The sequence below is a fragment of the Mesoplodon mirus genome (assembly GCF_964341445.2).
Source record: "Mesoplodon mirus genome assembly, chromosome: 7".
Taxonomy (NCBI): Eukaryota; Metazoa; Chordata; class Mammalia; order Artiodactyla; family Ziphiidae; genus Mesoplodon; species Mesoplodon mirus.
The window spans coordinates 973,430-1,034,377 of NC_138983.1; the positions used below are offsets into that span (position 1 = coordinate 973,430).

The window sequence follows — 60,948 nt, forward strand, 5'->3', positions numbered from 1 at the left end:
TGTATGAGTGCTTGGGTGCCTGCTGTCAGTTGCTTTGGCATCCTCCAGGGTCTTCTTGAGGAGAAAGTAGGGATGGGCCCAGACCCTCAGATGCACCTTGATGCGTTCCCCTTGAACAGACCCCTCCTGGTCAGACCCTCACCTGAACCCTCTGGGGGAGGAGCCTTTACAGGCTTGACCGGCCAGCCCAGGTGCTTGGAGGAGAGATTCTGGGTGGGCTGGTCCACGGGCCTGCCCACCATTGCCATTACGATACCCATCTTTCCCCTAGGCCGACTGGGACACTGCTGCCAGCCTCTGACTCCGACCTCATGGCCCAGGAGCCTGCTGAGGGCTGAGACCAGCGAGCGGCCAGAAGGCCTTCATCCAGTCCGCCTCCCCACGGCCTCCTACTGCCCCTCCCTGCCCACCCAACCCCCCACCTAGCAAGGCAGCCTCGAGCTCTCCCTCTCAGCATCTCTGTGTCTCTGCTTCTCTCTGTGTCTCTCTCAATCTCTCTGTCTCCCACTCTGGGTGCTGACCAGTGACTGCGTCATTAGATAGGGCTTAATTAAAACCTCATAAATCTCAAAGTTAAATAAGGCAGCTGGGCCAGCCCTGTGTGCAAACAAGAAGCATCCGTGTGGCCTCTGCCCCACTGCTGAGGAGGGCGGGACAGACCCCATCGTTCTGACACTTTCCCTCCAAACCTGCCAACACCTCCTGGCTCAGAGGCCTTGTGAAGCAGAAGGGGGCAGCGGCTGTGCGGTGCTTCACAAAGAGGAGGGGCCAACCCTGGGCTGGGGAGCCCCGAGAAGAAGTGAGTCTTGGGGAGTCACTGGGGTCACATGCTGGGAGGCAGAGTGGCCGGGCTCTCAGGGGCAGCTTCTGCATCTCTGTCCTGGATTCTGAGTCAGTTTTTTTTTTTTTTTTTTTTTTCTTTGCGGTACGCGGGCCTCTCACTGTTGTGGCCTCTCCCGTTGTGGAGCACAGGCTTCGGACGCACAGGCTCAGTGGCCATGGCTCACGGGCCCAGCCGCTCCGCAGCATGTGGGATCCTCCTGGACCGGGGCACGAACCCGTGTCCCCTGCATCGGCAGGCGGACTCTCAACCACTGCGCCACCAGGGAAGCCCTCTGAGTCAGTTTTGAAACTGGGCCCTGGCCATCCTGCTCCTGCCAGGCTGTGCAGCGCCTGCTCGGGACACCGGCTGGTGGTTGTAGCAGAGTCATCGTGTGGCAGCTGCGTGGGTTGCAGACGAGCAGGACGAGGATCAGATGCCTGGAAATCACCCCCCACACCCAGCATCCACGTGGGATTCCAAGTCCAGGGTCTCGCATGCAGGGCGGCTGGTGGCCGAGCGCTTAGCCACCTTGCTCCCCCAGAAGGGCCATGAGGCCTGTCCCACTGGCCTGCCCCTGGCATGGCCGGGTGTGGAGACTTGGGGGACAGTGGCCTCGTGGCCCACGCTGACCCTCAGGGAGCACGTCCTTGAGGTTTCTGAGCTTCCCTTTATGATGATGCCTTTTTCAGAAAGGCACAGACACTTATTCAGAGCCAGGGAGCTACCACATTTCTGTCCACCATGAGCTGCCCGCTGCCCACTGGGGTGTTCGGCCATGGGCATGGCCATTGTCCGTCCATGTGCACCCTCCTTCCTTGATACTTGGGCGGGAACGTGTTCAGGGCCTCTGGGGACAATGCGCCTTGCCCTGACCTTCATCTGTCCCTGCACGTCTCCTTCCCTCCCAGAGATGGGCCAGGCAGGGCCAACGCCACCACATTCCAGGGGCCGCTCAGCCTCACGGTTTGCTGGGAAGGGCCGGGCGCCAGGAGGAAGGGTCACAGTGCCACGTCACCCCGTCGGCTGACCTGTGGAGCCCTCCTGCAAGGCCGCAAGGCAGGGAGGGTGCAGACTGGAGGGGCCATTCCTCTGAGAGGACCTCCCGGCCTCAGCAGGTCTGCTCGCACCCCCCTCCCCTGGGACCCTGAGGAGGTGACCTGACCTCAGAGGGCACGCAGCTTTTGGACCTGCCATGACCCGCAGCGCTCCCAGTGGGGCGCAGGCACAGCTGGCTGGGCATACAAACCCTTCCCTCAGCCCTCTTGCAAACCGCACACCCAGATCTTGTAACCTCCGGCGTCCCTGCCTCCGGCTGTCCTGCCAATGCTACGTCCTTGAGGGTGATGGGGGGTGGAGAGGTCCTGCCCTCTGAGGCCCTACCTGCGGGCCTTGTCATAGGAGGCCCTGGGAGGGCAGGCATGTTGCCTGCGGGGTGGACTGATGGCCACCCTCCTGCCCCACAGGTGCCTCGAAGGCAAAGAGAGAGCAAAGCCGCGGGGGGCCGATCCCCAATTCACAGGCACCCACTCCGGGTGGGCCAGCCAGACGGCTGTTGGAAGTGCTTGGGGGCTGCAGGACCACTGCCCTGAGCCCAGCGTCCCACCGGCACTGGGCGGCTGTAATCTGAGACTGTGCTGACCGCTCTGGTCACCACCTGTTTGCCGTGAGGTCTGGGAGGGCAGGCCGTGCCCGTCTCATGGCCCCTGAGCCCCACCCGCAGGCATGTGCTGTGGGACAAGAAGAAGGTGTCCCCATGGGGCAGCGGGCCAGGCACAGGGTCTCCGAGGCCCTCAGAAGTGGGGGCCTCAGGCAGCTGGAGGAGGCCGCGTCCCCACCTTGCAGGTGGCTGCCACCCTGTCCTCTGGTGCCTGGGCCGGCATCGCTAACTGATAGGGCTCCCTCCTGCCCACACAGGCCTGGAAGTGGCCTTGGAACCCTGATGAACACCCTGCGCCGGGCAGCCCTGCGCCCAGGGCTGGTGCGTAAGGAGAACCCCTACCGTCTGGGAAGCCTGGCCTCCTCGCTTGACGTGGGAGCTGCTGCCCAGAGAGCCTGGTTTGCCAGGAAGGATCTTTAAGAGTGGGGCACCTAGAGGCCCCCAACCCAGTTGTTCCTCCCCCTCGCCATCAGCACCCCCTTACGGTGGGGAGCAGTGGCTGCAGAGACGTCTGGTTGACCCGCAGGCCGCCTGGTGCTTGGCTGCGTTCTGAGCCGTGTTTCCTTCTTTCCTCTCCTGCCTAGGGCCTTTGATTTACCTGGGAGGAGGGGACCCAAATGGATCTCTTCTTTTCCTGTGAATTGACTGGCCTTTCACTGCCACTGAGCCAAGTGCATGGCTCCCTGGCCCGCGAACCCCATGGGAGGCTGCCTGACTCAGGCTCCCCAGATGGGAACTGCCGCCCCTGGGCTGAGAGATCCTGGATTAGTCCCAGAGGGCAGGCAGCTGCCTTTGTCAGGGCTGTTCTCAAATTCTCCTTCAGGGAAACAACACCCCACTAATCCCCGGGGCAGGTCCTCTCCTCCCAGAGCGCTCGCCTGGGCCCCTCCCTGTGCGGCCCTGGGTTGGTCAGCAGGTTTCTGGCAGACAGCGGTATCCTGCACACAGTGGGACTTAATAAATGTTTGCTGCAGGAGAAAAGGCAAGAATGGTTCCACCCCCGGTCAGCTGGACGTGTGTCCACTGCAGCCCCCAGGAAGGCTTCAGTCCTCCTGGTCTAGAGCCACACGGTCAAGTCCTTCGGTGTGGACGGGGCAAGGTCTGTGCCAGGAGCAGGGCGCCGGGACACAGTTCCTTCCTTCCCTCCCTCCCTCCTTCCCTTGCGGGATATTAGTTCCCCGACCAGGGACTGAATCTGGCTACCGCAGTGAAAGTGCAGAGTCCTAACCACTGGACCGCCAGGGAATTCCCCGCTTTCTATAGGTTATGCTGCTCGGGGTGGGGCGGGGGGTTTGATTTATTTTTAAAATTATTTTTTTGAATTGTGGCAAAATACACACAACATAAAACCTACCACCTTAACCGCCTGTAAGTGAGACTTCAGCAGTGCTAAATCCATTCACATTGTTGTGCGACCATCACCCCCATCCACCTCCAGAACTTCTCACCCTCCCAAACGGACACTCTGTCCCCGTGAAACACTCACTCCCCTCCCCTCCCCCAGCCCTGGGACCCCACTGTCTACTTCCTGTCTCTATGGATGTGACTCCTCCAGGGACCTCATGTGGGTGGAATCAGACAGGATTTGTCCTTCTGTGTCTGGCTTATTTCACTGAGTGTGGTGTCCCCAGGGGCCAGCCTGTTGTGGCCTGTGTCAGGATCTCCTTCCTTTTTAAGGCTGAGTAACGTTCTACCGTGTGGACGGACCACACTTTGGGAACGCCCTCAACCACGGACGGATACTGAGTTGCCTCCACCTCTTGTTGACGGTAGCACTGCCGCGAACACAGGTGTGCAAGGGGCCGACGTTCTGTAACGAGCAGGCCGGAGTGATCTAAGGTCACGCGAGAAACACGGAGGGTCCCAGCAGCAGGCTTGCAGCCCCCAGTGTGGGCCCAGCTGGAGCTTCTGGGGCTCAGCCTGCAAGGGTTGCGTGGGTGTCGGAGACCCCGGCCCCCGATGTGCTCAGCCCTGCTGGAAGTGCCTTGCCAGATGTTGCTAGGCACCCCAGGAAAGTGGGAGCACAGCCACTGGCAGAGGGTCAGGTCCCTCAGGTGGGGCCACGGCCTGAGACATCTTGCCAGTTTGGGAAGAGTCCCTGGGGACCCCTGCCTTGTGAAGGCGCTGCCAGCGGGCTCGGGGCGGGCAGCCAGGCGGGGCAGCGTCTGCCACCTACGGTCTTGGGACCGGCTTTAGGGTCCCTGAAAACCCCAGGTTCTGCTCTCAGATCAGCAGTGGACCTTGGCCTGACCTTGGGGCTGAAGGCGGCTGAGGCCGAGAGCTGACCAGTGTGTGAGGGGCTGTGTACAGCCCTGTGTGTCCTCAGAGCTGCCCCAGGCCCTGCTGCTCTCCGTGCCAGGCTGGGCTGGGCTGGCCTGGGGAGACGGCACTGCTTTCTCTCCTACGAGGCCCAGCATCCTCCAGCCCCCCGCGACCCACCCCCACTCCTAGAGCTCTGATTTCCGCTCTAACCCTCCAGGGCAACCTTCCTCAGTTCCCATGAGCCCAGTCAGCGGGGAGGGGCGGGGGGGTCGAGTTCTCCCGCTGGGCGCTTCCCCCACTGCTTGTCCTCGGGTTGGAATTTCTAAACTCTCTGAGCAGTGATGCCGAGGGGAGCGGGCGGAGGGGCCGGCGAGGCCTGCAGGGGCTTCTCAGTGCAGACGGGGTAACCTGGCCCCATCCCCTCTGGTCCCGGCGTCGGGCCACCCCCACCGGGCTGGGCTGGTGTAATCCTCACAGCTTCCTGGAGGGCAACCGGGACATACGTGTCCCAGGGGTGGGGGACACCCTTGCCCCAGGGACAGAGGACTTCCCGTCCCTGGAGACCCAAAGTAGTGGTGTCCAAGCAGAGGTGTGAGCCCCCTGCTCTCTGACCCAGTGGGGGTCTAGAACTTGGGCTCAAGCCTCTCAAGGACTCACCTGAGGCAGTGTCCCTGCTGCCCACCCCGTTCTGACCCCGCATCTCCCCTTCCCACTGCTGTGTTACGACCTGTGAACGGTCTGTCCCCCAAATCGCAGTGTGCTCTGGAGGGAGGGGCCCCATAAACACTGTGCAATAAATGGGTGAGAGAAGGTGAACGAGTGAAGGTGAGCACAGGTGAGCGCGGGGGAGTGAGTGGTGTCTGACGAGCAGATGAACAGCCGCGAGTACACGGCCTTGGCTTCCCTGCAGAGCCTCCTGGTTCCAGTGGGCCTGTCAGCCACGGAACCTACAGCAGGAGTGTCTCCCGGCCAGGTCTGCCCGCCCTGGGTGATGGGGGCCTCCCGGCACTGACCTGTGGTAGCACAGGTTGGCTGAGGTGATGGGGACAGCAAGGGGGGGGTACACAGTGGCCAGCTCCCTTGCTGTGTGGCCTTCCATGACCTGTCCCCCGTTAGGGTGCCTACAGCTGCTTTGCATGGGACCACCCCCTCCCGGCCTGTGCACCTGGAGGACGGTGTGCATCCCTGAGGGTTCTGGGCCTGGGAGAGCCCGTGGAGGCCCTCAGGGTCAGAGGTCAGGGAGCTGGAGCCCCCGAGGATGTCGCTCCAGGCCTCTCTCCCAGTCCTGGGGGCTCCAGTGCTGCTGGGCTCGTGGCCACATCCCTCCCGTCTCTGCTCCCGTCTTCCTGGCCACATCCCCTGCGTGGTCTGTTTCTCAGATCTCACTGGGACCCTTGCCATTGGAGTTGGAGCCCAGGATGAAGGCCCCTCAAGGTCCTTAACTTAATTACACCTGTGAAGATCCTTTTCCCAAATACACATACTCACAGCTTCTGGGGGCTGGGGTGTGGGGCATGTATTTTGGGGGCCACCATTCACCTGGCTTCACCTCAGGACTCACAGCCCAGACAGCACGGTCCCCGGGGCAGGCAGGGCAGGTAGTCCATCCAATCCAACCACCAGGCAGGATGGGAGGGAATCCCACCCTGGGGGGCTCGGCCCCTCGGGCAGTGAAGCTTCACACTCTGAGGACCTGCAGGCTCTGCTCCGAGCAGCTCAGAGTATCGCCCACCGGTGCCCTGGCCCATGGACGCCCCTGAGCCTGGGCCAGGCGGGGTGCACCTGACTCCCAGGTGGGGGATCCTGGCAGCTCCCCGAGGCTGGCACGTGGTGAGCACAGAGATCCACCCCAAGCCGGGCCCTGAGCTGAGTCTGACTCAGGAGGATCCACCCTCTAGGAGAACATCCCACACAGCCTGGTGTGAATAGAGGCCCCCGCTGCCCCAAGGCCTGACCCCACCAAGTCACCATCACAGCTCCCCTGGGCCGCTGGGCACTTTCCGCAAAGTCCCCAGGCCCCGCCCCATTGGGACAAAGACCCTGGGCCGTTGTGCTGTGACAGGTCACTAAGGTCCTTCAAGCACTGGAGACGGAGCCACGTCCCCCGCTCAGCCCCGGCCCCCCTTCATTTCTGCATCTGCAGAGTAAATCCCCGACGGGCGTACCCACAGCCTCTGGGAGCCAGCAGGTCCTGCTCTGGAGAGGGAAGAAGCATGGTTCCCGGAGACCCTCAGATGCCCGTTCTCCAGCCCCCTCTCTGTCCCCCAGACCAGACCCAGGGGCTGAGCATCCCTGGGACTTCCTGGCCATCCGGGGAGGACACTGTCCATGCCTCGTGGCTCTGCCTATCTAAGCTCTCCCAGACAGGTGTCTCAGGCCCCACAGTGCAACAAAGGCTCTGTGCACGGCCCACCTTCCCACCCGGCCCACGTGCTGACCCGGAGCCACCCCTGCCCCCCCTGTCAGTTGTGCTAGGGGGAGGGGCGACTGTGGGGACCAGTGCTCATGCCTGGCACCTGCCCTCTGAGCACATGTCCCCTCCCAGAGGCCCTGTGACTGTGCTTCTGAAATTGCCGACCTGACCCACACCACCTGGTCCAAATTCTTCATAGAGTTTGTCACCAGCCGACACTGTCCTGTGCACTCACTGGTTTGTGGGCTGTCCCCTGCTCCCAGCATCAGAGCCACGAGAGCGAGGTCTGCTTTGCTCTGTGCTGTGTCCCCAGTGCGGGAACGCGCCGGGCCCAGAGCACGCCCTTGGCTGAAATCCTGAATGAAGGAAACAGAGGCTCATCCACACGCCCTCCCGGCTTGAGCCTCGAAGTAGCCCCCAGGGGTGGCTGTCGGTGTCCTCACAATGTAGGACAGAGTCTGCGCCCCCGGGCAGCCCTGAGCGGGGCTGACCGCTGGCACTCCCAGCCCTGCATCCTGCCATCTGGGGAAACCTCGGCTGTGCTCGGAGCACCTCTGTGGGCTGTGTGTGCCCGGGGTGGGGGTGTTTCGGCCTTGGGCTGGGAGGGTCTCCGGGGGGGGGCAGTTCCCGGGGATGGACGGCTGAGTCCTTGCATCCAGCACTCCTAGTGGCCAGGGGCAGGGGGAGAGGGTGTGGTCCTTGAGGGGCCCAGGTGGCACCCCGCAGGCCACCACGCAGTCCTACTGCGGCCACGGGGGTCCAGCTTCTCGGGACCTCTATCCACTTGCACGTAGCCCTCAAGTGCGGCCCTGCTGCCCCCTCGACAGCTGCCCCCAGGACCCTTCCAGCTGCCCTTTCAAACCACTTCCGGCCCACCATTCTGCTGGTGCCCACGGGAGGGGCTGGCCCTCCGTCTCCCAGCCCGCCCCCCCCCCCACGTGGCGGGCAGCCTTCACTTCTCTGCCTCGGGGTGGCCAGTGCCCATGCCAGCTGGACCTGGCCCCGGGGTGGGGGCACCTCAGGTGCCCCTGCCCCGATGCTCTGTGTGCACCCGGGGCCTGAGGCCAAGTCACCCATGAGCACGCCCTGCCCAGAGCTGCCCAATGGGGAGGGGCACAAGCCCCGGCTGTGCGAACACCGTCCAGCCATACAGGAGGGGGTTAGGACTTCCCTCCCACAAATAGGCACTCCCTGGCCCGGATTCTGGCCACTACCATGGACAGCGGTCACTTCCTGGCCCAGCTGTCCTGCAGGTGGACATGGCTGCAGGTGTGGGGCGCAGGGGAGGGGGGAGGGGAACATGCTGGACCCTTGGCTCTGGGCTTTGCTGCACAGGATAGCCAGGCTGGGGCAGCGGAGAGGGCCCCTCCTCCTTCCCCTATCAGGCCCAGGGGGCTCCTCTCAGGTGTGGCCTGGCGACCCACAGATAAGCAGGTTAGCACTGTGTGCGTCAGTGCGTGAAATCAGTGAAGTCAGCCTTATCAAGCGGGGATGTTGTCTCAGGTGGAGCTGGACAGGCCCAGGTGAGGAGGGCGTTCCCTACCCCACCCCATGGCTGGGAGATGGCGGGGGGCCAGGAGCCTGGGGCAGGGTCCGCTCCACTGGGCTCCTGGCCGTCACGGACCCGGGTGGGCCAGGGTGTGGAGGCCACAGGGAGCCCGCTGCTGGGTGTTCCAGCCTCTGGTGTCCATCGGGCCTGCCCTCCCCGGATTGTCCTCACAGAACAGCCACTCGTGCGTCTCCTGAGCTCCTGTGTCAGGGGCACCAACAAAGAGACCGGGAGGGGGATGCCGGGGTTTGGGGGGGGGGCCCGGCCTGCTCAGGGCACCCAGTGGGGTGGGGCCTCGGGCATCAGCTGGGCAGTGTCTGCAGTGGTGTTGGGGGCACCTGGGGGGACCGAGAGCACCCACATGACATCTGGATGGATTCTCAAGAGGCGACCACCACCAGCAAATGAGGAAACAGTCTCGGGAATTCGGCTGTTTGGCCTGAGGTCACTGACTGGTGGTTTGAACCTCACCTCATCCCTACCGAGCTGGGAGAATATAATAAACCCAGTGAGGAAACTGGGGGAAAGAAACGCAGACCTGGGGACTCGGATAGAGCCAGGCCGGTGGCCGAACAGTTGGTGCTGCTCAGGTGGGCCCTGCTCACAAGCGGCAGGGTGTTGGCACCCAGTCTTCCTGTCATTCCTGGCTGGATGTGAGGAGAAGGGCCATGGAGAGGGAGTGGGGAGCCAGGGTGGCTTGGGGGGCCTTGGGGAGGGGCCGAGTCCTGGGGGGCTTGCAGAAGAGGAGGGAAGAGGAGGCTGGTGTGGGCGCAGACCTGTAGCCGTTGGGGCCCTCCTCGTCTGCCCACCTGGCCAGGCTGAGCCCCGTCCCCCACTTCTTCACGCCCTGAAAGTTCTGTTCTGGATCTGCCCCCTGCCCGCTCCCAGCCCCATGTCCACCTAATGAAGTCTCACCCTGCAACCAAGCCTTGACAGACGCACCCTCCACGAAGCCCTTCCATGTACCCTGTCTGTCCTCACCCCACCCGCCCCTCGGCCACAGGTGGGCAACAGGCTCTGAGGACAAGCTCCCAGGCCAGGTCCTCCAGCCGAGCCCCACATTTGCATGTGCATCCCGGGAGACTGCCCCAGCCCTGTATCACTCTGAGAGGGGGCGCCGAGGAGCCTGCAGTCTAGACCGCCCACCCACAGGGGAGGGCAGAGACACAGAGGCTGTGGGAGCCTGGAACCCACTGAGGGGCCAGAGGAGGGAGATCCGAGGCCGTGGTCCCACCCTGCTGCCTTCCTCCTGCCCCTGCTTGGCCCTTCCTCCTCTCACGGTCACCTCCTCCAGGAAGCCAGCAGGATGTGGCCCCCCTCCTGTCTCTTCCCACCCCCCACTAGCCTCAGAGCTCCTCCAGTGGGGCCACGATGGGGGAGCCATCTGCGGGGCCTGATAAGGGCTTGTGAGGTGATGCAGTCGCTGTGCTCCAGTGGTGCCCAGCCTCTGCCACAGGCAATTCAGACCCTCTGGTATGGGAACCGGTGCGCACCACACCAGCTTCTGATCTCCCCTCCTCGCGTGCCCTCACTTCCTCACGGCATCCCAGCCCACCCGGTCCTCACCGTGCCGGTATCTGCTTGGCGTTGCACAAGGAGCACCTTTCATGCTTTCCTCGCCCAGCTGTGCACGAACCGTTGGAAATTCTCTGCAGCCCTCTTGGCCAGGTCTGCCTTTTCCACAGAGCATCGTTTCCCTTGCATCTCAACCGTGCTGGCTACGTATCTCTAGACTTTCTGGAGACCCCACGTCATTATCACCCACATTCTTACTCCATCAGGTCCCACCTCAGCCCCCTCAGGATTTAACCCTTCGAGGGCCATTTCCTCCCTGGCACCCCAGCCTTCTCATTCATGCACAGATCTCCACTTACTCAGGATTACTTTATCCCTCTGGGCGATGAAGGTATGGAAAAAGGAACATCTTTAGCAAGACTGTTGGACCAGGCTTTGCCCTCTGCCACAGCACATGGCAATGCTCCACCAGCCTGGGTCCTGCAGCGAGGACACTGAGCCCACAGCAGACGTGCCACGTGGGTCCCAAGTAAAGCTTGGCTAGTTTAAGCCTCAGACTTTTAAGTAACTGACTGATACACTAACCAACTGGTGAGCCCAAGGACCAGCAGAACCTGCGGTCCCCTCAGCAGGAAAGAACCAGAGGCCTGGAGAAGCCACTTCATAGCAAGCAAACAACACACAAATAAAACCAACTGAAGCGGGGCCCTTGGAAAGAGTCATTAGTTAGTATGAAAGAAACATTTCTGCTGAGAGACAGGAGAGACACATAGTTTTGTAAGAAAAAAAATTACGACAGGGAAATAAAGTATATTTTAGAAAGTATCTATTAATTCAAGAAACCATTGACTCTGAAACAAGAAGGGAAAGATGGACGATTAAAGATGGCTAAAAAGGGGACTTCCCTGGTGGCGGAGTGGTTAAGAATCCGTCTGCCAATGCACGGGACACGGGTTCGAACGCTGGTCTGGGAAGATCCCACATGCCGTGGAGGAACTAAGCCCGTGCGCCACAACTACAGAGTCTGCACTCTAGAGCCCGCAAGCTACAACTACTGAGTCCGTGTGCCACAACTACTGAAGCCTAGAGCCCACGCTCTGCAACAAGAGAAGCCACTACAATGAGAAGCCCACGCACTGCAATGAAGAGTAGCCCCCGCTCACCGCAACTAGAGAAAGCCAGTGCTCAGCAACGAAGACCCAAAGCAGCCAAAAGTAAATAAATAAATAAATTTATTAAAAAAAAAAAAGACGGCTAAAAAGAATCCTCCTAAAGATCAAGTGATCCACCAATGATTTAACTCCCTGCTGACCCGGAACAGAACCCTCTCCTGAGGATGAGAACCGAACCTAGATTCTCAACCATGTTTCCTGCACAAGGTTCTGTGTGCAATAAAAGCCACTGGGCCTGATAATGTGACCTCCACCAAAGGAAGAAGGCAGCTAAAGAATTGCACTCACAGAGACCCATGTGATGGAATTAGCACAGAAACATTTTAAAGTAACCATTAGAGGGACTTCTCTGGTGGTCCAGTGGTTAAAACTTTGCCTTCGAATGCAGGGGGTGTGGGTTTGATCCCTGGTCAGGGAACTAAGATCCCACACGCTGCAGGGCAAATAAGCCCACACACTACAACTAGAGAGAAACCTGAGCGCCACAAGGAAGAGATTGCATGCCATAACAAAAAGATCCTGTGTGCTGCAACTAAGACCCAATGCAGCCAAAAAAAAAAAAAAAAAAAAAGGAAAATAAATAAATAAAACTAAAACTAAAAACAAAAAGCTCTGCATTAAGAAAACACAATAATTTAAAAATCTATTTAAAAAAACTATGTCTACAAAAAGGCTTGCACAAAAATGTTAATGGCAGCATTATTGATAATTATAAAAGACTGGAAATGACTAAAATATTCATCAAGAGGTGGGTGAAATAAACAAATTGTAATTTATCTGTGCAACATGATATCATGCAAGACTGAAAAGAGGGCTTCCCTGGTGGCGCAGTGGTTAAGAATCTGCCTGCCAATGCAGGGGACATGGGTTCAAGCCCTGGTCCGGGAAGATCCCACGTGTCGCGGAGCAACCAAGCCCGTGCACCACAACTACTGAGCCTGCGCTCTAGAGCCCACGAGCCATAAGTAGTGAGCCCACGTGCCACAACTACTGAAGCCTGTGTGCCCAGAGCCCGTGCTCCACAACAAGAGAAGCTACCGCAGTGAGAAGCCCACATACCGCAACAAAGAGTTGCCCCCCGCTCAATGCAACTAAAGAAAGCCCACTTGCAGCAATGGAGACCCAATGCAGCCAAAAATAAATAAATCAATAAGTTAAAAAAAAAGACTGAAAAGAAACGATCTATGGGTACACACCACAGCACAGGTGAGTCTCAGAAATATCTAGACACAAGGAGTTATCCTTATGATTCCATCTGTATGACATTCCAGAACAGACATGAATAAGGTACAGGGACAAAACTCAGACCAGTGGTTGCCTGGGTCAGGAATAAGGGTGGGGTTGACTGGAAAGGGGCACGAAGTAATTTTTTGAGGTTATGGAAATGTGTCTTGATCATGATGCTGGTTCCGTGAGTGTAAACATTTGCTAAAACTCACTGACTATTGACTTGAAGTGAATTAATCTTATAGTGTGTGAATTATATCTCAATAAAGTTTACTCTAAAAGAAAAGAAAAAACTGATTAACTGAAAAGAAATCAGGAAAGAGGGACAAAGAACAGGTGGGTAAAACACAAAACAAATTGCAAGATGATAGACTTAAACCCACCTGTGCCAATCACATAACTGGATTGAAGATATGATAAAAGGAAACATTTTTGAGCTGAAGCAAGACGTCAGTTTTTTTTTTTTTTTTTTTTTTTTTGTGGTATGCGGGCCTCTCACTGTTGTGGCCTCTCCCATTGTGGAGCACAGGCTCTGGATGCACAGGCTCAGCGGCCATGGCTCACAGGCCCAGCCGCTCCGTGGCATGTGGGATCTTCCCAGACCGGGCACGAACCTATGTCCCCTGCATCGGCAGGCGGACTCTCAACCACTGTGCCACCAGGGAAGCCCACAAGACGTCAGTTTTGTTCATTTACTTAGCTATTTGAGAACCTCTCCTTTTCATTGAACAAAGGTCACAAAAACAGACAAAATCCTTGTTCTCATGGGAATTAAAGTTTAGCAGGACCATCATTTTCTGGTTCTATAGCCTCATTAATCGGTGTATAATTGCAAAAGGAACATAGTTCTGTGGGAATATTCATCCTGGGGAGGTGAGCCTGCCTAGAGCAGAGAATAGCCAGAGACAGCGCCCCTAAACAGGTGATGGAGGTCAGCGGGGAATGGATGGGGGTCCAGAAACAGGTGTCAGACACAGGCGTTCAGAAGCATGTGCAGCCTGAGTGGGAGGGAACGGGCCTTCTGAACACTGTTAAGTCTAAGGATTAGAAAGAATATTTCCCACATACTTTTCCTGGAAACTAAAAGGACTTGAAGACATACTTTGAGATTGTACAATCAAGATACAATCTCAGTAGCATGCTCAAGAATGGGAAAGTCTTGACCTAAGAAGCCTGGTGAGAGCCCTTGAACTGTCTGGTTTAGGGGCTGCTCCAGGTGGCTGTGTGCTGTGGCAATAGCCCTGAGTGCAAAGATCAGAAGTAGCTCTTGCAGGACAGACACAGGGGTGAAGTTGTTATTACAACCCAGAGTGAACATTCCAGAACAAGCCCTGGAAGAATGGAAGGGTGGTGGTTTCTCTGCCATCCACAGTGGTGACTCAATATTGCTGATAGAAAAAGATAGCCACTATGGTAACATTACTCAGTGAATATCCACAGGGCAAAAATGGCAAAGTAAACATGAGCCAAACGGCATGAGAAGGGCAGGCCAAAGAAAGAGGCAGGGATGCATCCAACAGGGTGGCTGGAGAGCCCACTCTTATCTATGAGAATAAAGGCACATCCAACTTCCCCTGAACACAAAGCTGGAGGTGGGGTGAAAAAGGAAGAAAAATACTTACAGGCTGACTACATATTTATAAGAGACATATCTAAAAATCATGCCACAGAAGAGTTAGAGGGGAAAGGCCACACCTTCCCCCAGGGTGTCAGGGTAGGTTGTGCAGGGGACCACTAATGCAAAACACCTGCTCCCCCAGCCGGGGAGGCCTCATGGGGAGCCAGGACTCCCACCCCACCCAGCAGTAATGAGAAGGCCTCTTGGGTGTCAACAGAGGGTTGGACCCCCGTCTGGTGCTCCCCTTCCCTTGGTAAATCTGCGCTAGAGAAAGCCAACTAAACAGGCTTAAATAAGGTCCAGAATCTCATGACAATACCAAAAATGTCCAAGTTTCAATAAAAATATTGCTCATCATGACAAGAAGCAGGAAGACCTCGAACTGAATGAAAAAGGACAATCAACAGAGGCCAACACTGGTGACACAGATGTTAGATTATCCAGCACAGACTTTAAAGCAGTCGCCAAAAAATGGTTCAGTTACGAACACTTTGAAGTGAATAAAAAATATAAAGTGCCAGCGAAGGAAGAGAAAATCTAAAGCAGAACCCATGCAAACTGTGGAACTGAAAATTACAATAAATGAAATAAAAACCAAACCAACAAAGAAGAACCTCTCAATGGATGTGCTCACCAGCAAAATGGAGGGAAAGAATCACTGTACTGGACTGTAGAACAATGGAAGTTATCCAATCCGATAAACAGAAAATAAATGGGGAAAAAAAAGAACAGAGACTCAGAAACCTGTGGGATTATAACAACATATTTAACATCTGTGCCACTGGGGACCTGGAAAAAGTACTCAAAGAAATAATGTTTTAAAACGTCCCAAATTTGGCAAAAGACCCACAGATTGAAAAAGCTGAGTGAATCCTAAACAGGTTAAACCCAAAGAAAGCCATACCAAGACATATCATAGTTAAACTTCTGAAACCTAAAGGCAAGAAAATTTAAAAAATGAAAGCAATGAGAGAAACAGCACTTTACCTTTAGGGGTAAACCAATTTGAATGACAGCCGATTTCTCATTAGAAATCATGAAGGCCAAAAAAGCATGACATCTTCCACGTGTTGAAAGAAAAGGACTGCCAGCCCAGAATGCTTAACCCAGTGGAAATATCCTCCAGAAAGGAAGGGGAAGACAAACCATTCTCAGATGAAGGAAAAGTTAGAGAATCTGTCACCATAAGATATACCCTAAAAGCTGCAAAATATGTGAACTGAAAACTGATATAACTGAAAGGGGAAATATATAAATTTACAATTACAGCTGGAGATGTCAACCCCTGTTTCTCAACAACTGATAGAACAACTAGACAGAAAATCAACAAGGATGTAGAAGAACTTAATACGATAAACCAGCAGGATCTAATCAACATTTACAGAACACTCCACACAACAGTAGCAGAATACACACACTTCTCAAGTGCCCACAGAAAATATACCAAGACGTACCATATCCTGGGACACAAAACAAATCTCAACAGATTTAACATAACTGAAACCACACAGAGTTTGTTCTCTGACAACAATAGAATGAAATTAGAAACCAGTAACCGAAAGTTAACAAGAAGATCTCCAAATACTCAGAAACACATTTCTAAATAACCCATGGACCAGTGAGGAAGTCTTGAGGGAAACACAAAGATACACTGAACTGAATAGAAATGAAAACTCAACATATCAAACATTGAGGGACAAAGCTAAATCAGTGCTGGGGAAATTTTATATCAGTAAAGGCATATACTAGGAAAGAGGAAAAGTCTCATATCAGTACACTAAGCTCCCACCTCAAGAACCTAGGAAAAGAAGAGAAAAAGGGACTAAAAGCAGAAGGAAGGAAAAAGCAAAGACAACAGCAGAAACCAGCGAAATTGAAAACAGGAAAATGGGAAAGAAATGAATGAATTTTAACTCATTCAAATGAAAGAAATGAAATGAAAGAAAGAAAAATATCAATAAAATTGACAGAACACTAGAAAGGCTGAAAAGAAAAGAGAAGACCCAAGTTACCAATATCAGGAATGAAACATGGGATATCACTACAGAACCCACAGTTGTCAAAAGGGTAATGAGCAAATGCTAGGAACAACTCTACACACAGAAACTTGACAACTTAGATGAAATAAACCAATTCCTCAAAAAGCACAGACTACCACAACTCACTCAATATAGATAATTTGTGTAGCCTTATAACTATCAAGGAAATTAGATTCATAATTTTAAACTCCAAAAAGAGAATCCAGGCTCAGATGGTTTCAGTGAAGAATTCTATCAAACTTTTAAAGAAGAATTAACACCAAGTCTGCACAATTTCTTCCAGAAAGGAGAAGAGGAAGGGACACTTCCCAATTCATTTTATGAAGCTAGTATTACCCAGATACCATAATTATAGAGATAGTATAAAAAAATTAAAAGCCAAAACCAACAACTACAGATTAACATCTTTCGTAAATATAGATACAAAAATGTTTTACAAAGTAACGGCACACAGAGTTCATCAGTACATAAAGAGAATTATACATTTTCACCAAGTGGGGTCCATTCCAGGGATGCAGGCTGCTTCAATATTCAAAAATGAATGAAATCAACTATATTAACAGGCCAAAGAGGAAAAATCACATGAGCATATCAATTAATGCAGAAAAAGCACTTCACATGACAAAGTTCAACATCCATTCATGATAAAAGCTCTCAGAGAAACAGGAATAGAGGGAACTTCCTCAGCTGGATGAAGACTATCTACAAAAAATCCTACTGCTAACATTGAACTTCTTGGGGAGAGATGAGTGCTGGAAACCAGGCAAGGATGCCCACTCTCACCACTCTTATCCAACAGGCCTGGAAGTTCTAGTCAGTGCAGTAAGGTAAGAAAAGGAAATAAAGAGCTTCCAGTTTGGAAGAAATGAAGCTGTCCCTATTTGCAAATGACACAATTGTCTACACAGAAAATTCCAAATAATCTATTAAACAAATCTAAGAATAAGCCAATTCTGCAAGCTTCAAGGATACAAGATAAACATACACCCATGAGCGGTATTTCTATATCTTACCAATGGCCACGTGGTCACTGACCATTGTATTAAGAATATAATACTATTTGCGATTGCTCAAATAAATTGAAAAACTTAGGTGTAGATCTAACAAGGCATATGTAGGACTTGTGTGCCAAAAACTGCAAAACACTGATGAAAGGAATCAGAGAAGATCTGAACAGATGGAAGTGTCACCGACCTCAGGTTTGACTGCTCATCAGCTCAAGAATCCAATACTGAGAGACAAGTGTTGGCTAAAAAGAAGGTAGCTTTATTGAGGAAGCCAGCAATCCTGGGGAGAAAGTGGACTCATGTCCCAAAGAACCAACTCCTCAGCTGCTGCTCAGAGGGCAAGAGCTTTTAAAGGGGAGTTTCAGGGTTGTATAGGCGGAGGGAGGGGCTAAGTGCAGAAACAGCGGAGTCAGCTCTGGCAGTTATTTGAAACTGGTCTGCAGTGGTCTGATCAGTGTCATCTTGATTGTTTTAAGTACAGTTAATCTTCAACTCCAGGGTCGGTTTGTTCCCATTTCCTTGAGGCCAGTTCTTGGAATTGAGCAAGATGGAGCAGCTTATGTCATGGCTACAGTCTGGTCACCATGCAGTCAGCTTTTTCCATTCAGTGCCAGTTTCTGTATCTGCAAAACAGCTCAAAGGATATGGCTCAGGATATTATCTATAGCCCTGGAGGAGGAACTAAAGGTCCTTGACTTTGTTTAATGGCTAAACTATTATTAATTCATCTTGTGTGACTGTTTTCCTTTGTTTTTTCATTTTCTCACTTCTCTGATTAAATTTATTCTTTGGAACTAAGGGAAGGCCTAGGAAACTAGTTTTCTATAAACAAGAGGCAGACGGAGGACAGAGCAGGGTCCGTCCCAGGAAGGCCCCACAGGGTCCCACTCACTTAAAGGCATACCATGCTCATGCGCTGGAGGACCTGACAGTAAAAATGTCAATTCTCCTCAAATTAACATACAAGTGCAATACAATTCCTATCAAAATCCCAGCAAGAATTTTTGTAGATATAGACAAGATTATTCTAAAATTCATATGGAAACATGAAGGAACTAGAGTAGGCAAAGCAACTGTGAATAAGAAGAAATTGGGAGACATCAATGTACCTGATTCCAGGACTTCTTATGTAGCTGGATAACCAAAACTACGTGGTATAGGTAGAGGGGTAGAGATAGATCAGTGGGACAGAAAAGAGACCCCAGAAACAGACCCACACAAATATGCCCAAAGGTGCCAGAGCAATTCAGTGGATGAAGGGTTGTTTTTTCCACAAGTTGCTGGAGGCATTGGACATCCACAGACAAAAAAAAAAAAAAAAAAAAAAAGAATGTGGATCTAACTCACACGTTATGCAAAAATTAGCTCAAGATGGATCACACAGTTAAAGGTAAAATGCAAAACTCTAAAACTTTTAGGAAAAGTGGGAGAAAATCTTCAGGATTTAGTATTAGGCAAAGAGTTCTTAATCTTGACACTAAAAGCATGATCCATAGAAGGAAATAAAAGGTAAATCTGACTTTATCAAAATTAAAAACTTCTGCTCTGTGAAAGACCCTGTTGCAGGATAAAAAGAGAAGGTACTGACTGGGAGAACATATTTGCAAACCACACATTCACCAAAGGATTAATATCTAGAATATATAACAAACTCTCAACATAACAACATTAAAAACCAAACAATCCAAATAGAAAATGGGTAAAAGACATGAAGAGTCACTTCTCTGAAGAGGACATAGAGAAGGCAAATAAGCCCATGAGAAGATGCTCAACATCATTAGCCTGGAGGGAAACGTAAATTAAAACCACAAGGAGGGCTTCCCTGGTGGCACAGTGGTTGAGAGTCCTCCTGCCGATGCAGGGCACACGGGTTCGTGCCCCGTTCCGGGAGGATCCCACATGCCGTGGAGCGGCTGGGCCCGTGAGCCATGGCTGCTGAGCCTGCGCGTCCGGAGCCTGTGCTCCGCAACGGGAGAGGCCACAACAGTGAGAGGCCTGCGTACTGCAAAAAACAAAACAAAACAAAACCAAACCAAAAAAACCACAAGGAGATATCATGACATACTTGTCAGGATGGCTAAGAAAACCACAATACCAGGTGTTGGTGAGGATGTGGAGAAAGTGGCTCACTCATTCATTGCTGATGGGAATGCAAAATAATACAATCACTCTAACAATAAAAACAGTTTGTCGAGTTCTTAAAACTCTAAACACGCAACCATTGTATGGTGCAGCAATTGCACGAAGGCCTTTATTTATCCCGGAGAAATAAGAACTGATGTTTGCACCAAAGCCCATGTACACATCTTCACAGCAGCATCATTCGTAACAGCCAAAACCTGGACACAACCCAGATGTCGTTCAAGAGGTGAATAGATGAACAGGCTGTGCTCCATCCATGCCCTGGGATCTCTCGGCAGTAAAAAGCAGTGAACACAAAACGATCTGAGTGAATCCCCAGAGAATTATGCTGAGTGAAAAAAGTCAGTCCCCAAAGGTTATACACAATTCCTGAAACAACAAAATTATAGAACTAGAGAACAGATTTGTGGTTGTCAGGGGTTAACTAGGTGGTGAGAGTGAGAGCAAAGGCAAGAGGTAGGATCCTGGTGGGGCTGGAAATGCTCTTTGTCTCGGCTGTATCAATGCCAACATCCTGGTTGAGATGTCCCACTATTGTTTTGTAAGATGTCACCATTGGGGGGGCTGGGTAAATGGTACCTGGAATCTTTCTGGATTATTTCTTAGAGCTTCATGAGAATCTATAATTATCTCAAAATAAAAAGCTTAATTGAAAAAAACCCCATAGCATCAAAATATGTTAAACTGTCTTTTCAGCAAATGGTGTTGAAGTAATTGAACATCCACATGCAAAAAAATGAAAGAAAGAAAAGAAACCCAATCCATACATCACACCTCACACACAAATTAACTCAAAATGGATGAGGATCTAAATGTAGAACCTAAAATTATCAGACTTCCAGAGGAAAGCAAGAGAAACTCTTGGTGACACTGGTGTAGGCAAAATTTCTTAGCTATGACACCAAAAGCAAGACCCATAAGAGAAGAAATTGATAAATTGGGTTTCATCACAATTAAAAACTTCTGCTCTTTGAAAGACGCTCTGAAAAGTGAAAAGATCAACCATGAACTGGGAGAAAATGTTGACAAATCACATGTCTGATAAAGGACTTGTGTTCAGAACACACAAAGGTTTTTCAAGACTCAACAATAAGAAAGCAAAACAATTCGATTTAAAAACTGGCAAAAGTGTTGACGGTCACCTCAGCTAAGAAGACTCATGGATGAAAGGCAAAGAAGGACATAAAACATCCTCAATATCAAAAGCTGTTAGAGAAATTCAAATGAAAGCTACAAGGAGACTCACTATGGATCTGTCAGAATGGAGAGGGTACAGAGTGGCCAGGCTACCACACGGCGTGCAGAATCAGGACGGCACAGCCCTGCTGGAATATGGCCCAGCAGTTTGTTATAAGTTAGACGTACTCTTACCGTAGGGTCCAGTCACCCATGCCTGGGTGGTGGTTGTTAGACACAACAGTATGCATTCATCAGAACTCCCAGAATTCTGCACCAACAAAAGAGAGTTTTACTGTATAAATTACACCTTAATAAAAAATGAAAAATATACAGAGAGTTGACATCAAAAAGAGCACAGAGGAATTGCGAAGAGGTGGTTGTAGTCTCCCACCCCATGACAGGTGCAAGATGGACGGGTAGACAGACATAGAGGCAAGATTTGAATTATGTGATTCATAAGATTTATTTATTCATACATTTCTAACTTTAGTCCCTCATACAGATGACATTCATTCATTTTTAGAGTCCAGAAGATAGTCACAAAAATTAATCTATATTAGTCGCCAGGGGAAACTGCAACCCATTCCATAGATAATAAGTGTTACTTGTTTATGAAATGTTAGCCATGGTCCAGCAAAAATTCAAGCAAAGCAAAACAGTGTAATTGGCGAGTTAACGGTGTGGTTAGCCCTCAGCCCCTCTCCCTTCCTTCTCTCCTTCCCTTTCCCCTCCTCCCTCTCTCCCATCCTCCCCTCCCCTCCCCCACTCCCCTCCCCCTCCCTCCTCCCCCTTCTATCAACTGGACAGAATGGGGAGCCCAGGAAGAGACCCACACGTGTGGCTACTTGGCTTATGACGAACACACCATGAACAGCAGTGCTCGGGCCCTTGGACAGCGGATGGAAAAACATGAACCTGACCAGGCCACACCACACACAGACAGGATTCCAGCTGGATCATGGTCCCATATGTGGAATGGGAAACAAGAAAACTTCCGGGAGAGAACATGGGAGCATGTCTTCAGGACTGTGAGTTAGATGAAGATTACTTAGAACACGAAAACATCAACTAAGAAAGAAAAAAAAAGGATAATTGTGTTCCATCAAAATTAAGAACTTCATCAAAACACACTTAAAAAAGGTACTCACAGTACGAGCTTCTGACAAAGAACTTGTATCAAGTATATATAAAGTACTCTTACAAATCAATAAGAAAAGAAAAACCAACTTGGAAAAAAATGGGCATTTGAAATGCCACTATTTACTTGTTTATTTTACTGTATGTGGACATTGGGTTGTTTCCATTTGTTGACTATTATGGATGGTGGTGCCTTGAAATGTATGATTGTAAATTTCCTAATTTTTTTCTTTTAAGTTTCTTCTACTGCTTTTATGCTTCTTACGTTTTTCTCTATTTGGGAATTATAAACAGATTCACCTATATTTTTCTAGTTACCAAAATAATTTTATCTTAAATATTCAAATATTAAATACCCGTGATGGAATTAGTTTAGTGAGTCATATCTTATGGGTACAACTATTTTTTTTTCATCCAAATAGTTAAATAATTGAACCTTTAAATGATTAATTGATTTTTGAACATTTGATCTTTCTGCAAACTTTGTGATCTGATAAATTATTAACAGATGCAAGTGTTTACAGGTGATTGCTCTATTTTGACATTCACAATGATTTCAAACCAAAGACTTAAGGTTTAAATAAAAGAATAAAAAGATTCATTGAAAAAAACAACAAAAGAAAAGCAAAGTCTTGCTGCGTTGCAGCAGAGGGGCTCCAAGTGTCATAGCACATGTGGGAAGAAGCTCAGCTTGGTGGTCCTGGACCCCACCTTGCTCCCAGCAGGATGGCCCACGTTGGGGTCACTGACGGAACACTCCCAGAGCAGGCTCAGTGGGTCAGCTGGCCGGACACAGCCAGCCGTGACCAGTGACTGCTCCAGGTCAGTCCTGGCAGGGCAGAGGGCTCTGCCTGTACCCCCCCTACCCCCCAAGACCCCCAGCCCCCACCGGCTCCCGCCCCATTGCTTTCCGAGTGGTCAGTGGGAGTCCTGCTGGCAGGGCGAGGGTGACCAGCTGTTCTGGTCTCTGGAGACTGAAGGGTTTCTTGGGATGTGGGATTTTTAGCTTTAAAACCAGAATGGTCTGGGCAGACCGGGACTGTTGGTCATCCTGAGTGGAGCAGACGTCCTGGGGGAGAGGGTGCTGGGGTCTGGCCCAGGCTGTCTGCAGCCCAGGAATGTCCGCTGGATCCAGTTTCTAGCTGGGACACCTCTTTCCCCGAGGGGGCCCTTCCGCTCCTTCATTGGGGGTCACTTGTCATCCCACAGGAAAGCCAGAGGCAGTGCTGAGGGGTCGTGGATGGAGAGAGGGGTCTTGGGACAGAGGGACATGGGGCGTGGAAGAGGAGAGGGGCCTGAGCAGGGAGGGAGGTCGCCCAGCGGGAAGCGGATTGCGGACGACTTCCCAAGGGACTGTGGCCCATGGGTGAGGGGGCGGAGGCTCTAAGTGGCTCCCAGTCTGCGCGCTGAGCTTCCTGAGCTCAGTGGCGTGTGGTCCCGGGTGACTGCCACACCCCTGGCCGGGGGGCCTGGCTTCCAGCCTGGCCCGAGCTCCTGGCCCAGCCCTTGGGGGTCCCAGAATCTGTGCTGCCTCAGCCTCCAGCCCAGGGCTTGGAGCGGGTGTCCAGCCTTGGGCGTGGAGCCTGGATGTGCCGGGCTCGGGAGGGGCCTGTGCTGCCCCTGGGGCTCCCGAGAGCTCTCCAGGGTCTGTCCAGGGAGTGTCAGGGGTCCCTCTGCACACCCCAGCTCTGCAGAGCAGATGAGGGGAAAGAGGTGGCCTGGGCTGTGGGGACCGCATCACTGAGCAGTCGTGCTCACTGCCTCCCCTGCCCTCTGTGTGTGCCTGTGTGCGTGTGTATTTGCACGCGTGTTCCTGCCTGTTTGATTGGGGGGGGTGTGACTGCTTTGACAGCTACTGAGACAATATACAATGTCTACAGTGTTTCAGCTCTATTGTTTGCGCACTTGTTTTCAGAAGGAACACCCGCCGAGAGCCCCACCGACCACACCAGAGCAGTCACTGCAGTGATTTCCTTCGGCATCTTTCTGGTCTTATCTTTACAAATCTGGGGTAGTGCAGGCACGACTGTGATGCTCTGGTGAGCATTTCTCTCCAGATCACTGCCTGGATGCCTGGGCCCCTGGCGCTCACGTCCCTGGTCCCTCTGGGTGGAGACAGCATTGTCCCTGTCCCCCTCTGGGCCAAGCGTGTTGGGGCCTTGGTCCCTCCACCACTCCCAGGGGCCTGGCCCAGGCAGGTGGGGTGGTGGAGTCCAGGCTCCATCAGCGCTGGAGGCTCGAGGGCCCCCCCAGCCAGGCCTGGGGGCAGTGATTCACAATAGGTGTGTCCAGGTCAGCGGTGGCTATTTGCCTGCACATTCCTCAGAGAGTCCAGGTGTGAGTGAGTAGACGCTCCAGGCTGGTGTTTGCCAAGTGGGAGCTCCAGGCAGGGTGGTTCCCCAGCATCTCTGGGTTTCCAGCCCCAGAAGTGGGTGCCAGGCACATGTGCTCTTAGAGGTGGAATCCCGCCAGCCCTGGGAAGGCTCAGCTCCACCAGTATTTCAGGGGTGCTGGCCTGGCTCCCCTGTGGGTCAGCTCCCCTCCAAGCCATGACATTAATGAATGTTCCTGGAGATGTGTCTGATCTCTTTGTATTTATATGAGCCAGGAAAAGGGACAGGAAGCGGTCCCTTGGAGGGAGGAGGGGCTGGGCCACCACCAGCGGACGCTCAGAAGAGTGTGCTGTGAAAAGCCTGCTTTCAAGACCTGCAAACACAGACACCAGGTTATTTACATGTATTTTCTCAAGGTGAGAGTGGCAACTTTTGCTTCATTTTTTTTTTCCCATTAAAAAATTGTGTTAGGGTTTCCCTGGTGGTGCAGCGGTTGAGAGTCCGCCTGCCGATGCAGGGGACACGGGTTCGTGTCCTGGTCCGGGAAGATCCCACATGCCGCGGAGCGGCTGGGCCCGTGAGCCATGGCCGCTGAGCCTGTGCGTCCGGAGCCTGTGCTCCGCAACGGGAGAGGCCACAACAGTGAGAGGCCCGCGTACAGCGAAAAAAAAAAAAAAAATTGTGTTAAAATACATGTAACAAAATGTACCATCTTAACCATGTCTAAGTGTACATTTCAGAGGCACTAAGCACATTCACATCGTTGTGCAAACTTCACTACCATCCACTCCAGAACTTTCCATCTTCCCACACGGACACTCTATCCCCATTAAACACTCACTCCCCTCCCCTCCCCCAGCCCCTGATCCCCACCGTCTACTTTCTGTCTCTATGGATGTGAGTCCTCCAGGGACCTCATGTGATTGAATCATGCAGGACTTGTCCTGCGTCTGGCATATTTCACTGAGCATCTTGTCCCCAAGATTCATCCTGTGTAGCCTGAGTCAGATTTCCTCCCTTTTTAAGGCTGAATAATGTCTCACTGTGTGGATGGACAATGTGTATCCCTTCATCCATCGACGGACACTTGGGTTGCCTCTACCTCTTGGCTGCTGTGAGCACAGGTGTGCAAATATCTCTTCGAAGCCCTGCTTCCAATTCTTTTGGGATACACCCAGAAGTGGTGCTTTAATTTTTATGAGTATGATTTTACACTGTGAAAAATACCTTTTAAACATGCTGATGGTATTAGACAACCCCCAGCCCCCCGAGTGCTGATGTTCTTTTGTCCTGGGGTCAGAGGCACCCACTCCACGTCAGGACCCTGGGGGGCCACAGTCAGTATTGTTTGGACGGCGTCTCACTTTGGCTCCATCCTCCCCCTCCCTAGAGGCTGACAGGACAGTCAAGGGTGACTTTTCCTTGTCCTAATGCAGGCAAGTGGGCCGGGCAGTTCCCTGCCTGCAGATGGCGGTGTTTGGGGGAGGGGCTGGCACAGTGCTCTTAGGGCAGAGGAGGGGGATTCTAGTAGTGCCAGCTGCTACCTGACCCCTGGGTGCCCAGGCTGCCTGGGAAGCTATGAGGGACACAGATGCCTCCAGGGAACAACCTCAACGGACAGTCCCCTCCATCCCCCCAAGGAGGTGGAAGGGTGACCGCTGAGCAGAGGCTGAGGAGGAAGGCATGGTGGGGAGGGGCTGAGGGCCTTTGTGTTTTCTGGGGCAGGAGGGGGCGGGCGGGGGCTCCCAGGAGCCGAGCTGGGCCCAGGGAGATGAGGGACTCCAGGGCCGGCACTGGGCAGAGAGGGGCTCAGCTGTGGGGGGAGGGGGGAGCCACTGTCAGCAGCAAGTGGGGGGCTCACTGTCCTTCATCTACAGCTGTGGATCTGGGGGACCAGGTCAGATCTCGGGAGGAATTCTGCTTCCCCAGTGATGCAGATAAACAAACACGTGCAGGAAGCCTCCAAATCAGTGCAGCCCTGCCATAAAACCAAGTTTACTCTCCGCTCCCTTCTCCCGCCGCTCAGAGAGCATCCCCCGTGCCCCCCCTGCCCCCACCACCAGTCCCGGGAGGGTCTTGGCCCCTCGGCCCGGGGAGGCTGACCCCACCCATGGGCATCTTCCAGATGGCTCTCACCCCCTCGGGCCCCGAAGCCAAGCCGTCCTCCTTATCAAGGAAGTTCCCAGCTTGGAGCAACTCTGAAGCCACCGTGCCCTTTCTGTCAACAGCATGGTAATTCCTGCAAGCTATCAGAGGTTCCCAGCGCCTCCCTGCCAAGGTGGCACCCACTTCCTCTTCACGGGTTAGAAGGGTTCCATCTGTCTTTGTCCTGAAATCATTCTCTGTCACGTAGGATACGTGGTAAACTTTCCCCAAACTGCTGGTTTCTGCATCTATGACATCAGGCCGCACCCTCGGCCTCACGGTGTCCCCTGTGTCAGGCGTGGCTGTGGGTCACGGATGCTAAGCCAACATTGACGAGAAACTGTGCTGTGATTTTAGGTGCAGCCAAGAGAGGAAGGTGCTGCCTGTTTGACTCTCATGGTGCAGGTTAGGCTGACAATGCACCGAGATTCCAGATACATTAAAATGTGCAGAAAGTCGAAGGGATGACCCGGGGCGGCATCATCACCCCGTTTCAGGAAGAGAAAGCGGGAGCTTCATGTGGTCCCTTAACTTGCCTGAAGTCTCCTGGAGGTGACCGCTTCGAGGGCGGCAGGGGCTCTTCCGGGGGACCAGACGCAGCTCAGAGGATGCTTCCCTGATGCATCAGTTGGTTTTGTCCTTGGGGCAACAGTGCTCCTATGATCACCATTTTCCAGATGAGACGCCCGAGGCACAGAGAGGGTGATGTGCTGGCCCAGGGCTGCACAGCTGATGGGTTTCAGGGCCAGGATACCATCTCCTCCCAGTGTCTGGAGCCCCAGGCCCTGTGTTCGAATTCCAGTTGGTCCCTCTGAGGTCAGGTGCCTCCCATCTGTGTCATCCAAAAAGCAGGGATCACCACAGTTCCTACCACTCAGGAGTTTTTGGTTTTCTATGGACTGAATTATACAGTGAAGCCTCCAAGAAATGTGCCCGGCCCACCAGGGCTGCCACAATGCTGGCGTCCGAGATGGGGATTGCAAAGTGTCCGGAGGGGCCTGGAGACAGCCGTCCACTCTGCAGTCTCAGCAGAGAACAGGAGCCACAGCTGACTGTCTGCTTTAAGACGTGTGGCTGGTCCAGGCCCGGCTCTTTCCCCAGGGCAGGGGGTTGGAGGGACCTGGCGTTTGGGGTGTGGGTGTTGACCTCCGGGTTGGAGATGTGCCCCAGGTGGAAGGGTGGAAGTCAAGTCTCCCCCCCACTGCAGCCCCTTGAGGGCACCGGGCTATAGGGGAGGGAGGTCTGGGTCTGGCTCCCTGGCCACTCCAGCCGGACAGTCTGTGCATCCAGTCAGACCCCGCTGTGCTCACCTCCTCGCTCTGGAGGGGAGGAGGCCAACCCCACAGAGTCCCACATGGGAAGGGCTGTGAAGCTGCCCCCTTTTTCTGCCCCTAAGCTGTACCTGTGTCCCCCAGGACAGAGCCTCTGCCCTGCAGCCTGAGTGGGCTGAGGGAGGTGGGAGCGTCAGGTCCGAAGAAGGCTGCGGGGACGGCTCAGCCCCCAGGTCCTGCAGTTACAGCAGAGTGACCCCAACGGCCCTGCAGGTCACCTGCATTGGGACCTCGGCCACGCCCAGAAACTGGAAAGGAAGGGACAGGCGTGGGGGAAGAGTGCCAGCCCTGGGCAGGCAATGCTGAAGCCAGTGTCCCCTGCCTTGGTCACCTTGGCCAGGAACAGCTGGGCTGGGCTAGGCCAGGGTCAGGATCAGAGTCCGGGTCAGGCAGCCCAGGGTCCTGAGGGTCGTGGGGGCCGCTTCTCCATCATGTCATGTGTCCGAGGAGAGAGTGTGAGGAACGTGCTGCCCCCGGGGGTCCCAGGACACCACCCGCTCCAAGAGGAAAGCACTGGACTCACACCTCCCACCCATAGGCTCCTTGCCCACCCGTGGGGCCCTGTTCTTGGCCAGGTCCGGTCTGGTGGACGTTTCATCCTCACCTGGGTCAGTCCCTCATACAAACAGGAGCTATCTGATGCCCGCTTCCGGTCCCAAATCAGAGCTGCCAGAGTGAGTCAGCGGCCTGGCCTGAATCCCATCCCCACGTCCCTCCACCGTCCTCCTGTTGCCATGGCAATGCTTGGGCGATCCTGTCAGCACTGGACCCCAGCCCTCTGTCCAAACAAGCACTGCCTTGCTCTCCAGTAAACCCGCTAGTTTATCAGGTCCGGGTGGGGGGCTGGCAGCAGCCCAGGCGCAGGCTGTGTGGTCCCCCGGGAACCCGGGAGAACAAAGGCTTCTGGGGCTACCGCCCTGGGCAAGCCACATCCCCATGTGTGGCTCCCGCTTCTCACACACAGCACCCTACTGTGAACCCCTGGACATGAACCCTCTTCCTGCAGGGGTTTTCATGGACCCCCTTTTCAGATGAGGAAACTGAGGGTGGCCGAGGCTCACCCCAGCCGTGCCCCTTCCCCTGTGCTGCCCTCACTAGGCGTGAAGGGCCCTGAGAGCCCGAGGGTGGAATCACTGCCCCACTGCTTTAAGGGACCCCTTCCAGCCCCCCACCCCTCCACAGCCCCCACTGGGCGCGGGGAGGTCACAGGGAAGAAGGCGCCTGGTTTTCAAGGCTGGGTCACTGGTCCCACACCTGCCCCGACTCCAGACCCCCTCTCCATGTCTCCCTCTTATGGGGTTCCCCCACCCCGGGAAGGGATGCTAACCCCGGCGCAGGGCGTGCCTGGTGACTCAGATGGGTCGGGGGCGAGGTGTGGACTCAGGTCTGTGCCCTACGCCGGGAGCGTGGACACTGGTTGACCTGTTGCCTCCCTGCCTTCCTGGGGTCGTGAGGAGGGGAGGCCCGTGTCACTCATGCTTCCCTCAGCTTGGGTCTGGCCCCCAGCTGCAGGCCCTTGAGCCTCCCCACCAAGGCACTGGTTCCCAATGTCCAATATCCTAACCACAAAACCCACACAGCCCTTTGGAGCCAGACTGGTCCCCTCGGCCTGCCCCTAGGGGTCTGCCCTGCTCAGCACCAGGTGACGTGCTGTCAAGCTCTAGAGCCAGGCAGCAGTGCCGGGGAGGGTGAGGATGTGATACACCAGCCTGCAGGGGGGGCGGGTGGGGGGCAGGGGGGCACGGAGGTGGCGCCAGCTCCCTTCAACCCGCATCCACGGCCCCTGCTATGGGATCACCCACCCACTCATTCACTCATTCACTAACTCATTCATTCACTCACTCACCCACCCACCATGTCCCTCCCCAACTCTCCTGTTATGTGTGAGGCTTTCTTTCTACCAGGTACCAGGGCCAATTTGGGGCATGAGGAGGGGGTGGCTCAGGGGCCAAAAACAAGGTGACCAGAAGGAGCTTGGGACAGGCCCCAAGTGAGCCAAAAGCAAATGCTCAGAGCAGCTCCAGGGTGCCCCCTGACCCCAGCCCCCACCCCAGCATGCTGGGGACCCAGCCCAGCTGCCCCTGCTCACCTTGCTGCCACTCTGCCCCAGGTAGAGCTCCTGGCTGGGCCCACCTGTGGCAGTGGAGCCGCCAGCCTTGGTGTGGGTGTGCCGACCCCTGAGACAGAAGTCCAGCCGCAGCGCCTGGCTCCCTGATAGGCCCAGGGTTTGCACACTCACTGTCTGAGGCCGGGTGTCCATCACACCAGCGTGCTTTCTCAACCAGAGCCCATCAGGGCCAAGACCACTGGGCCAGTTTCTGGGCTCGTTCAGTCGGCATCTCTCTAGCTCAGTGGACTCAGCCACCCCTGCCCCTCAAGGCCACAGGCCCACTTGTGACTGGAGCTGGCCTGGGGTCACCTGCCCAGCTGGAGCACAGCCAGGCTCCCAGGCAGTGCTGGTCGGGGGGCTGCACTGTGGGGCAGGGTCCTGTCACCGGGAGTGCCGCGCTCTGAGCCCTTCTCCAGTGAGGGTGGGGCTGGCCCCAGCAGCCCCGGCAGCAGGGAAGATGCCAGTGGCCACTCCAGGTGCCAGGAACTCAGGGGTCCGGCTGCACGGGAGAGTGCCAGGGAAGGTCCAGGGGCAGGGGCGTGGGGGAGGATGCCTGAGGCCAGGACTGGGGGACCCTCAGGGACCATGTCCCACCTGGCAGACACACCCATCCCTGCCTGTCTTCAGCTGCCGGCCAGCCCGTAGCCAGTGCCCACTGTTTACCTGGGTGAGGGGAACCACAGGCCCTGCCCCACCCTCCCACGTGAGGCCAGTGGGGCTGGAGCCAGCTCTGGGACTACAAAAGGCTCCTGCACACTCAGAGCCCTCCTCAGAGGCTGCCCTGGGGACTTCTCCCCCCACACACCATGGGTGTCGGCCTGAGGAAGCTGGCCCTGCTCTGGGCTCTGGGCCTCACTCTGGCCTGTGCCCAGCACACAGGTAAGGCTCGTGCTGGCTTTCCCAGGCTGGCCCTGACCATGGCCTGGGACCCCTGTGGCCCCCCCAAATCCTAGGGTGGCCCTGGCCCCCGGCGGGCAGCAGACGGCTCTGAGGCCTTGTCCTGGGCTCTGGTCAATCTGAGTGCATCCGTGAGCAGCTCTTCCAGATTGTGGGCTTGGGGAGGGGTTCTTGGGGGCTGCGGGATCCATGTGGGGGTTAGGGCTGGGAGCAGCCCAGCATCTATGAGCCCCTGGCGGCAGGATCTCATCCACACGTGCGTCTCTGCTGCTCTCTGCCCTCTGCCCCCTGCGAGGCCTGGTCTGAGCAGATTCTCGAACTCCTGGGCCAGCCTGGCAGAGCTGCCCACCTGCCTGGGACACCCCACCCCCACCCCATGCATCCCCGGTTCAGCAGCTCGCTTTCCCTGTCTGGTTCTCTATGGTGGGCTCAGTCCTGGGTGGAGGGTGTGATGAGGGCGGCTCACAGGCCCCACGGTCCTCGGAGGCCCCTTCCCAACTGGGCCTCACCTCCCTCTTCTGCTTCCCAGGGGATAGCAGGGCCCTGGATGGGTGAGGGGTGGCTCCCAGGCTCCTGGAACGGCAGCTTGGGGAACATGCTGTCTTAGCCAAGGTCCCCACTGCCCCAGGCGGCTCACACATCCTGCTCCCCAGTCTCCCGCTGCCGCCAGACAGTCCCAGAACTGGGAAGCTCTCCCTCGAGTGCTCCGGGCAAGGCTGCCCCACCGGATGTTCCCTGGACACATGGCGAGGATGAGTCCAGGTTGTCCTGGGTGATCTGAGAAATGGGGCCAGAACACCAGTGAGTGAAGCTGTGCTCCCTGGGTCAGCCCCCCATCCAGAGGAGGGCTGGGCCGCCCCTTCTGGGTGGGGGGCTGGGCACCCTCCTGCAATGCCAGCTCTGTGCAGGATCATGGCAAGCCTGTGTCTGGTGACATTCTGCACCTTTGGAACGGCCTCTGAGGACCCCAGAAATGAGGTTCTTGGGGTGGCCTCTGGGCCGACACTGCCTGTCCCTGGGCCCTGCCTGCCTGGCCTCCACGGCATGGGGCCCCTACCTGTGCAGTGGCCCTGAGCACCCCACGTTGGGAGCAGCTCTGTCCCCACTCTTGGTGCCAGATCCCCAAAAGGCTCTGAATTTTCCTCCGGAGCTCTGGTTGCCTTTGGACCAGCTGCAGCAGACTCGCGACTTTACTGTCCGCTCCCTCGGTAGACGGGGGTTGCCTGCCTGTCCCCCTATGTCCTGAGCAGGGGACCCGCGGCTGGGCCCTGGTGGACACTCGGTGGGCATGAATGAACAGTGAATGAAGGAATGGCCCCTGGAGAGACCAGCCGGGGGCACCCCCACATGCTCATGGGGCCGGGGACACCCCCACAGGCTCATGGGGCCACCTGAGGGGGAGGTCAAGGGAGTGGTGGCCCAGCCTTGGGCCCGGGTGACCTCCGAGGCTCAGCAGCCTGGAAGAGGTCCTCCCAGCGCCCCCGTCCGCACAAAGGACTCCACCATCCGGACCTTCCGCCCCTCCCTCCGTGCATCCTCTGAGGGGACGTGCCTGTCCTTCGGCCGGCTCAGGCCCAGCGCCCTCTCCTCTTCCCAAAGGCCAGGCCTGGGACAGCGCTGCAGAGCTCGGCTATGCGTACCCGGACCTCCCTCCTGCCCCCCAGGGGCCTGGCGGTGAGTGGACCCGCCCACCTGTCAGAGCCCCACCACCGCCCCAGCAGTCAAAGAGCCCTTGAGGGGCCATGGGCCACTCACCTTGGGCCCTGCAGGCTGCTTGCCATCCCCATCTGGCGTGGCTGAGACAGGGTGACAGGCTGGCTGGGGGCTCACAGAATGTCCCTTTCTCCCTGAAGTTAACACCTGATACTCCAGGGGTGGCAGGGCGGGTGAGGGTCAGCCCCCAGCGCGGCCAGACGCCCCAGAGCAAGGGGAGGCTCGGGGACAGGCCCAGCCACCTCAGTTTGCATGTCCCCGAAAGGGGCTCCCAGGGAGGCGCACCTGTGCCTGACGTCAGCACCCAAGGGATTGTCCGTAGCTGCTGATGTGTTTGTTTGGTTTTTTAATCGGGGTATAGTTTTACAATGTTGTGTTAGTTTCCACTGTACAGCAAAGTGGAGTTCCCTGTGCTATCCAGCAGGTTCTCAGTTGTTACCTATTTTATACATATTAGTGTATATATGTTAATCCCCATCCCCCAATTCATCCCACCCCCCTTTCCCTGCTTGGTGTCCATACATTTGTTCTCTACGTCTGTGCCTCTATTTCTGCCTTGCAAACTGGTGCATCTGTACCATTTTTCTAGATTCCATGAACATGCGTTAATATACGATATTTGGTTTTCTCTTTCTGACTTACTTCACTCTGCATGACAGTCTCCAGGTATCGATTCAGGCATTTTTGAGATTCCGGGAGCAAGGAAGCCCCGGTGCAAACAGCATTCTGGGCCACGGGGTGTGAGAGCTGGGGCCCCTGGGAGGCTCTGCTCTCAGCCCACAGTGGTCCCCGCTGGCCTTGGTGTTCACACCAGCCGGGAGGCCATATACACGGCAGAACCCAGAGCCGGATCTGGAGTCCGCCAGATGCGAGCAGTCGCGGAGCCGCCAAAGCCTCTCGTGGGGGCTGAGCTGTGCCTGGGTGGTGGGGATGAGGGCTGTGCATCACCCGCTCTGTTTCCACAGGCAATTCCCTCCGCGGGGTGACCATCCACCCGCCTCTGAGGAGCACCCCCCTGGTGCGAGGTGAGAGCCCGAGAGGCCAGGCGGGGGGCCGTGTTGGCCGAGCTCTGCCTTGTCAGACCTGGGGGGGGGGGGCGGGCAGGGGGACCGCAGCTTCCCAGGTGGCTGAGGGCCCAGGTTTCGGGCCGTCCGGGTGTCCCAGACTCGGCGCCCTCGGAAAGGCCCTGCTCTGTTCGGCCCACAGCCCTGAACGCGGCGCACCGCGGGCGGGTGTGCAGCACGTGGGGCGACTTCCACTACAAGACCTTCGACGGCGACGTCTTCCGCTTCCCCGGGCTGTGCAACTACGTTTTCTCCGCGCACTGCGGTGCCGCCTACGAGGACTTCAACCTCCAGCTCCGCCGCGGCCCAGGCCCCAACGCCACCGCGCCCAGAAGGGTCACCATGAAGCTTGATGGCATGGTCGTCGAGCTGACCAAGGGCTCCGTCCTGGTCAACGGCCGCCCGTGAGTCTGGGCCCTGGACGGCGAGGATGCTTCTGGGCCGTCGGGGGAGGGAAGTGCAGTTGTCCCAAGAGTGGGGCCCGGTGCGGTGCCCCCCAGGCCTCCATGCTCAGCCCCCTGCCCCGCCCAGGGGCTCAGGCTCTCCCTCTGCCCTGGAAGCGGCCCCTTCCTCGTTCGCAGCTGGGCCCCTCCCTCCGCAGGATTCAGCTTCCCTTCAGCCGCTCCGGAGTCCTCATCGAGCAACGCAGCAGCGACGTGAAGGTGGCGGCCAGGCTGGGCCTGGTCTTCATGTGGAACCAGGATGACAGCCTCCTGGTGAGGCGGGGGGCCGGGCTCGGGGGACCAGGCACACGCCTCCAGGCTGACAGCCTCCCCAGGGAGGGAGGAAGGTGCTCTGGGCGAAGGAGGGTGGGAAAGCCAGACGCCCCCGGCCCCGGGGCAGTGAGAATGGGGGCCCCAGGGTCCACACCCCTGATGGAGACCCTGCGTGCGGGGGCAGCTTCCTCCAGGACAGACCCCCTGCTCCGGGTCCCAGCCGCGTGGAGCAAATGGGGAGGGTCCTCTGTGAGGAGGCCCAGCTGCTCCCACCTGGGGAGCCTCGTCTGTCCTTCTGGTCCGGGCCTGTCCCTGGCACGGCTGGAGTCTGATGTGTCCTCTCATTACAGCTGGAGCTGGACGCCAAGTACGCCAACCAGACCTGCGGGCTCTGCGGAGACTTCAATGGTGTCCCCGTCTTCAACGAGTTCTTCTCCCACAGTAAGCCCTGGGGCGCGAGGCCCCCTCCCTGCCGCCTGCTCCAGCTCTGTGCTCCCTGGAAGCCTGCCTTCCAGGGTCCCAAATCAGAGGTCTCAGTCTTAACACACGTGCACGCAGACCCACACACTCGAGGTCCAGCATGCACGCGCACCTACACCACACACATGTGCACAGACTCCGGCACGCCCCAGCACACACAGACGCAAGGCGTGCCCTCACGTGCACTCACCCCCACCCCATCCCACCCAGCACACGCTCTCGGAGGGGCAGCCCCCCCTGAGCCCTCCTGTTCTCAGAGCCCATCGCACACCCTCCTCTGAAATCGAAGACCTGCCTCCATCCAGACCCTGTCTCTGCTCCTTGGTCCTTGAGACTTTGCCAAGCAGTGGCCTTTTATGCGACCCACACCCGCTGCAGCCCCGATCCCAGGGTCCCCACTGTCAGGCCCATGAAGCCCCACCAAGAGCCCATACGTAAGGGACTCCCTCAGGGGAAGCCTGCCCGAGTGCCCAGCAGTGGCCGGCAGGGGCCCAGGGTCACTCTCCAGCCCTGGGCCAGCGGAGCGTCAGTTAACGGACCTCAACCCGCTGCCCTGCAGCCCCGAATGCCCGGGAGTTCCTCATTTCATCTCCAGACTCCCCGAAAGTCCTGTGTAGCCGCCGCTGAAACTGGCGGTGTGGTAGGAGAAGGCAGGCGGAGCCCGGTCCCCCCGAGCGAGGGGCGCTGGGAGCCTGCAAAGAGCCCAGTGTTGTGCTTCTGGCAGACATCAAGCTGACCGCCACCGAGTTTGGGAATCTGCAGAAGATGGACGGCCCCACGGAGCAGTGTCAGGACCCTGCCCCTGAGCCCCCCATGAACTGCTTGACCGGTTTGGTAAGTCCCAGAGTGAACGGGGGTGGCGTCCTGCTCCCACGGCCCTGGGGACAAGCCGAGGAGGGGGTCATGAGCCAGGGGATGTTCCAGAGCCTGGACTGAGTGCCCCGGCTTTGCCCCAGGGCATCTGCGAGGAGATGCTGAGCAGCGAGCCGTTCTCGGACTGTGCCGCCCTGGTGGACGCCAGCAGCTACCTGGAGGCCTGCCGGCAAGATCTCTGCCACTGTGACCAGGCCAACCTCACCAGCTGCCTCTGTCACACCCTTGCCGAGTACTCCCGCCAGTGTACCCACGCCGGGGGGCTGCCCCTGGACTGGCGGGGCCCCCAGCTCTGCCGTGAGTACCCTGAGTGGCCCCGGCCCTACCATGCTGTCCCTTCTCGGGCCGGAGGCAGGGGCAGGGCGTGACATGGGCCTCGTCCTCCTCCCTGCAGCCCAGACGTGCTCCCTCAACATGCAGTACCGCGAGTGTGGGTCGCCCTGCACGGACACCTGCTCCAACCTGGAGCACTCCCAGCTCTGTGAGGACCACTGCATCGCGGGCTGCTTCTGCCCCGAGGGTGAGCTGGAGCCCCACCCCCTCTGGCCCCCCAGAATCACACAGATGCATTGTGGGCGCTCAGGAAGGAAGACCCCTCTGACGTGGCCCGAGGCGTCCCTGGACCCCTGGGTCTGAGGAACCCTCCAGGGCAGGGCCACTGTGGGCAGAGGGCCTGTCCCCTCCACACACCCACATGGCAGACACGGTCCGGCACCTGCCAAGTGGCCTGCCTGCCTCTGCAGGGATGGTGCTGGATGACATCGGCCACACTGGCTGCATCCCAGTGCCCCAGTGCTCCTGTGTGTACAACGGGGCCACCTACACTCCAGGGACCGGCTACTCCACAGACTGCACCAACTGGTAGGACCCTGGGTCCCTGTCTTCCCTCCCCCTGGAGATGCCCAGGGACGGCCCCTGCCCTCGGGTACCCCTAGATGCGCCCGGGCCAGCCCCTCTGGGGGCTGTGGCCCCGGTGCTGCTCATCCCCTGCCACGTGGGTCCCCGGGCAGAGGCCAGTGGCTCTCTGGGCAGACGCTGATGGGCTCCAGTCTATGTGGTGATGCAGGCAGGCCTGGGCAAGTCTACCTGCCATCTTGGGGGGGGGGCGGGCTGCTCCTGGGGGCCAGCACCCACGTGGTCGCTCCCTGCTCTCAGCACCTGCTCTGGAGGCCGGTGGAGATGCCAGGAGGTGCAGTGCCCGGGCACCTGCTCGGTGCTGGGTGGTGCCCACTTCTCCACGTTCGACGAGAGGCAGTACACGGTACACGGGGACTGCAGCTATGTGCTGGCCAAGGTACATGGCCCCAGGGTCCTTCCCGGACAGAGCAGCTTTCAGGCCGTGGGTCCACGTGTCCTTCCCCAGCCTGGGCTTCATGGAGGTGCTGCATTTGGGGCCACCTTGGGATCCCCGATGCCGAGTCCTCCAGGAAACCACCCCAGCTCTGGGCGGGTGGACGGGTGGTGGGGAGGGGAGGATGAGGCGGGCCGGGGCCCACTGAGCTTTGTGTGAGGACCTGTGTTTCCAGCCCTGTGACAGCAATGCCTTCACTGTGCTGGCCGAGCTGCGCAGGTGTGGACTGACCAACAGTGAGACCTGCCTGAAGAGCCTGACGCTGATTCTGGGTGGGGGGCACATGGTGAGTGCAGACCCTGGGGTTGGGGGTGTCCTTCACGGCAAGTGACCTATGCCCAAGCCCTTGATGCCACATGGGCAGCAGGTGGCCCAGGCATGGCCCGAGGACCCTCCCACTGACTCCCTGCTTCCACCTCTTGTGGCTCTTTTGAGTGACCGTCCCCAAAGTGAACAGCTCAGGGACTGGCACGGGGCCTCCACACCTCCCCCATGAGGCCAGGAAGCTTCTCTGCTGAAGTCGACTTTTTTACTTTAGTAAATCTCTTTGGTTTTCATGTCGCCAAAAAAAGGTCGGGTCCTCGCGGAAAGCTTAGCGGAGCAGGCTGAGCCTGGGGGATGGGGGGCCAGGTCATCAGCCCTCCTCTGCCCTGGGGAGGCCATCTTGAGCCCTGTCGTGTGCTTCTCCAGGTCTTCGTGGTAAAGGCCAGCGGGGAGGTGTTTGTGAACCAGATCTACACCCAGCTGCCCCTCTCGGCAGGTGAGGGCGCCTGCCCTGCCCCGCCCCCTGACAGCCCCACCCCTCGCGCCCACTGAGACCTGGTCCCCTGTGTCTGCAGCCAATGTCACGCTCTTCAGACCTTCCACCTTCTTCATCATCGCCCAGACCCAGCTGGGCCTGCAGCTGGATATCCAGCTGGTGCCCGTCATGCAGGTGTTTGTGAGGCTGGCGCCCCAGCTCCAGGGGCAGACCTGCGGTAAGAGGGTCACCACCCAGCACCTGAGCCCACCTTCCGCAGCCCAGCACACAGGGACCTCACGCCACCCCCGCCCCCAGGCCTGTGCGGGAACTTCAACCAGAACCAGGCGGACGACTTCCGGACCATCAGCGGCGTGGTGGAGGGCACAGCCGCCGCCTTCGCCAACACCTGGAAGACCCAGGCCGCCTGCCCCAACGTCAAGAACAGCTTGGAGGACCCCTGCTCCCTCAGCGTGGAGAACGGTATGTGTGTCCAGCAGCCCCGCAGGCCAACCTGGTGCCGGGGCCCCTGGGCCAGAGGTCTGAGCATGGGCTCCTTGGGGGCCCGGCCTGAAGGGGGAGTCAGGTGGTAGGTGAACAGGCAGACTCAACATGCGTCGTTCTGGCCGGGTGAGCCCCGGGAGGAGAGGATCAGGGTGCTGGGGGGAGGGGAGGCCCACCCTCCTTGCCTGCTCTCCTGGGGGGACCGGGCTGGGGGGCGCTCGGGAAGCAGCCTAGGTCTGCTCACACCTGGCCCTCCTTCATACGGAGCATGAGGGCTTCCGGCTAAAAGGAAAGCTGCTCATCTCCATGTAGCTCCCGCCTGACATGACCGTCCAGCCTCGCTGACGGCTCCCACTCCCCGTCCACAGAGAAATACGCTCAGCACTGGTGCTCGCGGCTGACAGACCCCCACGGCCCCTTCACCCGCTGTCACGCTGCTGTGAACCCCAGCACCTACTACTCGGTAATGCCACCCACCTGCCTCTGCCCTTGGACCACTCGGCCACCCTCAGGGTCCCAAGGGCCGTGGCAGCAGCGTCTGGGCCCAGCCAGTCTCTCAGCCTCCAGTTTCTCCCGCCCCCACTCACTCACTCATTCACGCACTCACTCATTCATTAACTCATTCATTCACTCACTCATTCACGCACTCACTCATTCATTAACTCATTCATTCACTCACTCATTCACGCACTCACTCTTTCATCCACTCATTCATTCATCACTCACTCACTCACCCACCTGCTGCAGTTCTGAGTCTGTCCTGTCCTCCTGCTCCATGCTAGGCACAGGGCCTACACCCAGGGAGTGAGTGGCCCGCTGGCCCCAGGGCGCAAATGAGAAACTGGTGTCTAAGGCTGACTACACAGGGCTGGGCCGCTGGGTCACAGAGATGAGGGGCTGTGGTCCTTCCAGCACCCCTGCCCCCCAGCAGGGGCGTGACTGCAAGATGCTCTGTGCACATTAGTGGGACCCCCGTGAGGCTCGGGGAGGGGTTCTGGGGAGGCAGGGGCTCCGGCAGCAGCATGGGGGAAGCTCACCGTGTGTGGCCTGGGGTCTCTGATGTCCCAATGCCCCCCCAGAACTGCATGTTTGACACGTGCAACTGTGAGAAGAGCGAGGACTGCATGTGCGCGGCCCTGTCCTCCTACGTGCGGGCCTGCGCCGCCCGGGGCGTGCTGCTCGGCGGCTGGCGGGATGGCGTGTGCAGTGAGTGTCCCAGGGTGGATGTCCCATGGCCCCCGTCCCCCAGCCAGGCTCAGAGGCCAAGGAGCGCCCAGGCCAGTGCCCCGGGACCCCATCAAGGACGAAGGGCCTGGCGGGAACAGGGAAGCCAGGGCGGCCAGCCCTGTCCTGAGTGCTACCCCCTCCTGGCATCCTGCAGCAAAGCCCATGACCACCTGCCCCCAGTCGCTGACCTACCTCTACAACATCAGCACCTGCCAGCCCACCTGCCGGGCCCGGAGTGACGCGGACGTCACCTGTAGCATCAGCTTTGTCCCAGTGGATGGCTGCACCTGCCCTGACGGCACCTTCCTGGATGATATGGGCAAGTGTGTGCCGGCCACCAGCTGCCCCTGCTACCATGGGGGCTCCTTGGTCCCCGATGGGGAGTCGACGCACGAGCAGGGGGTCATCTGGTAAGAGCCCCTGCTGAGTGGGTGGGGTGGGCGAGGCTGGGGAGCCCTCTGACCACTCTCTCCTTGCAGCACCTGCACCCAGGGCACACTGACCTGCATCGGAGGCCGTGCCCCGGCTCCAGGTGAGCCCGGAGTGGGGGAGGGAGAGGGAGGGGCCCTCGGTTATCTCTGCCTAAAGTATGGGGTTAAATGCCCACAAGTCAGCGAGGCTGGTGGGTGCCAATCAGCGTCTCTGGGCTCAGCAGCGTGGGCACCCTGCCTGCGCACTCACACACTCACCCTGGGGCGGCCAAACTCTGCCGTCGGGAAACACGTCCCTCAAGCGAGCCTGGCAGGTGGCGTCAGGGTACACTGAATGGCCCCACCCTCCCCAGTCTGTACCCCACCCATGGTCTACTTCGACTGCCGCAATACCACGCCTGGGGCCGCTGGGGCTGGCTGTCAGAAGAGCTGCCACACCCTGGACATGGACTGTGTAAGTGTCCCCAGCGACCCCCCTCCAACAGCCCCACACCTCCTCGGCCCTCATGGGCACCTGTGGAGAAGCCCACTCACTGGCCCCAGGGGACCCCTGCCCGCAGGCTGTTGGTCTTCTATCCCTGTGGCCCTGCTGCAGGCCCTGGGGGTCCACTAAGCTGTGTCTGCTCCCCTGCCTCCATAGTACAGCTCCCAGTGTGTGCCTGGCTGTGTGTGTCCCCACGGGCTGGTGGCCACTGGTGACGGCGGCTGCATCCCTGTGTCCGACTGCCCTTGTGTGCACAACGAGGCCAGCTACAAGCCGGGCCAGAGCATCCGGGTGGGCTGCAACACCTGGTATGTGGGGGGCTCGGACCCCACCTGGGGGAGGGTTCCCTGCAGCGGGAGGGGCAGCCCAGCCGGCAAGTCCTGCCCCCACCCAGGCAGGCAGCTGGGCCTCTAGGAGGGAGGCTTGGGCCTGACGCTTGCCGCCCCTGCCCCAGCACCTGTAAGAGCAGGACGTGGCAGTGCACAGACAAGCCCTGCCCGGCCACCTGCGCGGTGTATGGCGACGGCCACTACCTCACCTTCGACGGGCAGCGCTACAGCTTCAGCGGGGACTGCGAGTACACACTGCTTCAGGTATGTGGCTGCCGAGCTCTCCCGCCATCCCGCAGGCCTGCTGTGCTGCCCCGGGGTGCACGCTCAGTCCCATCCCGGCCTCCCCCAGGACCACTGTGGGGGGAATGGCAGCGCCCAGGACAGCTTCCGTGTCATCACCGAGAACGTCCCCTGTGTCACCACCGGGACCACCTGCTCCAAGGCCATCAAGATCTTCCTGGGGGTGAGCAGTGGGCGGGGGGCTTGGTGGGGAGCCCCCAGGAAGGCCGCGCTCCCATGGCCGAGCCGGGACAGGGGCCGCAGGGCCATGGACCCGTTCGACATGTAGCTGGGGTCCTCACCCAGACACTCACTGGCCCTGCCCCACGCAGAGCTACGAGCTGAAGCTGAGTGACGGGAACGTGGAGGTGATCGAGAAGGAACAGGGGCAGGTGCCCCCCTTCTCCATCCGCCAGATGGGCATCTACCTGGTGGTAGACACGGATGTCAGCCTGGTGGTGCTGTGGGACAAGCGGACCAGCATCTTCCTCAGACTCAGCCCCGAGTTCAAGGTGAGGCCCTGCCCAGGAAGGACGCTGCCCTCACCCCAGACCAAGGGCCGGCCGGAGACAGGGATGCGGGTGGGGGAGAGACAGAGAGAGATTGAGAGACACAGAGACAGCGTGAGAGACACACAGAGAGATAGAAAAACAGAGAGATATAGAGAGACAGAGAGACAGACAGAGAGAAACAGAGAGGCAGAGAGATAGAGAGGAGGTGACAGTAGGAGACCCTCGGCCGTGTCCGGGTCCTGCAGCTGCTGGAAGAAATGATCCCTGACTGGTGGCCCTTCTCTCGCAGTCTGGACACTAAGTCCAACCAGGTGCCCCAGGGCCACGTTCCCTCCAGAGGCTGGAGGGGAGGATCCTTCCCGCCTCCTCCAGCTTCCGTGGCCCCAGGCGCCCCATCAGCCCAACCTCTGCCTACGACGTCCCTTTACTGTCTTCACTCTGTGTGTGTCCCTCGTCCTGTAAGGACACCGGCCACTGGATCAGCCACCCCAGTCCAGGATAACCTCATCCTAACTTGATCGCATCCGCAGAGACCCTGCTTCCACTTGGGGCCACACTCGTGGGTCCCGGGTCAGGACCTGAGCCTGTGCCGTCTCTGCGTCTGTCCGTCCGCAGGGGAGGGTCTGCGGGCTGTGCGGGAACTTTGACGACAACGCCCTCAACGACTTCACCACGCGGAGCCAGTCCGTGGTGGGCGACGTGCTGGAGTTCGGCAACAGCTGGAAATTCTCCCCGTCCTGCCCGGACGCCCAGGCCACCAAGGACCCCTGCACCGCCAACCCATACCGCAAGTCCTGGGCCCAGAAGCAGTGCAGCATCATCAACAGCGTCACCTTCAGCGCCTGCCACGCCCACGTACGCAGGGTGTTCCTCCAGGCACCTGGGGACAAGGGACAGAAATGGGAGCAGTGGCTCTTTGCCACCCTCTAGGGCCAACTGTGGCCATGAGGACCCAGCTCGTGGGACAATGAGCTCCAGGGGAAACCGACCCAGGCCGACACCAAGCTGCATTGATTCCCCGGAGCCCACAGGGATGGTGGGTCCCCCGGCGTCTGAAGCCTCTCTCTCCCGTAGGTGGAGTCGGCCAGGTACTACGAGGCTTGCGTGAGCGACGCATGCGCCTGCCACTCGGGGGGCGACTGCGAGTGTTTCTGCACGGCCGTGGCCGCCTATGCCCATGCCTGCCACGAAGTGGGCGTGTGCGTATCCTGGCGGACCCCGGACATCTGCCGTGAGTGCCCACGGATGTGTCCATCAGGGTGGGGCGGAGACACTGGGAGTGACAAGAGTGGTATTGAACGTGTGAGGGGAGGAAGGGCTTGAAGGGAATCAGCAGAGCGGCCCCCGTCCATGGAGCCTGGCTGCAGTGGGTGGGCGTCCCTGACAAGCTGGCCAGCTCCCCTCCCCACTGCCCCCTCTTGCCCCTGGGCATCCCAGGCCCATGTCCTCTGAGGCTGCGTCCGGGAGGCACAGAGGAGGGACGTGTCTTCAGAACAGCTCGCAGGACTTGGTCAAGGATCGGGGTACGGGGGAGCCCCCCGGGGCTGTCCTTGCAAGGGCGGCACTCCAGCCGGGGCCCCCTGGGCCGAGCGCCTGGCCCTGAGCCCGCCCCCGTTGTCCGCAGCCTTCTTCTGCGACTACTACAACCCCCAGGGCCAGTGCGAATGGCACTATCAGCCCTGCGGGGTCCCCTGCCTGAGGACCTGCCGGAACCCCAGCGGCCAGTACCTGCACGACGTCCGCGGCCTGGAAGGTGCGCTGCTCCCCTGCTGGTCTGGGCGGGGCCGTGCTGGGCAGCCGGTGGTTGGGGCAGAGGTTTGTCCTGGGGATCCTGGGACCCTTGGCCAGGCTGGCCTGCTCCTGTCCCCTTGTGGTGCCTTTGCGGCCATAGCCTCAAGCTCCCCACGGCGTGGTGGGGTCCAGGGCTGGGGACTGAGTCGAGGCGGGGCTGAGGCAGTGGGCAGTTGGTGTGGCTGGGACTCAGGCCTCTCTGGTCCCCAGGCTGCTACCCCAAGTGCCCATCAGAGGCCCCCATCTTCGATGAGGACCAGATGCGATGTGTAGCTTCATGCCCAACCCCGACCCCACGAACGCCCTGCCGCGTCCAGGGCAGGTCCTACCGGCCGGGCTCCGCAGTGCCCTCGGAAAAGAACTGCCTCTACTGGTGAGTCGCTTGGCGGGAGCCGCGAGGACCCTGGAGCACGTGGGGGATCCGCCCAGCCCTCCGCCACTGGGGAAAGGCCCCACCCGGCCACCGCCCAGCAGAGCCTCCCTCCTTCAGGGCCAGAGGGTCCCCCAGCCTGGGTTTTCTGTGGGGTCCAACAGGGAGCTTCCTTTATGCAGGATGAGGGTGGGGGTTCTGGGAGTGAAGGAAGGGGCCAGAGGGGAAGCTGAGCCATGATACAGCCCAAGGACCTCTGGGAAGACACCCTATTCCCACCCACTCCCTGAGGGAGTGGCCTTCAGAAGGTCCAGGGGGCTCAGTGGCCATGCTCGAACTGCCTTCTCTGGTCATTGATAGGAAGGGCTCCCTGAGAGGGCGTGACCTCTGGGGCTGAGGCGTGGCCCCCAGGGACCCCAGTGGGGCTTCCCCTGCCTGCCTGCCCCTGGGTGAGTCTCCACCCCCAGACTCATCTCCCTTCTGTTGACAGCGTTTGCACTGAGAGCGGCGTGCAGTGCACCTACGACTCTGAGGGTGAGCGGTGGGCGGCCCTCCTTGTGCCCGGGGTCTCGGGTCCCTGCCTGCGCCCCGGCCCCCTAACCGCCTGGCTGCTGTCCTCCCCACAGCCTGTGTCTGCACCTACGATGGGAGGCGCTTCCGTCCCGGGGAAGTCATCTACCACACGACAGACGGCACGGGGGGCTGCATCTCCGCCCGCTGTGGGGCTAACGGCACCATCGAGAGGAGGGTCGAAGCCTGCGGCCCTACCCCCCGCACCCCCCAAACCACCTTCACCTTCTCTACACCCCTGACCGGTAAGGCAGACACGTGGGGTGCCGACCGGGTGGGGCCATCCCCCCACCCCTGGCCCTGAGAGGCAGGAAGGAGCCAGGACGGGAGAGGGCATGTCCCTGTGCCAGTCAGCCCGCAGGCAGGAAGGGCCAGCCACCTTGAGGCTGGCAGGACCCATGTCCCCAGTCATGCTCTCAGGGCTGAGACACGCAGCACGGGGCAGGGGCTGTGAGCAAAGGTATCCCAGGTTAGTTCCTGGGGAGAGGACCACGGGAAGCCCAGCTGGGGAGTCCCTGCCTGGATCCACTGCTCTCTGATCGCCTTGCATCGCACCAGGGCCAGGCACCTCTGCATCCTAACCTCTTCTAAGGGTGACTTAGAGCCTTATTAGAGCTTCCCCCAAGGGTGAAGAGCCCCTATAACTCTGGCTTTAGATTCCGGGGAGCAGGCTTCCTTTACACAAGCTTAATTCACCCCTTGACTCAGCTGTGGTGAGCTTTACCCCTGCCAGGTTTGGGCATATCCCGGACTCTTGGTGGCTGCCCTCTCTCTCTCCCAAGTTCCTGTCGTGGGCAGAGAGAGACAGGCAGCTGACACTGACAGAGGGGGCGGGGGGGTGTCCTCGAGTGTGGGGAGCCCTGGCCCCTGACGCTCGCCCTTTCTCTCCTGCCCTCAGTCGTGAGCTCGACGCTTCCACCCGGCACACACCCCAGCCCTTCCGAAAGGACAGCACACGCTCCGAGCTCGGCCCCGGCCACCACCCCGGGCACATCCCCTGGACCAACCCCGCCCACAGCCTCGGCCCCGCCCTCGTCCCGGCCCCCCTGTGGGGAGGCGTGCCAGTGGTCGCCATGGCTGGATGTCAGCCGTCCAGGATGGGGCACAGACAGCGGTGACTTCGACACGCTGGAGAACCTCCGTGCCTATGGGCACCGGGTGTGCCGAGCGCCGAGGGCGGTGGAGTGCCGAGCCGAGGGCGCCCCCGAGGTGCCGCTGGAAGTCCTGGGGCAGCGTGTGCAGTGCAGCCCGACGGTGGGGCTGACCTGCTACAACAGGGACCAGGCCTCTGGGCGCTGTTACAACTACCAGATCAGGGTCCTGTGCTGCTCCCCCCGGGCCTGCCCCACGAGCAGTACAGAGACCACCCCTCCCGCAACCTTCAGCACAACCGAAACTGGGCCCACGCCAGGAACCAGCGGGGTTGCATCTGTGCCGACAGGGAGCACAGGTTCCTCAGCCCCTGTCACCACACGTGGCCCAACCACTGCCTCTACGACGAACAAAACACCTGGCCCAGGTACCTCAACAACTGGGAAAATAACCCTCTCGACTCCCAGCCCAGCGCCAGTTTCCACCACAACCTCTGTGTCAACCACAACTCCAGGGCCCTCGAAGGGAACCTCATCTGAGCCAACCCAGGTCACCTGTTTACAGGAATCATGCACCTGGACCAGGTGGCTTGACAGCAGCTCCCCTGGGGCCGGGATGGACAGTGGAGACTTTGACAGTTTTCAGAACCTGAGATCCAAAGGTTATAAATTCTGTGCAAACCCCAAGAACGTGGAATGCCGGGCAGAAGTCTTTCCCAACACCACACTGCAGACACTGGGGCAGAACCTGATCTGTGACAAAAACGTGGGGCTGATTTGCTGGAACAAAGACCAGCTGCCCCCCATCTGCTACAACTACCAAATCCGGATCCTGTGCTGTGAGATGGTGGATGTTTGCACAACAAAGACCAGACCCCCTACCACACCTGGGCCCACACACACGACCACAGGTGAAACCAGCACTGCCTGGACCACTGCAACTTTCTCGTCTTCCACACAACACAGCACTGCCAACTCGGCATCTGTGCCCCCCAAAACGAGGGTCACAACCAGAAAACCTGAGCAGTCCCCTCTGGGGACCACCTCCTGCCAGCCACAGTGCCTGTGGACCAAGTGGTTTGATGCGGACTTCCCATCTCCTGAGCCCCAAGGAGGAGACTTTGAAACCTACAGCAACATCGTCAGAAGAGGAGAGAAGATCTGCCACCGACCCGAATACATCAGCGCCCTGGAGTGCCGAGCCGAGAACCACCCAGACGTCAGCATCCAGACGCTGGGCCAGGTGGTGCAGTGCAGCCTGGAACTGGGCCTGGTGTGTCGGAACCGGGACCAGAAGGGAAGGTTCAGGATGTGCCTCAACTACGAGGTGCGTGTGCTGTGCTGTGAGCCCCAGAAAGGCTGCCCTGTCACACATGCCACAGTTCCCAGCACTTCAAGTGTGAGTGTCACCAGCCAGACAGGGAGCACCTCCCATGAGGTCACATCCAGTGCAACCACTGTGCAGACACCCAGCCCAACCGCGGTTCCTAGAACCAGCACGACCTCTGTGGAGACAAGCAGCCCAACCACAGCTGCTACAACCAGGACCACCACTGTGGAGACAACCAGCCCAACCAGAGCTCCTAGAACCAGGACCACCACTGTGGAGACAACCAGCCCAACCACAGCTCCTAGAACCAGGACCACCACTGTGGAGACAACCAGCCCAACCACAGCTCCTACAACCAGGACCACCACTGTGGAGACAACCAGCCCAACCAGAGCTCCTAGAACCAGGACCACCACTGTGGAGACAACCAGCCCAACCACACCTCCTATAACTAGGACCACCACTGTGGAGACAACCAGCCCAACCACAGCTCCTAGAACGAGGACCTCTGTGGAGACAAGCAGCCCAACCACAGCTCCTACAACCAGGACCACCACTGTGGAGACAACCAGCCCAACCAGAGCTCCTAGAACCAGGACCACCACTGTGGAGACAACCAGCCCAACCACACCTCCTATAACTAGGACCACCACTGTGGAGACAACCAGCCCAACCACAGCTCCTAGAACGAGGACCTCTGTGGAGACAAGCAGCCCAACCACAGCTCCTACAACCAGGACCACCACTGTGGAGACAACCAGCCCAACCAGAGCTCCTAGAACCAGGACCACCACTGTGGAGACAAACAGCCCAACCACACCTCCTACAACTAGGACCACCACTGTGGAGACAACCGGCCCAACCACAGCTCCTACAACTAGGACCACCACTGTGGAGACAACCAGCCCAACCACAGCTCCTAGAACTAGGACCACCACTGTGGAGACAACCAGCCCAACCACAGCTCCTAGAACTAGGACCACCACTGTGGAGACAACCAGCCCAACCACAGCTCCTAGAACTAGGACCATCACTGTGGAGACAACCAGCCCAACCACAGCTCCTAGAACAAGCACGACCACTGTGGAGACAACCGGCCCAACCAGAGCTCCTAGAACCAGGACCACCACTGTGGAGACAACCAGCCCAACCACAGCTCCTAGAACTAGGACCACCACTGTGGAGACAACCAGCCCAACCACAGCTCCTACAACCAGGACCACCACTGTGGAGACAACCGGCCCAACCACTGCTCCTAGAACGAGGACCACTGTGGAGACAACCAGCCCAACCACAGCTCCTAGAACCAGCACGACCACTGTGGAGACAACGGGCCCAACCACAGCTCCTAGAACCAGGACCACCACTGTGGAGACAACCAGCCCAACCACAGGTCCTAGAACAAGCACCACCTCTGTGGAGACAAGCAGCCCAACCACAGCTCCTACAACTAGGACCACCACTGTGGAGACAACCAGCCCAACCACAGCTCCTAGAACTAGGACCACCACTGTGGAGACAACCAGCCCAACCACAGCTCCTAGAACCAGGACCACCACTGTGGAGACAACCAGCCCAACCAGAGCTCCTAGAACCAGGACCACCACTGTGGAGACAACCAGCCCAACCACAGCTCCTAGAACGAGGACCACTGTGGAGACAACCAGCCCAACCACAGCTCCTAGAACGAGGACCACCACTGTGGAGACAACCAGCCCAACCAGAGCTCCTAGAACCAGGACCACCACTGTGGAGACAACCAGCCCAACCACAGCTCCTACAACTAGGACCACCACTGTGGAGACAACCAGCCCAACCACAGCTCCTAGAACCAGTACCACCACTGTGGAGACAACCGGCCCAACCAGAGCTCCTACAACTAGGACCACCACTGTGGAGACAACCAGCCCAACCACAGCTCCTACAACTAGGACCACCACTGTGGAGACACCCAGCCCAACCACAGCTCCTAGAACTAGGACCACCACTGTGGAGACAACCAGCCCAACCACACCTCCTGCAACTAGGACCACCACTGTGGAGACAACCAGCCCAACCACAGCTCCTAGAACCAGTACCACCACTGTGGAGACAACCGGCCCAACCAGAGCTCCTACAACTAGGACCACCACTGTGGAGACAACCAGCCCAACCACAGCTCCTACAACTAGGACCACCACTGTGGAGACACCCAGCCCAACCACAGCTCCTAGAACTAGGACCACCACTGTGGAGACAACCAGCCCAACCACAGCTCCTACAACTAGGACCACCACTGTGGGGACAACCGGCCCAACCACAGCTCCTACAACGAGGACCATCACTGTGGAGACAACCAGCCCAACCACAGCTCCTAGAACTAGGACCACCACTGTGGAGACAACCGGCCCAACCATAGCTCCTAGAACCAGGACCACCACTGTGGAGACAACCAGCCCAACCACAGCTCCTACAACTAGGACCACCACTGTGGAGACAACCAGCCCAACCACAGCTCCTACAACTAGGACCACCACTGTGGAGACAACCAGCCCAACCACAGCTCCTACAACTAGGACCACCACTGTGGAGACAACCAGCCCAACCACAGCTCCTAGAACTAGGACCACCACTGTGGAGACAACCAGCCCAACCACAGCTCCTAGAACTAGGACCACCACTGTGGAGACAAGCAGCCCAACCAGAGCTCCTACAACTAGGACCACCACTGTGGAGACAACCAGCCCAACCACAGCTCCTACAACTAGGACCACCACTGTGGAGACAACCAGCCCAACCACAGCTCCTACAACCAGGACCACCACTGTGGAGACAACCAGCCCAACCACAGCTCCTAGAACAAGCACGACCACTGTGGAGACAACCGGCCCAACCAGAGCTCCTAGAACTAGGACCACCACTGTGGAGACAACCAGCCCAACCACAGCTCCTAGAACCAGTACCATCACTGTGGAGACAACCGGCCCAACCAGAGCTCCTAGAACTAGGACCACCACTGTGGAGACAACGGGCCCAACCACAGCTCCTACAACCAGGACCACCACTGTGGAGACAACCAGCCCAACCACAGCTCCTACAACTAGGACCACCACTGTGGAGACACCCAGCCCAACCACAGCTCCTAGAACTAGGACCACCACTGTGGAGACAACCAGCCCAACCACAGCTCCTACAACTAGGACCACCACTGTGGAGACAACCAGCCCAACCACAGCTCCTCCAACTAGGACCACCACTGTGGAGACAAGCAGCCCAACCAGAGCTCCTACAACTAGGACCACCACTGTGGAGACAACCGGCCCAACCACAGCTCCTACAACTAGGACCACCACTGTGGAGACAACCAGCCCAACCACAGCTCCTACAACTAGGACCACCACTGTGGAGACAACCGGCCCAACCACAGCTCCTAGAACCAGTACCATCACTGTGGAGACAACCAGCCCAACCACAGCTCCTACAACTAGGACCACCACTGTGGAGACAACCGGCCCAACCACAGCTCCTACAACTAGGACCACCACTGTGGAGACAACCGGCCCAACCAGAGCTCCTACAACGAGGACCACCACTGTGGAGACAACCGGCCCCACCACAGCTCCTACAACTAGGACCACCACTGTGGAGACAACCAGCCCAACCACAGCTCCTAGAACTAGGACCACCACTGTGGAGACAACCAGCCCAACCACAGCTCCTACAACTAGGACCACCACTGTGGAGACAACCGGCCCAACCAGAGCTCCTAGAACGAGGACCACCACTGTGGAGACAACCGGCCCAACCACAGCTCCTACAACTAGGACCACCACTGTGGAGACAACCGGCCCAACCAGAGCTCCTACAACTAGGACCACCACTGTGGAGACAACCGGCCCAACCACAGCTCCTAGAACCAGGACCACCACTGTGGAGACAACCGGCCCAACCACAGCTCCTAGAACTAGGACCACCACTGTGGAGACAACCGGCCCAACCACAGCTCCTAGAACCAGGACCACCACTGTGGAGACAACCAGCCCAACCACAGCTCCTAGAACCAGTACCACCACTGTGGAGACAACCGGCCCAACCAGAGCTCCTAGAACTAGGACCACCACTGTGGAGACAAGCAGCCCAACCACAGCTCCTACAACTAGGACCACCACTGTGGAGACAACCAGCCCAACCACAGCTCCTAGAACTAGGACCACCACTGTGGAGACAACCGGCCCAACCAGAGCTCCTAGAACTAGGACCACCACTGTGGAGACACCCAGCCCAACCACAGCTCCTAGAACTAGGACCACCACTGTGGAGACAACCGGCCCAACCACAGCTCCTAGAACCAGTACCATCACTGTGGAGACAACCAGCCCAACCACAGCTCCTAGAACTAGGACCACCACTGTGGAGACAACCGGCCCAACCACAGCTCCTAGAACTAGGACCACCACTGTGGAGACAACCAGCCCAACCACAGCTCCTACAACTAGGACCACCACTGTGGAGACAACCGGCCCAACCACAGCTCCTACAACTAGGACCACCACTGTGGAGACAACCAGCCCAACCACAGCTCCTAGAACTAGGACCATCACTGTGGAGACAACCAGCCCAACCACAGCTCCTAGAACTAGGACCACCACTGTGGAGACAACAGGCCCAACCACAGCTCCTAGAACCAGCACAACTTTCATCACTATACCTGAAACAACCCACTCCCAACCCAGGACCACCTCCTGCCAGCCACAGTGCCTGTGGACCAAGTGGTTTGATGCGGACTTCCCATCTCCTGAGCCCCAAGGAGGAGACTTTGAAACCTACAGCAACATCGTCAGAAGAGGAGAGAAGATCTGCCACAGACCCGAATACATCAGCGCCCTGGAGTGCCGAGCCGAGAACCACCCAGACGTCAGCATCCAGACGCTGGGCCAGGTGGTGCAGTGCAGCCTGGAAGTGGGCCTGGTGTGTCGGAACCGGGACCAGAAGGGCAAGTTCAGGATGTGCCTCAACTACGAGGTGCGTGTGCTGTGCTGTGAGCCCCAGAAAGGCTGCCCTGTCAACTCTGTGACTCCCTTTGTGACTTCAAGTCCCCAGTCCTCACAATCTCCCAAGTCCACCACCCCCACGGTTTCCCTGGTGACCTCCCCCAGCTCCGCAGCGCCCTCCACCTCCACGTGCTACTGCAGTGTGGCCGACAGGTTCTACCCCGCAGGTATGTGTACTCTACCTGGGTGTGGGGTGTGTGCTGACCCTGGTCACTGTTGTCCTGTTCACAAAACTACGGTGTTAAGGGGAGGGAGGGGTGCCTTGTGTTTGCGAAAGGACTAGGTCTTGTGTGTAGGAAGGCAGTAAGCCGTCTCTGAGGATATGCCATCTACATCTGGGAAGGAAGGCCACCTGCCAGACCAGCACCCAGGTGGACCACCAGCCTGGTTAGACTCCCTCCTGGTGATCGCTTCTTGGCTCTCCTAGTGCCCTCCTGTTCCTTTTCTTGCAGGATCCATCATTTACCAACAGACAGACCTCTCCGGACACTGCTATTATGCCGTTTGCAGCCTGGACTGCCACGTGGTCAGGCGGACCGACCACACGTGTCCCACCAGCACGCCCCCTCCTGCCCCGGCCACCTCCATGCCAGTGTCCTCCTCTTCCGCCTCTGTGACTGTTACTCAGGGCGGATGCCCAAACGTCGTCCCCCCAAGGACGGTAACCTCACCTTTGCTGCCCTTCTCGGGGGCTCAGGGGGGTCGGGGCAGGGACCTTCAGCATCATTCAAAGTAGGCTGTTGCATCAAGTGTGCATGAAGGTTGGTGACCCCTTGGCTGATGTAGGCTGACCATGGCAAGAGGCCATTTCTGGTCCTCCTGAACTTCTGGAAGGGGGTGCCAGGAGCGTGGGGCCCGAGGTTGAGACTCCGTTGCCTATAAAGGGGGCTAGAGCAGGTGACTGATGCTCCGGACAGGGTCAAACGGCCAAGGAGTGGAAAAGGTGGGTGGGGAACAGGGTGGAAACGGGCAGAGGGGGAAGGGGGCAACCTTCAACACCCGGGACCCCTCCCAGTCAGCCGGGCGCTCGGTGGGGTCTGGGGGAGGAGAGGCCTGGTGTAAGTGTTGGTCCCAATCCCGGTGGCTCTTCTCTCCCCGGAGACCCAGGCGAGCTCTGAGCCACGAGGGGTGGGCGCCGGGTCAGGGCAAGGCCCTGCAGCAGTCTTTGCTTCCGCAGAAAGGCGAAACCTGGGCCATGCCCAACTGCTCTGAGGCCACTTGTGAGGGCAACGGGGTCATCACCGTGAGGCCGCGCCAGTGTCCAAAGGCGCAGAAGCCCACCTGCACCAACGGCTACTCCGCCGTGATGGTGACCAGCCAGGAGGACTGCTGCCCACACTACGAGTGCCCATGTGAGTGGGCGGGGCCGGGGTGGCGGCCATGGCAGAGAAGCGGGACGGAATCGGTGGGACCCAGGACGGACTTCCCAAGGTCAGGGCAGCGGTGGTGGCGCCCAGCCTCCTGCCCAGGTGCCCGGCGGAACTCTGCCCAAGCCCAGAGCAGCCGGGCCACGCAGGCGCAAGGGGGCATCCGGAGTCTGGTCCCACCTCTTGGCCGCTTCGGGCACCTACTGGACAGAGTTCTGTGCTCTGTTGGCGTGTGGGTCCCGACAACAGGGCAGTCGCCTGCTCGCCTTGGTGCGGGACACACCTGCCCCTGCGGGAGCCCTGGGGCGGTGGGAGGAGGCCCGTAGTGCGGCCAGGTAAGGCGGCTCGTCCTCCCGCAGGCGTGTGTAGCCGCTGGGGCGAACCCCACTACGTCACTTTCGATGGCACATACTACACTTTTCTGGACAACTGCACGTATGTGCTGGTGCAGCAGATCGTGCCCGTGTTCGGACACTTCCGGGTGCTGATCGAGAGCTACTTGTGTGACGCTGAGGATGGGCTGCCCTGCCGACAGTCCATCATCGTCGAGTACCAGAAGGGCCGTGTCGTGCTGACCCTCAAGCCTGTCGGAGGGGTGATGACCAATGAGGTGGGGATGCCCTCCGGGCAGCTCCCATTTTTGCCGGGCGGACTGGGGGCGCCAGGCACTGGCTGATCGCCACCCGGTTCTCTTTCCCTCGCTGGGTCACCGTCTAGATCACCTTCAACGGTGAGGTGGTCAGACCCGGCTTCCAGAAAGATGGCATCGTCGTCTCCCAAATCGGCACCAAGATGTACGTGACCATCCCCGCCCTCGGTGTCCAGGTCATGTTCAGCGGCCTCATTTTCTCCGTGGAGCTGCCTTTCAGCAAATTCGCCAACAACACGGAGGGGCAGTGCGGTGAGCGCCCGGCCCCAGCCCCGCTCTGGCCCTCCGGACTCTGGGCCCTTTCTCTGGCTGGGAGTGTCTGGTGTGAGAAGTGTCGGCCTCGGGTGTGTCCCTCCAGGAACTGCATTCTTGGCTGGGGGTGAGACTGCCCATGTGGCGCGGGGCCTTCAGGTGATTCTGCTTTCCAGCTGCACCAAGAATGTGCGGCCACACGGCCCAGGGGCCTGGCCCATACCTGAGGCCTCTTTGGGAACTGCCCCAGTGTCTTGGAGGCAAAAGAAAGCACAAGGAGGTCAGGGAAGCTCCACAACCCACCGAGGGTCCCACAGCAACCCACTGAGCGTGGCGTGGAGACGCCGGGGCCCGGCCCCCAACGCTCCAAGGGAGGCTGAGGGTGCCTCTGCTTTCCCCAGCTGACTGACCGCTGCTTCCACGCCCCAGGCACCTGTACCAATGACCAGAAGGACGAGTGCCGCTTGCCCGGAGGAGCGGTGGTACCCTCCTGCTCCGACATGCCCGGCCACTGGAATGTGACATACCCCGGCCAGCCATCCTGCCCCAGGCCTCCCCTGACGCCCACCACAGTTGAGCCCAAGAAAACGCCCACCTCGTGTCCACCTTCGCCAATCTGCCAGCTAATTCTGAGCAAGTGAGATTCCCTGGCAGGGCTGGGGTGTGGGGGGTGTCGAGTAGCCCTGCTAATCCCACGCTGCCTGGGAGATGGGAAGAAGTGGGTGGGCCTGCAGGGGGCTCCGAGGGAGAGGGGGTCACAGCTGCTGGAACGCCAGGCGCAGAGCCCAGTGGGGATCATGGCGGGTCGGCCTCTGAGGCTCTGAGGCAGCTCATGGTGGCTCCGGGCATAAGCCGTCAGCCGGCGGCAGCACGCAGGCGTGCAGGGCATGGGGGGAGCCCAGCGGAGAATGTGCAGAAAGAAAAGCTGTGTTGCAGCCAGACACCCTCCCCACCGCACACAGATGGCCCCAGAGGCTGGGGTCCCTTGGCACACAGGTCGGCCCAGTGACGCCTCTCCCTCGGGACCCTTCGTTAGGGACAGCCTACAGCCTGGCAACCCCACCATGGAGCTGCCCCATGACCCGTGTGTCTCTGTGCTGCAGGGTCTTCAAGCCGTGTCACTTGGTGATCCCCCCGTGGCCATACTACCAAAGCTGCACCTTTGACCAGTGCCACATGCCCAGGGTGCACATGCCGTGCTCCAGCCTGGAGCTGTACGCCACCCTCTGCGCGTCCCTCAGTGTGTGCATCGACTGGAGGGGCCTGACCAACCACACATGCCGTGAGTGCCCCCCCACCCCCAGCCCCAGAGTGTCCCGTCCCGCTGGGCAGTGGCAATCAGCATGTTCGAGGGGACAGACACACTGGGCAATCCATGAGTGGGCTTGGGTGGTCAGTATGGGCTTCCGGGAGGAGGAGGGCTGAGCCCAGGATGGAGTGCATTTGTTTCCTGGAGGGACAAGAGGGGCCATCCAGGTCAGAGCCCCTGGGCCCAGGGTGCAGGGGTCCAGGGCTCGGACAGGCTGGGCGGTGCAGGGCACACAGCAGGTGCCTGGGCCAAGAGCTCCAGCCAGCGGGGCCCAGGCCAGGGCTCGCTGCTCGTGCCCTCCGGCCTCAGGTGTGGCCTCGCCCTTCGCACAGCTTTCACCTGCCCTGCTGACAAGGTGTACCAGCCCTGCGGCCCGTCCATTCCTTCCTACTGCTACACGAACGACAGTGCCAGTGCCCTGTAAGCACCTGCCCTCTCCCTCTGGGACACCCCCACCCCGCCCCTGTCCCCAGGCCGCCTCTCCCCACCCTGGAGGTCACGGCCCCGCTCCCCCTCCGCTCCCCACAGGGCCCTCCCGGAAGCCGTTCCCGTTCCCATGACGGAAGGCTGCTTCTGCCCCGAGGACATGAAGTTGTTCAGCTCGAGCGCGGAGGTCTGCGTGCCAGCCAGCTGCAGCAGTACGTCACCGGGGCTGCGCTCGGGGGCTGCCACGCCCTGGCCCCAAGGGCTCTGCGCTTCTCAGCCAGGCCCCAGGGCTTTCCACCACAGCCTAGGCTTCCCCCAGCCCCCGACACCGGGTCTTCCCGTGACGGGCTGGGGGCCATGGAGGCCCAGCGATGACGTCCTCTCTTTCCCTCCAGGTTGCCTGGGGCCCCACGGGGAGCCTGTGGAGGTGAGTGTGGCACCCTTGGGGGACCCAGAGGAGGGGAAGGGAGGGGCCAGGGTTTCCTGAGCAAAGACTCAGGAGGCCTCCTTGCACGGCCCTGGAGGAGGGTGGGTGCTGGCCCCAAGGCTGGCCGCGTCCCGCCCTCCCTGGAGACCCCCTCCCGCCTGGCTCCCACGCAGTGAAGGTGGGGACGGTGGGGAGGGTGGCCGGTCGCCCGCACAACTCCCTCCCACCCTGCCTCCTGGCCCCCATGGGCCTCCCAGAGCCCCAGCAGCCCTCAGCCCCGCCCACACTTTGGAAGACCCCTTGCAGGCCGTCAGCCGTGGGCCGCCTCCCACTGTGCCATGGGACAGGCAGGCGACCAACGGCCCGGGGGTCCCATGTCCTTCCCCTGACAGCCTGGCCACACTGTCAGCGTGGACTGTCAGGACTGCACCTGCAAGGGCGGCACCTGGACTCTGAGCTGCCAGACTCGGCCCTGTGCCCCGCCCCCCGCCTGCCCCGAGCCCGGCTTCGTGCCAGTGCCTGCGGCCCTGCAGACCGGCCAGTGCTGTCCCCAGTACACTTGCGGTGAGCCCCAGGCCGGGTGGGGGCGCACATGCACAGGCTCAGGGCTGGCCAGCTTTGTCCCTGAAGGGTCCCGAGGTGCTGGTACCTGGGGGCACACCCCAGGAGGGTGGTGGGCATACCTTCCCTTTATGTGGCTTCAGCTGCTGACCCCCAGCAGGAAGGCTCAAGGGTAAGGGGTACCATGGAGGTCAGGGCCGAGCAGAAGCCTCGTCCCCCGTGGTGGTGGGCATCCCCTGGAGAGCCTACCACCTGTCCACTGGGTAGTCAGTACTCCTGGAGAACCCCAGGGGGAGGCGACACTCAGGCTTGGGAGGGAGGCAGGACCCCTGACGCCCCCTTCCGTCTGCTGCAGTCTGCAACACCACATACTGCCCCCCGCCCGAGGACTGCCCAGAAGGCTCGCGCTCCATCCTGGCCTATAAGGAAGGGGCTTGCTGCCCGACCCAAAACTGCAGTGAGTGTCCTGGCTCAGCGGCAGCCAGGCTGTCCCCAGCCTGGGGCTGGGATGCTGTAGTGGTGGCGCGGGCAGCTGCTACGCGGGAGGCTGGCGGGACAAGGGGATGGCGGGTCTGCAGGTCTGCTTTCTCCCCCGCGCAGGCTGGACCGTCTGCAGCATCAACGGCACCTTGTACCAGGTAAGAACCAGCCGAAGGTCAGGCCCCCTGGTGCACAGGGACTGGAGTCCCCCCGTCCTGCCAGCTTCTCCCCGAGGCTGCATCCCTGCGGGCCTGGGTGGCCTTTGGAGCAGCAGTGGGTTCTTCGGGGACCACGGCCCCTGTCCTGAACTTGAGAAGGTCCCCAGCCTTGCTCTCTCCATGCCGGGTCCTCCAAAGCATGTGACCTCCCTGGAGGAGCAGCCTTGGGGCTCTGTCCCCAAGACCGGGACCCCAGCCAGGAGGCACTACTGAGGGTCACTTCAGGGGAAGAGTCTGCCTGGCGGGGGCAGGCCTGGAGGGGACGTCCGGGAGGGCAGGGGCACCAGGCCCGGCTGGGCAGACACTGTCACCTTGACTCCCCCAGCCTGGTGCCATAGTCTCCTCGAACCTGTGCGAAAAGTGTTGGTGTGAGTTGCCCGGTGGCCCCCAGTCGGATACGTTCGTGATCAGCTGTGACACCCAGATCTGCAGCACCCATTGCCCCGTGGTGAGTGCCCCCTACTTCACACTCCCACCCCTACACAGCGCCCAGCCGGGGCTCAGGCCACACATCCTGCCCCCTCCCAGGGCTTCGAGTACCAGACACAGAGAGGGCAGTGCTGTGGCGAGTGTGTGCAGGTGGCCTGTGTCATGAACACCAGCGACAGCTCTGCTCACCTCTTCTACGTGAGTAACGGTCACGGGGCCTTGGGGTGAGTTCCGGGCGGGGCCGGCCACAGGCTCCAGTGCGGGGGCCAGCCCCACCCCTGCACAGGGTGGCCGCCGGGAGCGCACAGCGACAGCGGGGGTGCTGGGTGGATGGCTTCCTGGTGCACCGGGGCCCCTGGGGAGCCGTCAGTGCAAGGCGGGCGCAGAGCAGAGGCCGCGGGAGCCTCTGGACGCCCGTGGGCTGGGGGCTGACAGACAGACGGATGCAGCACCCTCCCCTGCTGGAAGGGGGGCCTTGGGGAGGGCCACTCACTTGCTGGCTGGGTCTCCCTGCAGCCCGGCGAGTCCTGGTCAGACCCCGGGAGCCGCTGCGTGACACACGAGTGTGAGAAGTACCAGGATGGGCTCGTGGTGGTGACCACGAAGAAGGCGTGTCCCCCACTCAGCTGTCCTGCGGTGAGTCCTGGGAGCCTTCCCGCCCTGCCCAGGGGGGTCGACAGTGGCCATGGGAGGATCGGGCCCTGCATGGGAGTGGGCGCCACCATCTTGCATCCTTGCCCTCGCCAGCGGCATCTCTGTCCTCACAGGACAAGGCTCGGCTGAGCGAGGACGGCTGCTGCCCCTTCTGCCCCCAACCCCCAGTCGCGAACAGTGAGTGGGCGTGTCTGCCAGGGGAGGGGGACACAGGAGGCGGCGTGGGGCGGGGGGCGTCCGGCCAGGGCTGACCTCTGCGCCGCCTCCCGTGTCCCTCCCCAGGGTCGACCTGCGCCGTGTACCACGAGCTTCATGTCCTCCGGCAGCCAGGCTGCAGCTCCGTGGTGCCCGTGCGCCTCACCTACTGCCGGGGCAACTGTGGGGACACCACCTCCATGTACGTGAGCCCCAGACTTGCCCAGGGCAGACCCGCAACACCCCCCCGCCCACAGAGGGCTCCTGCACGGCAGGGCCTGGGGCCGGCAGACAGGGGCAGGATGGGGGGCTGGGGGCCAGCAGGGGGCTGGGCCGGAGGCCAAGCACAGCTCGCGGCCTGTCTGGACTCACACTCTTCTCTTTACTGAGACCCCAGACTCGGGGTCCCCGTTGGTGACCTGCTGGTCAAGTGGTTGCTGAGAGGCTGCTGGGCCCCTCCCTAGCCTTTGGGGGCTCAGAAGGAGCCACGGGGCCCCTCAGCTGCCGTGACTGGCACGCAGGAGCCACTGTTAAACGCCCCCCGTGACCTCTGGCTCAGGCGGCCCCTGCCCGCAGGTACTCCCTGGAGGCCCGCACCATGGAGCACAGGTGCAGCTGCTGCCACGAGCTGCGGGTCTCTCTGCGGAACGTGACCCTGCGCTGTGAGGACGGCTCCAGCCAGGCCTTCAGCTACACCGAGGTGGAGGAGTGCGGCTGCGTGCGCCTGCGTTGTGACTCCCACGGGGGCCCCGGCCACTCATGGGAGGTGCAGGGTGCCGAGCGCAGCCAGGAGGCAGGGCTCAGGCGCAAGAGCAGAGGCACCCTGGCTTCCCGGCCTTTGCAGTAGAGGGGCCGGAGCCCTGCCCTGTCCCTCCGGGACAGGCCCACAAGAACGTCTGTATTCGCTGCAGTCTCAGCCTCCAAGGCCAGTGGAACCTGAGCCTTGGTCCAGGTGACCCAAGCCTAGGACGCACGGTCCACCCCTTTCGTCCCTCTCCAGGTCCAGCGGCCCTGGGTGTACAGTGGCCCTGACGGGCTTGCAGCCGCCGGCTCAGGACCAGCCCATGTGGGCAGGGGGTGGGGGAGGCTCCTCTGGCTGTGGGTCTAGCCTGCTGGCCCCAGCCTTCAGCATCACGTAAGGTCCTGATCCACAGCGGTCCCTCAGATGCAGCAACTGACTGCTCGGCCGGCCACTGGGAGGCAGAACCTCCCCCCTGCCTCGGCCCTGGGCCTCAGGAAAGGGCCGTCGGTTTCGGAAATACACTTGGAGCATTTGCAATTCGTGGGCTCTGTGTGATTTTTAAGCTTGTCCATAAAAGACGGGAGCAGGTCAGAGGGCAGACATGGGCCTGGGGCCGGGCAGGCCAGCTGCCTGGTCGTCTGTGCATTTGGCTGGACAGAGGGCCGGAGTCCCGCGGGTCCACCCAGCTGAGCCGTCAGACTGGGAAGGCTCCATCTTCTCTCTACAAATCTCTGGACTCTCCCATCACACCAAGTCAAGCTCGGTGTGCGGTGCTCCTGTGTCTGTGCACGTGTGTGCAAGTGTGCAGTGCACTGTGTGCATGTGTGTGCGCACGTGTGTGTGTGCGCGCAGGCCCAAGGGAGACCAATCCCCCAGGAGTGCTGTTGCCCTCCCCTCTGTGACCCCTGCCCCCTGCCCTGGAAACCTCCAAGTTTCGAAAACCCAGACCCTCTTCCTCAGAGGCCCCAGGGGAGTCCCTGACACCCCCCGTGACACACTGGCCTCAGGCTGGACCCAGCCCCACAGCAGCACTGGGAGGGTGGGCAAGGGCCGTGCGGATGTCCCTCTCCAGGCATGGAGGGAGACTGTTGCCCAGACAGGGCAGCGGAGGGGGCAGGGGGCAGGGTCCAGCACAGGAATGTACAGGCTATCCCGAGCTCCCCAAGCCTGAGTGCCAGGAAGGGGCACCCAGAGCAGACAGGCTCACGGGGTCAGGTGCCAGCCCGCTGACCCCAGCCATTGCTGGGAGGCCAGCCTGGCCTGGACCCCGACGGGGCGGGGGGCTGCCAGGCTGGACGGTGCTGGCCACCAGGGTCGCCCTGGGGCTCACAGTCCCCGCCGAGCTTTCCACTGCTCCGTGCATCTTGGGGCCCCTTTGCTGGGCCAGAGAAGGCCTCGGGGACCTGTGGACACTGGGCAGTGGGCTCGAGTGGCCAGGTGTGGATGCAGGGCAGGGGCGGATGCCTCACCGCCTGTCCTCCACGACAACATGGGTGCGGGGGGAGCAGGCTCTCAATGCTGCTGGAACCTAGGCCCGGGGAGGGCAGCTGGCTGGAGGTCAACTGTGGAAACACAGGAAGCTGGACTCGTGTCCTCATGTCCCTGCTGTGGCTCCTGGAATTAGATGCCTACCGCGTCCACCTCACGCTGCCTTGGTCACAAGAACTGGGGCCGGGCTGAGTTGGGCCTGGGGGCCGGTGGGTCTGGGGCTGGTGGCACCAAAAGTCCCACCTCCAGGACCCAGCTGCAGTCCCTGCACTGCCACAAGGTGGCAGCACAGTGGTCTTGGCGCCTCC

The 60,948-nt window shown here is 59.0% G+C and overlaps 1 protein-coding gene across 1 annotated transcript; it reads left to right on the forward strand.

The window, feature by feature from the left end:
* Nucleotides 1–30,465: 30,465 nt before the first annotated feature.
* MUC5AC (mucin 5AC, oligomeric mucus/gel-forming) lies at nucleotides 30,466–59,689 on the forward strand (the record flags this gene model as incomplete). Its single annotated transcript, XM_082628130.1, has 53 exons — nucleotides 30,466–30,538; nucleotides 31,769–31,838; nucleotides 31,934–32,085; nucleotides 32,156–32,230; nucleotides 33,235–33,294; nucleotides 33,476–33,737; nucleotides 33,935–34,049; nucleotides 34,400–34,490; nucleotides 35,254–35,363; nucleotides 35,486–35,699; nucleotides 35,797–35,922; nucleotides 36,146–36,263; nucleotides 36,558–36,696; nucleotides 36,929–37,039; nucleotides 37,444–37,513; nucleotides 37,593–37,730; nucleotides 37,811–37,975; nucleotides 38,365–38,459; nucleotides 39,076–39,202; nucleotides 39,378–39,633; nucleotides 39,703–39,755; nucleotides 40,008–40,108; nucleotides 40,295–40,446; nucleotides 40,593–40,731; nucleotides 40,820–40,933; nucleotides 41,082–41,261; nucleotides 41,877–42,116; nucleotides 42,336–42,492; nucleotides 42,886–43,014; nucleotides 43,263–43,425; nucleotides 43,913–43,963; nucleotides 45,081–45,246; nucleotides 45,348–45,557; nucleotides 45,649–46,600; nucleotides 50,828–51,610; nucleotides 51,896–52,104; nucleotides 52,621–52,795; nucleotides 53,170–53,420; nucleotides 53,528–53,711; nucleotides 54,141–54,348; nucleotides 54,815–54,993; nucleotides 55,353–55,440; nucleotides 55,549–55,658; nucleotides 55,842–55,873; nucleotides 56,266–56,437; nucleotides 56,790–56,891; nucleotides 57,035–57,072; nucleotides 57,458–57,580; nucleotides 57,661–57,759; nucleotides 58,078–58,197; nucleotides 58,329–58,392; nucleotides 58,498–58,612; nucleotides 58,987–59,689. The coding sequence occupies 53 exons, from the start codon at nucleotides 30,466–30,468 to the stop codon at nucleotides 59,255–59,257; spliced, it is 8,697 nt and encodes a 2,898-aa protein (XP_082484256.1). The 3' UTR covers nucleotides 59,258–59,689.
* Nucleotides 59,690–60,948: the final 1,259 nt, after the last annotated feature.